General features: G+C 34.7%; 2 protein-coding genes across 2 annotated transcripts; both read right to left on the bottom strand.

Annotated features, from left to right (window-relative positions):
- Positions 1 to 35,641: 35,641 nt before the first annotated feature.
- LOC141696676 (ripening-related protein grip22-like) lies at positions 35,642 to 36,592 on the bottom strand. The gene has a single exon (XM_074500789.1). The coding sequence runs from the start codon at positions 36,456 to 36,458 to the stop codon at positions 35,805 to 35,807; it is 654 nt and encodes a 217-aa protein (XP_074356890.1). The 5' UTR covers positions 36,459 to 36,592; the 3' UTR covers positions 35,642 to 35,804.
- Positions 36,593 to 49,396: 12,804 nt separating this feature from the next.
- Positions 49,397 to 50,206, bottom strand: LOC141697808 (kiwellin-like). Its single transcript, XM_074502353.1, has one exon. It carries the CDS (start codon positions 50,192 to 50,194, stop codon positions 49,544 to 49,546), a length of 651 nt encoding a protein of 216 aa, XP_074358454.1. The 5' UTR covers positions 50,195 to 50,206; the 3' UTR covers positions 49,397 to 49,543.
- Between the last annotated feature and the right edge of the window lie 18,055 nt (positions 50,207 to 68,261).

Here is a 68,261-nt window from a genome sequence, read left to right on the forward strand (position 1 = left end):
ATTAGTTGGAGTTAATGGAGAAGCAGTAGCTTTAGCAGATTCTGGTTCTTGTAAAATCGGAGATTCCTGATCCCCTTCCTTAGCTGCTGCCTCATCATCTGAAACTGGCCTTTTTGCCCTCTGTTTCTTGTATCTCTTTGAAGATATAGATTCCTTGGGAGTTTCATCAACAGTCATTCTTCTAAGCCTTTTGAGAAGCTTAGATCCCCCAATTCCAGAATCCTTCTGAGAAGTCACTTTCTCAGCTTCTACTATAACATGTTCTGATGTAGAAACCTGTTCCTCACTTTCAGACTCATCTCTCAAAGCAATCCTTCTTCTCTTTTGAGATGTTTGAGGAACAGTCTTTGTCCTCTTTGGCTTGGAGGATGTGGACTTCACAGTAGGTCCTGAGGATGAAGGTTGGGCTGTCTGTGAAGTTGAGAGATATGATTTGAGATAAGTCCTGAGTTTAGGTTGAGTAGTATGAGTAGTATGTTCTGATGAGTGTTGCGGTGTTGGGGAGGTGGTTGGTTGGACATCAGGATAAACAGATATATAGGTATCAGGATCAGCATTTACCAAGATCTTTTTCACAGACTGAGGAATCTATAAAGGTCTAACCACCTTCTTCTTAACATCAGCATTTACTAAATCAGTAATGGCTCGTTGTGCAATTTTGAAAGATGGGGTTAAGTCAGTGGTAGGTTGGGGGTTATCGGCACAACAATGGTTATAAATAAGCTGACAAAATCTAGCAAAGTAGACAACATTCCTATCTTCTGTCATCCTATCCCCAATAAAACCTATCACAACATTTGCAAAATCAAAATGAGTTTGGTTAATGACAGCATACCCGATGTGCTGACTCATGATAGGGACTGCATCAAAGTTGGAACACTTATTCCCAAAAGCTTTAGTGATACAGTCAAAGAAGAAGCTCCACTCCTTTCTGAGATGAGCCCGTTTTAACTGTCCAAGCTTTTCCAAACTCTGCTCATACCCCAAACTAGCCATAAACTCTTTAAGAGCTGATTCCTCCGGGATTGAATAAGTACATCCTTCTGATAGATGTAGGGCCTTGCGAATTATACCAGGAGTTACCCCATATGTAGAATCACCCACTTCAAAAACAATACTAGGAGTACCATTTTGACCACCATTATCAAAGTTTCCAGTCCTCCAAAATGTCAGAACTTGTTGGCTTGAAAAGGTTGAAGGTTGGGTCAATGCATACCCGATTTCACTGTGTGCAAGAAGATCTTGCACAAAATGCAACTCAGATGGAGCTTCAGCATTATCAAGAATTGCAGCATAGTTGTTTGAAACAAATTTAGCTCCATCAATGATCAAATCCTTAGGTGCCATGAAAATAATCGAGATTTAAGAGTGCCTGTTAGGTGTTTGATAAAATATCTATTTGAAAAAAAAACCAACGTCAGGAGATGAAAGAGAGTAAAAGCGTATAGAGAGATAAAGTATAAAAGTGAATAAAAGTTTAAAAAATCCTCTCTCCATCTTACTTATACTTTGTAAAAAAAATGTTACCGTTGGACACCTGTCAGACATGCAGTAATAACGAATAGTTAATGGGCACGGGAAAACAGTAATCATTACTTACCCACTTGCAGTTTTTCAAGGAAAAACCGTTCCACTTACCCAGTTATTCCATTAATCAAGGTAAATCAGTTTTAATTCAAAATTGAAACTATTTCCACTTATTCAATTATTTTTCACTGCAACACCAATATTCTGAAAAAAAATTCGAGTGAGAATGACCAAAATAAATCAGGTGAGCAAGTACTGATAAAGTAAAATCAGAACTTAATTTAAAACAAAATTTATATGGTCATCAGAATATGAATATTTATCAGGATTTAACAATGCATTACAAAATATCTCAGAGACAAGATCTTGAAAAAAAACAAATTTCATTAATATATCAAGAGAATACATTCATGAAATTTAAATTACATCAGAACTTTTTACAAGACTGTCCTAAGCTGCTAAACCTAACGTCAACCGCTAATGTCCTAAGCTAAGAAGCCTGACAAAGCTGATGATGAAGAAGAACAGGAAGAAGAAAATAAATTATTTCGTCTTCCTACTCTCGACAAAGAGAATAGCAAGTCGTATTATTTGCTCCTGCTTTCAAAGGCGACGAAGGTGAAGTTCTCTTCGAACTGCCACCAGATCACGTTTAATAGCCTCTGGAAATTGAATCCAGAGATTGTGAGGGATGTTGGCGATAGGGTATGGAGTTGAAATCCCATTTAAAAAGACATGTACAGTCTCATCGCCATAGTTGTAGAACCAGCCAAATGCAGCCATTTGTGGTGGTAAATGTAAAACGAGAGTGAGTTTGTGATAAAAGAGTTGATGTGTAGGCTGATGTGAAGTGGTTGATTTTATAGGCAAAAGAATGCCAGGAGATGCAAAGAAATTTAATGCTGACAGGTAGAATTAATTCTACCTCGTCTCCCCAGACTTGGAAGAAGGAAAACAGTCATTGGAAGTGTAAGTCAGGGTTAATGCGCACAACTAACAAGTAAAAAAAATTACTGTACGGGTATGTGAACCACTATCCCGAATGATATTGACTGTTAATATTCTACCCAAACATAGTCTGATTTAAACTGAAACTGTTTTTAGATTTTATACACAAATAAGTCAAGTAAAGAATCAGGATTTAATATCAGAACTTAGACTTATGTCAGAACTTAACAATTACCAGAACATAATTTCTTAACTCGAAAAATGAATGCCTATCTTAGTAAGTCCTCACACAAATTCTGATTTAGATTCTTCAGAACTTAATCATCAGAACATGCAATCAGAACTTGTCCTCAGAGTTTGTGCAACATGACACAGAAACTGTTTATCTAAAATAACATAGATCACCACAGTAAGTTTCATCATTCATACAGAGTGTTTAGTGTGTGCATAAGCTAAATATCAGACAAAGAGTAAAGTCTGATTCACTTCAGTACATCTTAGAAATAAGGCATAACTAAAACTTTACTAAAAACCTGTCATTATTCTGAAACCTACTATTGAATGAGTTCATGCTTGAGTCCACCTCAACTATTTTGTGCTAATTTTGTGCATCTTTTTAAATTCCATTTTACAGTGGCTTCTCAGTGTAAGTGAGTCACGACTGCTTATCAGAATTTATGCTATTATCAGAGTATTTCTCCAGTAATCATAGAGTGTGAAAAGTCACCAAGAAAATATTTTGCTTTTCTGATGCATATTTACTTAATACCAGCAATGCACTTGGGTCGTTCCTTCCACATTTTTACTCTAGATCTCAAAGGAGTACCTGAATTTTAATCCCTGAATCTTTTCTTTTTCTTTTGATAAGAGAGGTTTATCAGCACTTAGTACATTCAACAGATTTACTAGCGTCAGAACTTAACAGATGAGAAGCATTATTCTAGTTTGTGACTTAGTAATAAGATAGACAAAGTAAACTCAACTAAGCTCAATTATCAGAATTTTCTTGTGTCAATAGATTTCCACAGAAATAATTACTTCTTACATGGGATCCTTTGTTTATTAAAGACTACTAGTTCATCATCTAGCACAATTATCCTCATAGGATCGACTAGTTACTTAAACAGACATATCACTTATCAGAGTTTAGAAACATATATCAGACAACAGTCAGTACTTAAACAAATTTTCAATTAAGCACAGAATACACAAAGAGAGTAATTTCTGTAAATACTGATCATAAAGTCTGATGCATCAGAACAAAACTAAGCAGATTTAGAGAAAAAACATGAAACCATTCCAAGTTCATTTACCAATCTTGTAAAAGTAGCTTCACACAGTGGTTTTGTGAAGATATCTGCTAGTTGTTGATCTGTTGGAACAAAGTGCAATTCCACTGTACCTTCATCCATATGTTCCCTTATGAAGTGGTACCTAATGCTGATGTGCTTTGTCATTGAGTGTTGAACTGGATTACCTGTTATAGCAATAGCACTTTGATTATCACAGTAAATAAGGATTTTGAAATATGTTAACCCATAATCCAGTAACTGATTCTTCATCCAAAGAATCTGTTCACAACAGCTTTCTGCAGCAATGTACTCTGCTTCTGCAGTTGATGTGGAAATTGACTTTTGTTTCTTGCTAAACCAAGAAACCAATCTGCCTCCAAGAAATTGGCAGCTTCCACTTGTGCTTTTCCTGTCAATTTTGTAACCTGCAAAATCTGTATCTGAGTAACCTATTAGTTTAAAATCTGATTCTCTGGGATACCACAATCTCAGATCAGCTGTTCCTTTAAGATACCTGAATTTTTTTTTCACAGCTGTTAAGTGAGGTTCTCTTGGATCTGCTTGAAATCTTGCACAAAGACAGGTAGCATACATGATATCAGGTCTACTAGCAGTTAGATAGAGTAGAGAGCCAATCATACCTCTATAATCAGTAATATCTACTGATTTACCAGTATCCTTGTCCAGTTTTGTTGCAGTGGCCATGAGAGTGGATGCACTTGAACAATCTTGCATTCCAAATTTCTTCAGCAAGTTTCTGGTGTACTTAGTTTGACAAATAAAAGTGCCTTCTTCATTCTGCTTGACTTGAAGGCCCAGAAAATAGCTAAGTTCCCCCATCATACTCATCTGATACCTTGACTGCATCAGTTTGGCAAACTTCTTGCAAAGTCTGTCATTTGTAGAACAAAAATGATATCATCAACATAAATCTGGACCAGAAGTAAGTCCTTTCCATGATTGAGGTAGAATAGTGTTTTGTCTATAGTTCCTCTGTTAAATTCACTTTCCAGAAGAAACTGAGCTAATGTCTCATAGCATGCTCTAGGAGCTTGCTTAAGTCCATAAAGTGCTTTATCAAGCCTGTAGACATAATCTGGATATTTGGAATCTACAAAGCCTGGAGGTTGTTCAACATATACTTCTTCCTCCAATTCTCCATTGAGAAAAACACTTTTCACATCCATTTGAAAGACAGTAAACTTTTTGTGAGCACCATAAGCCAAAAATATCCTTATGGCTTCTAACCTAGCAACTGGTGCAAATGTTTCATCATAATCAATTCCCTCCTGTTGAGAATATCCTTTTGCAAACAGTCTTGCCTTATTCCTTGTAAGTATGCCATCACTATCAATTTTGTTTCTGAATACCCACTTTGTACCAACAACAGATCTATTCTTTGGTCTTGGCACTAGGGTCCAGACTTTGTTTCTTTCAAATTCATTTAACTCTTCTTGCATTGCTTGCACCCAATCAGCATCTTAAAGAGCTTCTTCCACTTTCTTTGGCTCAGTCTGAGAAAGAAAAGAATTATAAAGACATTCGTTTGAAGAACCTGTTCTAGTTCTGACACCTGCATCAGGATTTCCAATTATCAAATCAGGTGTATGTGATTTAGTCCACTTTCTTGCAGATGGAAGGTTTTCTCTAGAACTGGATGCTCCCCCATGATCCATGCTGTCTTCATTTTCATTTTCTGATGCTCCCCCTGAAACTATGCTCTCTGAGTTGGATTCTTCAGAATTTGGATTTTCAGAACTATCAGAACTTGGCTTATCAAAACTTGACGAATCAGAACTTGAAGAGCCAGTTGTATGTTCTGATGCTTCTTGAGATGTGGTAAGATCTTGAGTATGCCCCCCTGCATAGGTGCATCTTCCTTTGGCGTAGTCACCACAGTTTCAATAACGTCAGAGTTTAATCCATCAGAGTTTGCAGTATCAGGACTTATATTGTCAGGATTTTCAGTATCAAAATTTGAGTCTTCATTTTCAAATCTCAGCTGATCATGATCAATAAAATCTTCAAGTCTAGTAATCTTCTTATCATCAAAAGAGACCTTGATAGATTCCATGACCACTCTTGTTCTCAAGTTATAGACTCTGAAGGCTTTTGTGGAAAGTGGATATCCAACAAAGATTCCTTCATCAGCTTTTAGATCAAATTTGGATAGCTGTTCAGGATGAGTCTTAAGAATAAAATACTTGCATCCAAATACATGAAAATACTTCAGATTTGGCTTCTTTTTCTTCACCATCTCATATGGTGTCTTTCCTTGCTTGTTAATGAGTGTTGCATTTTGAGTAAAACAAGCAGTCTGCACAGCTTCAGCCCAGAAATAGGTTGGAAACTTTGCTTCTTCAAGCATTGTACGTGCAACTTCAATGAGAGTTCTATTCTTCCTTTCAACAACTCCATTTTGATGTGGAGTTCCAGGAGCAAAGTATTCCTGCTTAATTCCATGGTTTTTGCAGAACTCTTCCATTATCAAATTCTTGAACTCAGTGTCATTATCACTCCTTATGGTTTTCACAGAGTCTTTGACCAATTTATCCAGTTGTTTGACATGATCAATCAAGATAGATGCAGTTTCACTTTTTGTGTGCAAGAAATACACCCATGTGTATCTGGTGAACTCATCCACTATGACCATAGCATATTTCTTCTTTACAATAGACATGACATTTACTGGACCAAATAGATCAACATGTAGTAGGTGATAAGGCTCAAGAATTGATGATTCAGTGTTGCTCTTGAATGAGGATTTTCTTTATTTAGCCTTCTGACAAGAATCACAAAGGCCATCAGGAGCAAATACTGACTTTGGCAGTCCTCTCACAAGATCTTTCTTGACTAATTCATTTATATTGTTGAAATTTAAATGAGAGAGTTTCTTGTGCCAATTCCAGCTTTCTTCAATTGATGCTCTACTCAACAGACAGATTGCAGAACCATCAGTACTTGTTGAAAGCTTGGCTTCATAAATGTTACCACGCCTGTATCCTTTCAGAATAACTTTGCCTTTAGATTTACTCACAACTTCACAGTGTTCTTCAAAGAAATCAATATGATAACCTCTGTCACAGATTTGACTTATACTCATCAGATTGTGTTTAAGTCCTGAGACCAGAGCTACTTCTTAAATGATGACATTCCCAAGATTGATATTGCCATATCCCAATATTTTTCCAATGTTGCCATCTCCATAAGAAACACTTGAGCCAGCTTTCTCCACAAAGTCTGATAGCAGGGCTTTATTTCCAGTCATATGTCCTGAACATCCACTGTCCAGAACCAGGATGTTTTTCCTGTTGCCCTGCAATCACAAAGACCACTAATGATTAGTTTTAAGGACCCAGACTTGCTTGGATCCTTTGGCCTTATCAAGTTTGTTAACATTTGCAGCGGATTTAGCATCAGAGTTTATGTTAACATTTTTCTTATCAGAACTTACACTATCAGACTTTGAATCAGAATTTACACTAGAAGGAACAATGGAAAATTTCTTTAAAGAAGGTTTTATTTGATAATAATCATAGTACAAACTATGATATTCCTTACATGTATAAATGGAATGCCATAAACTACCACAATGAAAACAAGGATTTTATGGCCTATATCTAACAGACTGACTCTTAATTCTTGACTTTGAAGGTAAGGAGTTTATGTTCTTATTTTTCCTGCAAAAAGAGGCCAGATGGTTAGAACTTCCACAGTTATGACACGTTTTCCTAGGAGCTTTAGGAACAGGCTTATTATCATTGCTTTTATTCACACCTTCCTTTCCATTCCTATTTTTCCTAGGTGATTTTACCATGTTTGCATTCTTAACATCTTTCAGCTTATGCTTAAGATGCTTCTTAGTCATTAAACCTATGTTTACTTCAGCAGTCTTTTCCTGTTTAAGTTTGTCAGAAGTTAATCCCTCTTTAACTTCTGATTTCTCATTATCAGACTTTACAGTTACAAACTTAACAAGTTTTAACTTTGACTTTTGCTTAACAACATGCTTAATTTCTACAGTTCCTTTATCATTCTTATCCTCTCCATAACCTAAGCCCTCTTTCCAATTTTCACTACTTAGCAAATTTTGAGTTGTTCTGCCAGAGTTAGTCCAAGTCCTGATAATCTCTCTTTCCTTTTCTAACTCAGTTTTTAGAGATTCATTCATTTTTAGCACTTCATCCCTAACATAAAAAGCATCATCTCTATCCTTCTGAGTTTGATGGAACATAACTAACTCTTTTTCTAAGAAATCATTTCTTTTCTTAAAAGCAAGATTTTCAGAAGTTAATCTTTCACATGTTAAAGTTTGATCTCTATAACTAACAAACATGGTTTTAAGATATCTTCTCAACTCATTAATATCATCAGTATGAAAAGCATAAGTAGTCTGAGGTACCTTTGATTCAGCAGCTTCAGAATTGCTTTCAGCACTTGCTTTATCAGCATTTGCCATCAAAGCATAATTCTCCTCACTTTCAGAGTCTGAGGTGTCTGTCCAGCTTTTCTTCTTTGTGACAAGAGCCTTGCCTTTGTCACCCTTCACTTTCTTGCAATCAGGAGATATGAGGCCTTTCTCACCACAGTTATAGTATTTGACATTGGTATAATCTCCTCTATCAGACTTTCCTCCTCTGCCCTCAGATCTTCTGAAATTCTTCTTATCAGAACTTGTGTCTTTCCTGGAAAACTTCTTTCCCGTCCTGAACTTCCTGTATGCAATCTTTGTGATTTCTTTCACCATAAGAGCACACAGCTTCATCATCTCCTCATTAACATCTGTCTCAGGCAAGCTTTCAGAATCTGAGTCATCATCACTTTCAGAACTTGATGACTCAGTATCAGACTTTGTGAAAAGAGCTTTACCCTTGTCTTTCCTTGAGGTAGCTGCCTTGGGGGATTCTTCTTCAGCCTTAAGAGCAACTGTCCTTGACTTTCCTCCTTTCCTCTTGCTTCTTTGTTCCATCTCAAGTTCATGAGTCTTGAGCATTCCATAAATTTCATCAAGAGTTGTTTCATCAAGATTGTAGTTGTCTCTTATTATTGTTGCCTTCAAATCCCAGCATTCAGGAAGAGCTAACAGGAATTTAAGGTTTGTATCTTCAAGATCATACTCCTTATTAACCAGTGACAAATCATTCAAGAGTTTGACAAATCTATCATATAAATCAGTCAATGACTCATTAGGCTTTGAGTCAAAGTGTTCATACTCTTGAATGAGTATTGTCTTCCTGTTCTTCTTAATTGTATCAGTTCCCTGACACCTTGTTTCCAGAGCATCTCATATCTCCTTTGCAGTCTTGCAGTTAATTACCCTGTTTGACATTACATTATCAATGGCACTATGCAGTAAGTGTCGTACCTTGGCATCCATAGCAATTGATGCGATATCTTCAGCAGTGTAATCACTCTTCTCCTTTGGTACAGTCTTTGCTGCTTCATCTGCAACTGCAACAGCGAGCTTGGTTGGTTTGTGAGGTCCTTCCTTGATTCTATCAAGATATTCTGGATCTGTAGCTTCCAGTAACATGGTCATCCTCACCTTCCATATGACATATTCAGATGGTCTCAATATGGGAACTCTGATGGTTTCATACCGACTTTGAATTTATGTTTTTGGAGGTTCTTCAGTTTTGGTGGGCTTAGTTGGAGTTTCTGTGTCAGACATGATTGTGTTTGGATCTTAAACTGTTTGTGCGTTAACAGATAGGCTCTGATACCACTTGTTAGGTCACACACACACTGTAGAGGGGGTGAATACAGTGTAAAGTACAATCAAATCGAACTTTAATATCTCAAGTAACAGAAAACAAACTTTATTGAAATAATAAACTCTGTTACAGTATGGAACTGTTCCTCTCAGTGATGAACAAATATCACGAGAGCTGCTAGGGTTACAATGAATAATATTTTCGATAATGATAACACTTATAGTGTAAACCCTATGTCTGTGTTTATATACTACACAGTTACAAGATAATCACTAATTGATATGGAATATAATTCTGCTTCCTAAAATATATCAATCAGATATCTTTTCTTCCAAGTATTCTATTCTTCATAGAATTCCTTCTTCATGCATATCTCTTCTTATGTTTGTATCGATCTTCTTTCCTTTAATCAGTTGTTGTCCTTATCTGAACGTCCTTCAGTACTTAAGTTCTGATATCCATCTTCTGATAATTATCTCCTGATAATATAAGTACTGATATCCTTAAGTCCTGACTTCCAGTAAGTACTGATTTATCATGTTTAAGTAAGATCTGAAAACTAAACATAAATCATATTAGCCATGACATTATCAAATATATCTAACAAGCAATATCTACTCGACGGATAAGTTATACATCTACTCGACGGATGAGCAATATCTACTCAACGGATAAGCAATATCCACCGGGAGTAGAGAAGTCAGGAAAGCTACTCGAGAACTCAAAAAGATATCGACAAGTCATTCTTTCACTAGAGAACTCAGAGTTATTGACAAGTCTATATCCATTCGAGAACTCAGAGATATCTACAAGTCAAGTGAAGTTATAAAGACTAGAGATCTCGATGAGCCGAAGACCTCTACAAGCCAAACTCATTATGGAGTACTAGAGATCTGGATAAGCCTTTGTACTTATCGAGATATCAAGTTTTCAAATGAATCAAACTGGAGATCTCGAATTACAGTCTCAAAGTACAGAATTGCAGATCAGTTTAATATCCAAGATAAACAATCAATAAACAATCCAACAACTGGATTGACAAGTCTACAAAAAGCAGCTTGAAGTGTGTGCAAGATCAATTGCAAAGATTAACTGACAGAGGAAGACTAAAGTAAACACGGGATACTAAAGATATGCTAAGCCAAGAATGGAAGATTTGCTTTTCTATAAATAGAAATGAAGTGATAGTTTAGAAAAGCTAATAGCATATTTATTATCCACTGTGTAAACCAGCAGTTGACTATGTTATAAAGTTAACACTGGTCCTCTAGTTAGATGTAACAATTTAGATCAAAATTCTTGTAACACTCTCGAGAAGAAGCTGAGCTCTTTAACTTCGAAGAGCTTAGAAATTTTGTAGCAAAGCATCTTAATTTTTAAAACAAAAATTAAGTGAGCTTTGAAGATCCGTGTTCTTTATTTTGTGCAAGTTTAATTTCTGCATGAGCACTTTTCTATACAAGATTTAATTCACTTTGTTCAACCATTTTCTTTCAAGAAAAGCCTAAAATCAGAGAAACAGATTCACTCCCCCATCTGTGTGTGATTCATTACCTAACAAGTTTTTAAACATATTTATACATAACAAATATCGAACTTTCATGTATATAAGAAAACAGTCCAGGAAATTTGTAGGATTATTAATCGTACGACACAAACTCCTCGAAGATAATTAATCTCACAATACATATTTTCGTCAAGATCAATAATAATGTAACTTATTTATCACACAGTTTATTCGTATTTTAAATAAACACGTGCCTTACACGGGTTAAAGAGCTAGTTCTACCTAAATAATGGAATAGAAACTGAACATATGTACGTGACATATATCACTCTCTTATTAAATTAATTAAATTAGGTATATGTTTTTTCTACTTTAAAATAATATACATGTCTTTCTCTCTTTAAAAATTACTACTTACATTGCAATCTTCCATACTATTTGTTAAAAATAAAAACTCTTTCACCCCTAATCATATTTACTATTTAATTATTAGGTGCGTACATTACACCCATTTAATTCTGATATTAATAATTTATCGGGATTAATATACGTGCACGGATAACTAGACACAGTCACTTAAAATTAAATAATTAATTAATTCTCATGTGCCCTTAGGCACATGTTAGCCAATTTAACATGGTCGAGGATATACCATCACCTCCTACCATATATTCTAGTGATTTACACAAGAGGAATTTGAAAGGCAAGGCTGAAATTGATTGGCGTGATAAGCATAAGGGGCACATTGTTTTGTGGAATAACCGCTTCCAATCTGCCAACCTTATTGGTAATATAGGTCTCGATATAACTAATGGTTATGTTGACTAGTATGCCAATATCACTTGTTCATATCATACACTTATTGCTGCTGCACAATCACATGTGGTAATTATAATTTAGTATCATGTGTGTTTTAGGTGCTTTTGTACTAACTGCCTTTAACTAATGCATTTTGTTTTTTTTTTAATTTCAGTTTAATATACTTAATCATATATCCTCTATTTCCAGTGGTGTGGTAAGTGGAGATTACAACACTATTGATGTTCTTGCTAAACATGGAAGACGAGTATTAGAGTCTCAGCATAGTCGTGGGCTTCGTTAAAATTTTCTAGCTGATGACTCACTTATCGATAAAGAACATGTAAAGGTGAAATCGAGAAGGGTAGGTCATAAAGGAGGTCGTGGAGGAGTTAATGCTCAAAAAATGTAGAATTCAAACTGATGACGAGAGAAATGAAAATATAAATGATGCCGGAAGTTTTCATTTGAAATAGAAACCAGCAAGTATCGAGCATCATGTGGAGGATCGTGAGGTGTATAATAGAGGTATTTATCCTACACCTATATCGTGGTTTTCCAACTTTGATTTAATACTGGATTGGTCACAATCACGTGAAGAAATTACTTATGTTTATCCTACACCACTTTCTTCGCTAACTACTTCAAACATGTTATCTGAAGACTTTCGAACAGTAGTACGAGATGATCAATAAATAACAAGAATGCTCACAGATCAGAAAGAAGACAATCGAGAAGAGATCCCATCAGAAAGAAATCAATATGTATCTAATGAAGTCTACATCTTACGTAGAGCGCCAAAGCTTGGGGCCATCAAACCAGTGCCCGTGCATCCCTCTTTCAGCTTATTGTGCTCTGAATATTTTCAACCATTAGTACATGAGGAACAAGCAATTGAACTACCCTCGTCTATTGATAATGAACAACACATGCATGCACTTATCACGGCTGATGGTTATGCTGACTAGTATGCCAATATCACTTGTTCATATCATACACGTATTGCTGCTGCACAATCACATGTGATAATTATAATTTAGTATCATGTGTTTTAGGTGCTTTTGTACTAACTGACTTTAACCAATGTATTTTGTTTTATTTTAATTCAGTTTAATATACCTAATCATATATCCTCTATTTTCAGTGGTGTGGTAAGTGGAGATTACAACACTATTGATGTTCTTGCTAAACAGGGAAGACGGGTATTAGAGTCTCAGCATAGTCAGTGGGCTTCGTTAAGATTTTCCTGCTGATGACTCTTTTATCGATAAAGAACATGTAAAGGTGAAACTAAGAAGGGTAGGTCATAAAGGAGGCCATGGAGGAGTTAATGCTAAAAAACATAGAATTTAAACTAATGATGAGATAAATGATAATATAAATGATGCCGGAAGTTTTCATTTGAAAGAGACAACAACAAGTATCGAGCATCATGTGGAGGATCGTGAGGTGTGTAATAGAGGTATTGATCCTACACATACGCCGTGGTTTTCCAACTTTGATTTAATATTGAATTGGTCATAATCACATGAAGAAATTACTTATATTTATCCTACACCATTTTCTTCGCATCCTACTTCAAACATATTTTCTGAAGACTTTCGAACACTAGTACGAGATGATCAACAAATAACAGGAATGCTCACATATCAGAAAGAAGAAAATCGAGAAGAGATCTCATCTCTCTGATGGAGTCTCCACCCTAAGTAGAGTGCCCAAGCTTGGGGCCAACAAACCGGTGCCTGTGCATCCCTCTTTCAGCTTATCGTGCCCTGAAGATTTTCAACCAATAGTACATGAGGAACAAACAATTGAACTGCCCCCGTATGTTGATAATGAATAACACATGCATGCACTGATCACATGCATGCACTGATTGAGCAACAACTGCCGGCGGTTGAGAAGTAACAACTCCCACCTATTGAGGAACTACAATCCCGACCTGTTGAGATCCAGCAGCCCCTCCATGTTCAGCAAAAAAATTTTCCAGTGGACCAACAACCCTAAGAAGAAGAAGAAGAAGAAGAAGAAGAAGAAGAAGAAGAGTGTCCTAAAATACTAGAAGAACATCAATATTTGGAACATGCTATGTTGTTGCGACCTCGGAAAAAGAAAGGTCCAAAATATGGGACATATGGTTATAAACAATATCAAAGACTTCAGTTAGTTATGATGTGAAGTCTAGTTTTTAAATTACAGTATTACTTCCATCATTTTCATATATGCATTCTAATTATCAATTAATTGCGCATGAATAAAAAGAAGTAGTATATTACTTGTGGTTCCCTAGATATTAATTTTATATAGTTAAGGTGAGTTCATTACTAGAGTTTGTGAAAGCGTCTATCATAAGTTTAGTTATTGCAACCATATTTTTGATAATTATTATCTGAGTGCAGATGTTAAAGTGTGCCTCACAACATTCTAGATGTCTTTAGTGATGCAAATAGTGATACATCATAGCAGTTGAACCATGGACCAAAATAACGGAAGATTACCGATTAGATTGTTTTTGCTAATTAGATCATGGTAGTGGAAAATATGATAATGCATGTATAAAACTACATGTTTGGTATCTTAAATTCCTACTTTTTTGTGGTGTATCGCATCACTGTTGCAATGTAACACGGTACATTTTAGTTGCAAGAAAAATTTCTAGATACCGATGTTTCTAGTTTTTTGGATGCATCCTCTCATATTTACGTAACTGGCCTGATGTAATTTATTTTATATCTCTATTTGTTGTTACCCTTTTGCAAATTTTACATACTAGGATACAAAATAATTATTTTGTGGAAGAATCTTTTCCTTTCTGATATTTTTATTATTTACTTCTCAACTAGATGCAAGCAATTATGTTTATATTAATGATTTGGTTTCCTTGATTTCAAATATGTTTATGTTGTATTTGTACTACATTGATGAGTTGTCCTTATTTTTTCCATATCCGCTTGTTTGTAATTATAGTTAAGCACACCCCTGAATTCTATGTTGAATATGTCATTCAAATTTGTTTACTACCCTGAATGTCATTTTACAGACCTTTTCTTCGGACAAGTGAACTGGGAAAAAATGTTTTATAATCGCTGTTAGGGAACAAAATATGGTATAATTAACCTTACATTTCAAGAATTAGAGAATGAGAACACTAGTATATTATAAAAGATTTTGCTAAAATGAGAGATTTTGCTAAATTAAGAGAGAGGGGGTGCCTCAAATTGGGTAGTCCATTACTAGTAAATACAAAAAATAAGGGATTTACTTCTTAAAAAGTAAGGCAACATGTCTAAACAAAGGAAGAATAATTGCGAGGGTACGATTGATTGAGACCAAAGATTAAATCAGCCACAGATTACAAATGTTAGTGCAATAGATTAAAAGCTGTTAGTACCATAAGCTTTGAGGCCTTGAAAAGTATGGTACAATCGACTAGAAGATATAAGAGGGGAGACCCAACTTATAACTACACCCAACTTATTCCCAAAAAGCTGCAGATGGCATAAATCAGGCATGTATTCTGCAATTTCCTGAGTATTGTCATCACACCCGATATGTAGATTTCTATAACCTTTGGAGTTCAATTTGAATGTTTTTAACTGAGGCCCACAATGCCCTGCAACTTCAATAGTTTGCTTAGAGATGCGAATGTGGTAAAAAGCCTATATCGAATTTCCTAATCTTCCTTACACTTGAAACTTGAGATGGAACTTGCTATCCTCGCGATGACAATATCAAAAGAAGTTCCTCCAATAACGGGAGTTTATGTAGCATATTACTCAATCCTTAATTTGTAATTTCAGAGCAACATTGAAGATGCAGAGCATCCAAATGCTTCCCGTAGAGCTTTAGATTACCTGAATAATCAAATGATATTTTATCCTTAAACTGCTATAATCTATATACATTAATCCAACCTGCATAGTTCCAGAAGAACTGCATACCAAACAACAATCAAGTGCCATGACCAGAAGTTAGCTCAAAAGCAGCGGAACACAACCAAAGGACCAATATTAGTATTATGTTTAACTAGAGTATACATAATATTGAATACTACACATTGTGCCCGTTTGGAAAATCTTAAAATAAGTAACTTATGACTTAAAATGAATAAGTAACTTAAAAGTGATAAGTAAATGAACACTTATAAGTTATATAAGTGTTTGGATAATTTTATTTACAAGTTAGAATTTTTTTAACTTAAATGAACTAAAATAATTAATTTTTAAATATAATTATCTAAATTCATAAATTTTAATTAGATTAACATTTAAAATGTATATTTTAAAATAAAGTTAATAAAAAGGCAAATAAATTAAAATAAATTGAGAAAAAGTACGCCATTACTAACATTTCACTTATCAGCATATAAGTTATAAATTCAACTTATAGGTTGGGTCAACAAACACTCGTCGATAAGCTGTTACAGGCTTATAAGTTAGAAGTAACTTATAAGTAAAGACACAAAAAGGCCCTTGTCTTACCAGCTACTAAATTACAGAAGCTGAAAAAAATAAGCTCATTAACAAGAATGAAGATAACAGACCTAAAATTGCATAAACAAATCCTAAAAATATTAAAAACCAAAACCCCTGAAATTATAGATAGCCAACCAAGTTCAAATAATTTAAATTATATAAAATCCATTACACCTCACAATTCTGAAACATTTGTCCATTATGCACTAATATTCAAACATCTACTCATGTAAAATCCAACAACCTTATTTGAATAACAAACTTGAAAATTAAATTCAAAGTTTCAAATTCATATATAACTTAATAAATAGCATATTATCCTTGTACCGCTGTCTTTCTGCTAAAAATAAACAGCAAGTCTGACCACATTCATGCAAAAAAAGGTCGAGTTTATTCCTATTTCGTAGGCGAATTCTTGCACTATAATCTCCTCCCCGATAAATTCCAAAAAAATGAGAATCCTATTGTGTGAAATATTCATTAAAATAACATGTTTAATAACACGATATCCATCTAAGCAGCAATAGTTTAATAGTTTAATTTCATAACCAAAATAAAATCATTTGAAACAATAATTATCGTGTAAGATACTAAATAAAGAAGACATACCAATGATAATCCTATTCAGAATACTTGAAGAAGTTTCACTTGAAGTAGTTCCTTTTCCTCTTTTTGATGCTTAATAGTCCATTTCATTTTTGTATCTTGCTGATTTTTTTGGCTTGATTTCTTTGTGATATTCTCATCATCATGGACCACTTTAGGAAATCTGTCAGATAAAGGCCATGCATCCTAATATGGTAATGGATCAAAAGGAATTGCATATACCTTTCTCGCATTACTAGTTTATACTAATCACTCATTAAAGTAGTGTGTTGAATATTTTGATTGGCACGACAAGCTAGCACATGAGAGCAAGTGATACGATAGATTTTCCATTTGTTACAAGTACATATGTATTCACTAAGGGAATAACATAACGGTTTTCTCCCTTTTGACCATGTTTCATGGTTGTTACCTCAAACACCCAATTTTCGCGATCAAAAACCTTAACATGATGACCACTTCCATGTGCCTTCCATCTATTAAGGATTTTTGTACCATGTTTGGTGAATTCATTACCATCACTAGATTGTTTCTCTATTTTTAATCTACATTGGTCAAAATATTCAATAACCTTATAAAATATGGAACCAAAGCAGTGATGGGAAGCATTCTTGCGACCCTTATAGCAATATCCCAACTCTCTACAAAATTGGTTATCATGATACCAAAAAGTTTGCCATCATAAAAAGCCAAAGCCTAATGCTTCACCGGTTTATCAATAAACTAATCTTGGGCTCTAGGATCGGCAGCTAATAATGCATTCAAGTGCAAAGTTAATTTAGGCACCTGTTAGATGGCTACATAATATAACAACCATCTCCTTAAATTTCGCCTTATATAATCTACCAAAATTAACAACTAGATGTCTAACACAATATTAATGATGTGCATATTGTTCCCGCCATTCGAGGTCAGGTTTGTTCATAGAAGAAGTAATCCCATCATGCATATTCGAAATTACACAAATATCTCTACAATTTTTAACAACCTTCTTCTTCAATCTATCCATAAACCAACTCCAACTTGTTGAATTCTCCCCCTCAATAATTGCAAATGTTATTAGAATTGAAAGGAATATATCCTAAGTCCAATCATGTATTAGGATTTAGGAATAACTTTTATGTAATCTGTTTTGATCTCATTGATATTAATAAAATACTTGTTTTGTTTTTATTACGGGCTCTATCTATTTAAGTGTTTAAATAAGATATACCATAGTTTAGAGTAAAGCTTTTTATGGATTATGATGAGATCATAATAGTGAGACCTAAAAAGATGATAACTCTAAACTTAAATAGTTCCTGGTCGTAAGATTACTAACTGGTAATTAATAATCCGCAGAGATCGGTACATACTATGCTTGCTTCATTATGAAGGATGTCTGTTCTCATAGACATTTGCGTGGTGACAGTATAGCTAGTATGTAGGTGCTTATTTTGGAATAAGTTCACTGAACATGACTCGCACAGCTGAACAACTGATGGAGTTCACTCACGTGTCAGCAGTTGTTCACATAGTGATAGTTGTACAAGTATCCTTAGACTTGAGGTCATCATAGTCATCTTGTGTACACTGAACTATGCTTTGGTTTAGTTCTTAGTCTCCAGGGACAATTATTAGGGCTCTTCTGGGTATAGGAAATTTGTACACGAAGATAGTGTATGATCAATAAAGGATCTACCCCTTCCAGTGAAGGAAGCGAATGTTCAAGGCTGATCCACTTATGCTAGTTCAGGAATCTCTAGCCAGAGTGAATGAAATTAGAAAGGAGTTTCTAATTTGCATAGAACTACGCATAGTAAATGGTAAGCAAGTGATTGAATTAGATAGGCTTGACACGAGATCCATGCCTTGTATTTAATCGGGACATTGTAGGGTAGAAGGAGTTTATTGTACGGTAACTATTCACTGAATAGGTTCTTGGTATTCTAAGCAGTGAATTCATATTATCCGAATAGTCGCGATATGCTGAGAAGTATCCCTCACGATGTAGAATAAATGTGATTAATTAATTAATCATATTTAATAAATTAGAGAATTTATATAAATAATGATAAAATAGTTTTATTATTATTTATTTCTACTATCGGCTTAATATTGAACCTACAGGGTCACACCATAAAAAGAGAATGATTTAATGGTGGAGGAATTAATTAATAATGGCTAATAATTATTTATTTATGAAATAAATAATTAATTGGAAAATTTAATAATTGATTAAATGAGATTTAATTGATTATAAATTAATTAAGAAAAGTTCTTAATATTATTAATTAAGAATTTAATTTTTAGAAATTAAATCAAGAGAGAGAATTATTTCTAAAGTGTTTAGAAAAAGGATTAGTAATTAAAAGGTGTTTTAATTATTAATGAGAATAATAAATGGGATAATAATAATAATAATATTTATGGGAAAATTTCAGCTGAAAATTTTGCCTATAAATACACTATTATAGACCCTAATTTTATTCTAACCCCATTCTAACCCGAAAACCCAAAAAGTTTGGAAAACCCAATTCTCTCCACCTTCTTCCTCCTCCTTAACATCATTTTCTTGGTGGATACCGGTGGAGTGTTTCACACTTGAGGAGCAACTGCTAAGGATCTCTGATCGTTGTCTCCGAATTATTTTAAAAGGTTAGATTCGATCCGTCGAATTTTTATTCACGATTTATATGCTTTTATTTGGATTTTGTATGTGTAAAAGTGTTTTGCCATGCCCCCGCTGTATTTAAAATCCAACATTGGTATCAGAGAATAGGTTGTATGCATATAGATCTGTGGTAAAAATTTCAGAATTTTATATGCTTGTATGAATTAATTTTGATTTTTACAAGTTATATTATGGATTAATTTTGTCTGATGAGAAATCATTTCTCAGAATAATTTTGAATGTTGATCTGGGTTCTACAAGTGTTGTAGATCGTCTGGGTATTTTTTTTTCATAATTTTAGGATGTATAGATTTTTTATTATGAATTTTTGAAGTTGTATCTATTAAATTCGTAATTAAATTAAGTTATATATATATATGAATTGTTTGTATGTATATATCTGTTATATATTTGTACACCTGCTCTGCTGTTGAATGTTGTCTACTGCACGGAAGCAAAGAACGGCAGACATAGGTACAGGTTCTGTCAGGCGGCGCGGATTCCGAGAAAAAGGCGGCGGCTGCTGCGAAAACGAAAAAAAAAAAAATTAGGGGTGTCACGCATTCCGGGAATGCGTTACACACCTGTGGCGCATTCACGGAATGCGTTATACCCTTTAATGGCTTAAAAGGGGTGTAACGCATCACCGGAATGCATTACAGGGCTTGTGACGCGTTCCTGTAATGCGTTACAGCCCGTCTGTTGATTTTAAAATTGATTTTCTGGGAGTTTCGTAACTCCGTTTTAGGCGTGCAATATATCGTTGGATTCGTTTTTTCGAGACGGATCTAATGGAGTGATCAATTTTAGTTTATATAAAAGTTTTGAACTGTTTATATTCTATGAAGTGTTTTAAAACTGTTTTTGATCGTTTGAATTGATTTTAAATGCTTCATGTGATACATAGAGATGTATAATGCTTAGACTAATGTGCTAGATGATGTAACATGCCTACCTTGATGTTTATTCATGTTGATATATGTGATATATGCTTAGTTTATCATGCGATGATAGATTTAGGTGAACTTAAATAAACATAAGGCGTTTGTTAGACAACCTAGTATAGTGAAATTGTTTCATAACCTTAATAATAATATTATGAATACAATCATGAGATTCTTGTGTTTATGAAACACGTAATTGAATATGAATTTTCGATATGATAGAAAGGATGATTCTGTCAACAACAGATTTCTATCTGTAAGAAAGGGTTATTAAGTGACGCCTCTTGACAATGCTCCACCCGATCTGGGAATTATCTGATTATTGATTATTGATTTGAAATATTTAATTTAAAAGGAAGAATCTCTTTATAATATGATTATGATTGTAACGTAATATAATCCCTCTAAAATTAAATAATATCAAGTAGTAATTGGCCAATGACACAACGGGCTTGTGTCGGTCATAGCCTTACAACATGGTAGAAAGTAGTTCTTATTTTTGAATCATTGTCGTTTCGTGCCACAGCCGAGGGATTTGATTTTGAAATAAGAAATACTTGTCTATTACATAGAGATGTGTACATTGACTAAGAATCTAAAGGTCGTTACGTGCCACAGCCGTGGGCCTTTGGGGACTGATTCAATTATACGGAATGTTGGGTTAGACTTGACTTAGAATATTGAGTTTGTCGTGCCACAGCCGTGACTCAATTATTCAAGAGGCTAAAGTTCGATTAGGGAATAACATTAGATATAATTGACAAGAGTTATCTGTCTATTGAACATTACATGCCGTTTCGTGCCACAGCCGGGGTTGTGTAATGGAATGTAGGATCCCTATTCCCACCAGCATTATGAATGCTTAATTTTTCACGTAGGGGGTTGAATAAATTAGGTAAACTAGTGGGAGCCACTTATGAATAAAGACCCGATTCATATAGTGTTTTGAAATGAAATCGAATATTTGCTAAGTGTTGTTATGTGTTTATCATTTACAGATTTACTTTGTACGTTATGTCTTCTGCACTATCACTCAGGAGCATACAAGATGCTCACAAATTGACTAGTCCTAATTATGCTGACTGGCTTCGAAACTTGAGAATTGTTCTCAGGATTGAGAAGCTGGAATACGTGATTGACTCACCTAAGCCTACTGAACCTGCTAGATGATGCACATAATGATGAACATGTTGTGTATCGTAAGTGGATAGATGATGCAAATGTTGCTCAATGCATCATGCTAGCTTCCATGAACATTAAGCTACAGAAGCAACATGAGCATATGGATGCTCACACTATCCTCATACATCTACAAGAGTTGTATGATGTGGCGGGGAGGACAGCTCGATATGAGATATCGAAGGAGCTGTTCAGGTGTAGGATGTCTGATGGATCATCTGTGAATGACCATGTACTTAAGATGATCAATTTGATTGAACGTCTTGGACAACTTGGTTTTGCCATGGATGGGGAGCTGAGCCAAGACTTGGTCTTGCAATCACTTCTGAGTTCGTTCTCGCAGTTTGTGGTGAACTTTCACATGAATAAGTTGGATGTCAGCCTGCCTGAACTCCACAACATGTTGAAGACTGCGGAATCGAATTTCCCCCCTAAGAAGAGTTCTGTTCTTCTAATTAGTGAAGGTTCCAATCCTAAAAAAAGGAAGAGGAATTCTTCCAAGAAGAAGAAAGTAGGTGAGAAAATGCTGGTTCCACCAATAGCTGAAGACCCCAAGAGCAAAGTTGTTTGCTTTCACTATAACAAGATGGGGCACTGGAAGAGGAACTGCAAGGTTTACCTTGCAGAATTGAAGAAGAAGAAGAAGAAGGGTAGTGAGACTACCGCTTCTGATTCAGGTATGTTCATGATAGAAGTGAATATGTCATTAAGCCAAATTTCTACTTGGGTATTAGATACCGCCTATGGTTCTGACATTCTGTAATTCGTTGCAGGGACCAAGGAGAAGTAGGACTCTTGAGGAAGATGAGGTGATTCTACTGATGGAAATGGAGCAAGAGTTGCTGCTGTAGATGTAGAATCATTTCATTTACATAGGCCTACGGGCAAGACTATTGTTTTAAATAATTGTTATTTTGTTCCCTCGATTGTGAGGAATATTATTCCCATGTTAGACTTGGCTGGATTTTCATTTATTATTGAGAATAATGAATGTTCTATTCTTAGAGATAAAATTCTTTATGGACTTGGTACTTTAAATAATGGTCTGTTTATATGTGACATAATTTACTTCAGATTGAACAAACTAATAAAAGAAAAGGGATGATGAAAATCTCACTTCATTGTGGCACTGCAGTCTCCATTTAATGGACATGGAGAGAGGGCTGCAGATTTGCTAGGAATGGTACACACAGATGTATGTGGACCAATGTCTACGCAAGCCATGGGTGGATTTTCATACTTCATTATTTTCATAGATGATAGATCTGGATTCGGATATGTGTTTGATGAAACACAAGTCTGAGGCCTTTGAAAAGTTCAAAGAATATAAGTATGAAGTGGAGAAACAACCAAACATAGTATTATAACTCTTCGATCAGATCGAGGTGGTGAATACTTTGATGGAGTGTTTCTAGATTATCTCAAAGTAAATGGTATAGTCTCCCAGTGGACTCCTCCAGATTGGTATCTGAAAGGAGAAATCGAACTTTGTTAGACATAGTTCGGTCCATTATGAGCTATGCAAATCTTCCAGTATTCCTATGGGGTTATGCATTGGAAACCTCAGCATATTTACTGAATAAGGTGATTTCCAAAATCTGTTCCTCAAACTTCGTATGAGATATGAAAAGAAAGGAAACCGAGTCTTAAACACGTTAAGATTTGGGGATGTCCAGCTTATGTCAAGAAAGTTGACCCAGATAAGCTGGAATATCGATCCGGAAAATGTAGTTTTGTGGGATATCCTAAAGAGACTTTAGGGTATTACTTTTGCACCGATCATCGGGTGTTTGTCTCCAGACATGCTACCTTCTTGGAAAAGGAATTTATCCTTGAAGGAAACAGTGGGAGCAAAATTGAACTTGATGAAGTTCAAGAAGCACAAACTACTACAGATCAAGTGGAAACACCTGTTCTGACTGAACAACCTTTTGTGGAACAGCCCATTCATAGGTCAGGGAGAGTGTCTCGCCAACCTGAGAGGAAATATGGCCTTGTCATTGAGAATGACAATGAGTTGTCGATCATTGATAATGACGACCCTGTGACCTATAATGAGGCTATGAGTAGTATTGACTCAGAGAAATGGCATAGTGCCATGAAATCTGGAATGGAATCTATGTATATGGTACACGTAAGAATGATTAGAGCAGATGGCCAGGTGGAGACCTTTAAGGCCAGGCTTTTGGCAAAAGGATTCAAACAAAGGCAATGGATTGACTTTGATGAAACCTTTACCTGTAGCCCTGTTAAAATCGGTTCGGATTTTGCTTGCGATTGCTGCTTACTACGACTATGAGATCTGGCATATAGCCAGATGGTTTTCTTTCCAAGAGAAATGAAAACCTAGTGTGTAAGCTGCTGCAAACCATATGTGGTTTAAAGTAGGCTTCTCGAAAGATGGAACATTCGTTTTGATGAGACAATCAAAGAGTTTGATTTTATCAAAAACGTAGATGAACCATGCGTCTACAAAAGGGTTAGTGGGAGCGCGGTAACATTTCTTATATTGTATTGAATTAGAGTTGACACACATAACAACATAGCAGACCCACTCACAAAGCTACTTTATGAAAGTCACTTTGATCGTCATAAAGACAAGATGGGTATTAGATACCAGAGTGATTGGCTTTAGTACAAGTGGGAGATTGAAAGGAATATGTCCTAAGTCCAATCATGTATTAGGATTTAGGAATAACTTTTATGTAATCTGTTTTGATCTCATTGATATTAATAAAATACTTGTTTTATTTTTATTACGTGCTCTATCTATTTAAGTGTTTAAATAAGATATACCATAGTTTAGAGTAAAGCTTTTTATGGATTATGATGAGATCATAATAGTGAGACCTAAAAAGATGATAACTCTAAACTTAAATAGTTCCTGGTCGTAAGGATTACTAACTGGTAATTAATAATCCGCAGAGATCGGTACATAGTATGCTTGCTTCATTATGAAGGATGTCTGTTCTCATAGACATTTGTGTGGTGACACTATAGCTAGTATGTAGGTGCTTATTTTGGAATAAGTTCATTGAACATGACTCGCACAGCTGAACAACTGATGGAGTTCACTCACGTGTCAGCAGTTGTTCACATAGTGATAGTTGTACAAGTATCCTTAGACTTGAGGTCATCATAGTCATCTTGTGTACACTGAACTATGCTTTGGTTTAGTTCTTAGTCTCCAGGGACAATTATTAGGGCTCTTCTGGGTATAGAAATTTGTACACGAAGATAGTGTATGATCAATAAAGGATCTACCCCTTCCAGTGAAGGAAGCGAATGTTCAAGGCTGATCCACTTATGCTAGTTCTGGAATCTCTGGCCAGAGTGAATGAAATTAGAAAGGAGTTTCTAATTTGCATAGAACTACGCATAGTAAATGGTAAGCAAGTGATTGAATTAGATAGGCTTGACACGAGATCCATGCCTTGTATTTAATCGGGACATTGTAGGGTAGAAGGAGTTTATTGTACGGTAACTATTCACTGAATAGGTTCTTGGTATTCTAAGCAGTGAATTCATATTATCCGGATAGTCGCGATATGCTGAGAAGTATCCCTCACGATGTAGAATAAATGTGATTAATTAATTAATCATATTTAATAAATTAGAGAATTTATATAAATAATGATAAAATAGTTTTATTATTATTTATTTCTACTACCGGCTTAATATTGAACCTACAGGGTCACACCATAAAAAGAGAATGATTTAATGGTGGAGGAATTAATTAATAATGGCTAATAATTATTTATTTGTGAAATAAATAATTAATTGGCAAATTTAATAATTGATTAAATGAGATTTAATTGATTATAAATTAATTAAGAAAAGTTCTTAATATTATTAATTAAGAATTTAATTTTTAGAAATTAAATCAAGAGAGAGAATTATTTCTAAAGTGTTTAGAAAAAGGATTAGTAATTAAAAGGTGTTTTAATTATTAATGAGAATAATAAATGGGATAATAATAATAATATTTATGGGAAAATTTCAGCTGAAAATTTTGCCTATAAATACACTATTATAGACCCTAATTTTATTCTAACCCCATTCTAACCCGAAAACCCAAAAAGTTTGGAAAACTCAATTCTCTCCACCTTCTTCATCCTTCTTAACATCGTTTTCTTGGTGGATACCGGTGGAGTGCTTCACACTTGAGGAGCAACTGCTAAGGATCTCTGATCGTTGTCTTCGAATTATTTTAAAAGGTTAGATTCGATCCCTCGAATTTTTATTCACGATTTATATGCTTTTATTTGGATTTTGTATGTGTAAAAGTGTTTTGCCATGCCCCCGCTGCGTTTAAAATCCAACAGGAATGAGGTGAGTAAAACCATCAACATTTGTGGTAATATATAGGAATCCTCCAAACTCGTCATACAAATGGGTACCATCTATCAAGATCATTGGTATGCAATGCTGAAATGCATCAATGCAAGGTTTCAATGCACAAAACATTCGCTTGAATCTTACCGCCTATCAATATTTTACAAATATAATGAAATGTATAAGCGAAAATAAGTACAAAATGAAACATTAATTGGTGTTTTAGAAAACATATAATATGTGTAAATGCATCAATAGTACCTCATCAATAAGGATGGCAATCGGGTCGGATCGGATCGGGTATTGCAGAATCCATATCCAAACCCGAAAATTTTATCCATACCCGAACCTGACCCGAACCCAAAAATTACCCGAAAACGAATACCCGAACTCGATTCATCGGATTTCGGATCGGATTCTGGTATACCTGAAACCCGAAATTTTTTGAATTGGATATTCATACCCGAATCCGAAATCTGAAAATTTGTATAATTATTGATATTGCAAGTGCTTGGGATCGAACAAGTGACTTGTAGAGAAATTTTTTTAACGTGTCATCTTCAACCACTACACCACATCATTAATTGTGTTATTATATGTATAGCTAATATTTAAAAAAAATCAACTCAATTGATACCTAGTTTTTTAGATTTATTACTCAAAGATGTTTTTTTAATTTTATAAACCTTATCACCCGTTTAAATGATTGAATAATTATATATAATTAAATTTTATAATTAGTTAATTTTTAACATAAATATAAAAATATATGTTCTAAAAATTATATAATAATATGTATAATGTATATTATTAATATATATATATATATATAATAATGTGTAATATATAAAATTCTAATATATAAATATATATATATATATAATATAAATATATATATAATATAATAATTCAGGTTTTTTTTTCGGATTTCGGGTTCGGATAGAGTTTCGGATTTCGGATCGGGTTTCAGATCGGTATACCTCATATCCAAATCCAAATCCAAAATATTTCGGGTTTAAAAATTGAATCTATATCCAAATCCAAATCCAAAAAATCGGATCCGGTTAATCCAAAATTTCGGGTTTCGGATCGGGTATCCGTCGGATCAGATTATTTTGCCATCCCTACTCATCAATAGGCACTCTTAGGTCATGCTCCTTGAAATGCCAATCCACATATGTGCCACGGTTGAATGATTGTATCGCATTCATAAAAGAAGGTAGGTACTGATATGACCCTTCAAGAGACTTGAAATATTGTTTTATTGATTTCTCCTTTGCGTATCTGATCTTTCCTTTTGACGGCTTATAACCAAAATGGCTAATAATAGTATCCAATAGGACTTTCTCCGAGACATTAAGATCCGCAAAAATTGGACTACTAATAACGTGTGAAATATTAGAAGCATTCAGATTGCAATGATCTTGGGACATGTTTGGATTGAGACATGTGTGTGGACAATTAGCCTCCATAATATCAAAGAAGTGGTGCATTTTCCTCTTCCCAGACCTTAATATCTGAACACAACCTTCTGTTTTTCTCTTGCAGGCCACTTCCCAACTTTCAGAATCAGACCTTAGCACTTTGATCTCCTGGTGGTTTTTAATATGCACATCCTTTATTACACGCATCATCTCTTCTTTTGATTAAAAACCATTGCTTTTCCTAGCTTCGTAGGAAAATGAATATCTCTACATTTTTGCAAAATAGGCTCGTTAAAGGAAGCCACCATTGATGATCCGTCAAATGACCTATAGTACAGAATATCCTCATCTCTATATTCACTGCTTCTCATCGAATTCCCATAACTATCCACCTGATTCATAAACAAAGACCTACTTGAGCTCCCACTTGAAAAATCTGTACTCGCACAAACACTACCTCTATTCTGCAATTTTTTTAGAAAAATGAGAGCCTTCAACACTTTTTGAACTCTGAACAGCATTTGAACTTTGTTCCGAACCAATCACTACCTTCTCCACGTAAAACTCAACATAATTTTTACGAAATGAACTATCCACAGCTTCAAATATAAATTCAACATCATCGTCAGTCGTATATTGGGGCAACTTCAAATCAATTTGTGGTATAGTTCAAAAATCGTCAAAGTATGTTTAATTTATAGACATTCGAATATGTCCAGAGTTTCGCATACAATAGATCCAACAACACTTGATATTTCAAATTGAACTCAAATTTTACTAATCTAGTCATCTTTTTATCATATTGAGCACTTTCTCATCACAATATATCCATCCATAAATAAAATTCAATTCTAATGCCATCACACAATATCTATAATTTGTGTAAATGGTTTTTTTTACAATATTTAAGAGATTAGGTAATGTACCTTGTATGAAACAGGAGCAAGAACCATGTCTGAAGAGTGAACCCAATTCAGGAAAAAAATAAGTGATGGAGTAATGATGTGCATTTTGTATGTATGTAGGCGAATACCCCAACGACTTATGCGTATTGGATGTTACCCAAACACCAATAACGTATCATTTAATATAAATTACAAAAATGGTTCATAATACCCCAACCTGAGATGCGTACTTGAAAAATTGTATAATAATACCCAAGTAAACACTGATACCCGTATACCAGTTGCTTATCCATCAATAGTGTTTTACCCCGTCTTCACTTGCGTATCAATGTTACCCAAACAATAATTGCGTATCTCTAACAAACTTTATTATAAAAATTGTATCATAATACCCAAATCTGTAATGTGTACTAAGTAAAAAAACAAATAATAGAGTAATGTTGTGCATTTTGTATGTATGTAGGCAAATACCCCAACAACTTATGTGTATTAGCTGTTACCCAAACACCAATAACGTATTGTCTAATATGAATTACAAAAAAGCTTCATAATACCCCAACCTAAGATGCGTACTTGAAAAATTGTATAATAATATCCAAGGTTTTGATGAGTAAACACGGATACCCGTATAACCATTGCGTATCAATGTTATCTAAACAGTAACTGCATATCTCTAACAATCTTTATAATAAAATTTGTATCATAATACCCAAATTTGTAATGCGTACTAAATGAATAATAACCATTTTTCCCAATCGTTGGATGCGTATTATATGATGTTACTTTTATCCTACCACCAGCTGCGTATAAGCATAAATGCAATTCATCAAACAAATTACCCCAACCTGAGATGCGTGTCGAGTAGTTATATTCATTATTTTAAATTATATACAAAATTACCCAAACTGTGTATGTGTATTTAGTTCAACCCAGAATTCCTCTTATAATTTTTAAAAGATAGCAGTAATAATTTTGCATATTCAGTTTTTAAAGAATTAATATTACGTGATATCCAATCTTCAGTTGCGTCTCATTTTAAAAAAAATACTGTTGTCCATATTACCCAACCTGCAAATGCGTATTAGTTGATACCATGCGGCCAAATGCATAGTTCTTCGGGTATTTTCAGCAATCTTTCGCGAGAATTGGTATTCTCGTTACTACAGTTAAGAAAATGGTAATTTTTGCATTTCACCCTTTAAATTATCCACTCACACTTGAAATTTTAGCATCCACTTTCTACATGTACGATAACAATATCTAGATGAGTGTTTTTATATTTATGAGCACACTTACATATATAACACTTATACATATTGTTGGACCAAGACAAGACGGCCCAAATAAGTCATAGTTAGGATAATTATGGAACATAATATAAAGCCCAAGAAGGCCCAATTTGTAAGATAAAGCCCATTTTGGACTTGGTATAAATGAAAGACAACAACCTCATTGAAGGGGGTTGACAAATTAAAGTAAAGAGATCATCTCCTAAAATTATAGTCTTAATAATATAATAATATCGTAGGCTTATCATTTGGCGCTAGAAGGAGCTTTACTTTACAGATCCAACCGGAATATGATTGTGGGAGAGCTTGATCCGAGAACTGTCGGATCAACTCAGGTGAAGGAGTTGATGACAGAAATTGCCGCCAACCCCTCGACCTATGATGGCCGTGAGCTTCCCAAGCAACCGGCATTAAAGCCAAAATGTTTGTTTCCTCCACCTGAAGGCCCTCCTGAGGATCAGCCGGAGAGCTTGAAAGATGCACATCAAAGAGAAAAGATGAGAAAATCCGTCTCAGATCAACGCTTTAGAATACAAACCTCCAGAGGTAAGAAGGTTCTCTCAAGTGACATGCGACTACATCTAGAAAAGAAAGAAAGACTAAAGGCTCAAAACCAAGAAAATCCAGAAGAACCAGAAGAACAATTTGATTCAGATGAAGAGCTAGAACTGCTAGAACGTGAGACTCGGAGGCTACAGGCCAAACTCGAGCCGAAAGCGTGAAATTCATCGTCTCTGTCGAGAGCTCCAACAAACAACACTAAGTTCACATAGTCCATATCCCATGAAGAATTTGCCAAAATGCAAGAAGAAATCGCCCAAATGCGTAACATCATGAGGAATCAATCAAGATTTGATTACTGTCTCTGAAAGCCCTTTATCTCTCGTCCTCGACAAAGCGCGCATCGAAAGGACATTAAAAACTCCTTCCCTCGATCACTTCGACGGATCTTCAGACCCGTTGGCATTTCTTAACACATTCGACGGACGAATGGCTTTCTTCGGCCACTCTGAAATCGCCCATTGTGAGTTTTTCTCTACATACCTTCAAGGCACAGCACTCCGATGGTATAACAATTTGCCTCCTCGATCCATCGATTCATGGGCAACCTTAAAAAGCAAATTCCAAGCCTGATTCTCCAGTAACCACAAAGGCATCAAGGTCACAGCATCTTTGATGACAATGCATCAGCACTCAGGTGAGAGCCTTCGTAGCTTTTTAACCCGATTCAGGGAAGAGATCGCCGATATTCCAGATTTAATTGAACAAATGGCCGTCAATTTCTTAATGCAGGCATCGATAAGTCACGGCATGGATTACTCCTAGAAGAAATTTTCGAAAAAAGGCCAAAGACTCTCCAAGCAGCATTCCAAATTATCGAACATCGTATGATGCTACAAGAAGCAGTGAGCTGCATTCAGTCACCTCGACGCTCTTCAAGGCATGAACGTCGTCGTAGCTATAGCCCGCGATCTCCCGCGTGAGAGAGACGCCATGAGCGTCGTCGAACATCACCGCCGCGTGTGGATGATCGCTTTCCTGAGGGATAGAAGGGAAATGGACTGGCTACCCCACACTCGACCGGAAAAAGAGTTCATTAAATTAAACACAGAAAAGACAACAATTCTGGCAGTTCTAAAAACAAAACCAGACTATAGACCACCGAGGCCCATGAAGGCTTGTAGACCCCCTAGTTCCAGATATTGCGAGTATCATGAGGATACCAGTCATACTACATAACAGTGCTTTCAACTTAGCAACCTCATAGAGGGAAAGATTCGTCGGGGACAGTTAGTACATTACGTACAACAAGAAGACAATCCTAGACGTCACCATCGAGATGAAGAGGATCGGGTCATTGACGTCATTTTTGGAGGGGTAGCTTCCGGAGGATTCTCTCACAACTCCAAGAAAACATACGCTCGAGAAGTCTTCAACGTCAATCCCTCGACAGTTAAACGCCCTCGCGCGAACCCGATGCCGGTCATTTCCTTCTCCGATGATGATTATCATCCGGGGCTCATCGAGGGTCATCAAGATGCTCTTGTCATCACAACCCGAGTAGGAAATAATACTATAAAAAAGATGTTTGTCGACAACGGAAGTTCTGTCGATGTCCTCTACCATCACGCCTTTTCACGGATGGATATCGGAGATCGACGACTTGAAAACTCCCGAACACCGTTGTACGGATTTACCGGAAATGAGGTCCATAGTAGTAGGAACCATTGATATGCCAGTTCTTCCAGCTTTAATGCCATCCTAGGCCGCACTACAATCACAGCCCCTAAAAGCAATAACTTCAATCTCCCATTTGAAGATGAAATTTCCCGCCGACTTCGGCGTCGGAGAAATGATTGAAGATCAGGCGACCGCGAGACAATGCTACCCGACAACAGTTTCCCCAAAGAAAAAGGGGGAGGAAGATCTAGGATTCAACCAGGTACTCGAGATCGACCCCCGCGACTCAATTGAATCTACAAGTCAGAATTCATGTTTCCCTGCCGAAGAGACTGAGGAGATCGAAGTGGTCAACGGCAACCCAACAAAGACAACCAAGGTGGGAAAAGGACTCCCTGAACATTTGAAGCAAGAGATCATTAACCTTGTTAGAGAATTCGCCGATGTCTTCGTCTGGGACCCGAAAGACATGTCGGGAATTCCCGAGGTCGTCGCACGCCACTCCCTCCACATCAACAAAAACATTGCTCCAGTACGCCAGAAACATCGAATATTGTCCGACGAAAAGAGGGCAGCTATCGATCAAGAAATTGATCGACTTCTCGAAGCTAAATTCATCGAGCCCGTCGAGTTCCCCACATGGATCTCCAATGTCGTTTTAGTCAAAAAACACAACGGAAAGTGGCGAATGTGTGTCGACTATTCTGACGTTAACAGAGCATGCCCCAAAAGTTTCTACCCACTCCCAAACATCGATCAGCTGATCGACTCTACAGCAGGAAACGAACTCCTTTCCTTTATGGATGCGTTTTCAGGGTACAATCAGATAAAAATGAATTCTCGAGACTAGGAGCAAACGACATTCATTACTCACAGAGGAGTATTCGGATATCGGGTCATGCCTTTCGGGCTGATTAACGTTGGCGCAACTTTTCAACAGATGATGGACACAATTTTTGGCTGACAAATAGGGAAACATATGTTAATCTATGTTGACGACATGATAACCAAGTCCAAACTCGCCTTTAACCACTCACTTGATCTTCGTGAGACCTTTAAAAATGCCCGGAAGCATAACTTGCGTCTCAACCCTAATGAATGCTCATTCGGGCTTACATCCGGCAAGTTTCTGGGATTTCTGGTCACACAGCGAGGGATCGAGGCCGACCCCGTACAGACAAAAGCCATACTTGAAATGGATGATCCAAAATCCATCAAAGACTTGCAAAAGCTAACAGGATGCATAGCATCCCTTCGAAGATTTATCCCTCGATCGTCCAAAAGGTGTCTCCCATTCTTCGCCACCATAAAAAAGGCTTCAAGGTCAACACCATTCGAATGGAACGATGAGTGCAAATCCAGCTTCATGTAACTCAAAGTATTTTTAACAAATCCTCTCATCCTCACTAGGCCAATCCCAGGCGAAGCTCTGCGCATTTATCTGTCGGCGTCCGACGAAACAGTTGCAGCCGTCCTTGTCCGACTCGACGAAGGAAAGAGGTTCCTGTGTACTAAATTAGTCACTCACTGCGTGATGCTGAAACTCGGTACCCTCAGGTCGAAAAGCTCGTGTACGCCTTGGTCATTGCAAGCAGAAAGCTCCGACACTATTTTCAAGCAAGGGAAATACACGTGTTGACAAATGCGCAGCTCAAAAGAATCTTGCACAAACCCGATATGACAGGAAGGCCTTTAACCACTCACTTGATCAACATGATAACCAAGTCCAAACTCGCCTTTAACCACTCACTTGATCTTCGTGAGACCTTTAAAAATGCCCGGAAGCATAACATGCGTCTCAACCCTAATAAATGCTCATTCGGGCTTACATCCGGCAAGTTTCTGGGATTTCTGGTCACACAGCGAGGCATCGAGGCCGACCGCGTACAGACAAAAGCCATCCTTAAAATGGATGATCCAAAATCCATCAAAGACTTGCAAAAGCTAACATGATGCATAGCAGCCCTTTGAAGATTTATCCCTCAATCGTCCAAAAGGTGTCTCCCATTCTTCGCCACCATAAAAAAGGCTTCAAGGTCAACACCATTCGAATGGAACGATGAGTGCAAATCCAGCTTCATGGAACTCAAAGAATTTTTAACAAATCCTCCCATCCTCACCAGGCCAATCTCAGGTGAAGCTCTGCGCATTTATCTGTCGGCGTCTGACGAAACAGTTGCAGCCGTCCTTGACCGACTCGATGAAGGAAGAGAGGTTCCCGTGTACTACATTAGTCACTCACTGCGTGATGCTGAAACTCGGTACCCTCAGGTCGAAAAGCTCGTGTACGCCTTGGTCATTGCAAGCAGAAAGCTCCGACACTATTTCCAAGAAAGGGAAATACACGTGTTGACAAATGCGCAGCTCAAAAGAATCTTTCACAAACCCGATATGACAGGAAGGCTCGCCGCATGGACCATCGAACTAAGTCAATTCTACATCGAGTATAAACTACGAACAACCATAAAGGCTCAGGTCCTCTCAGATTTTGTAGCAGAATGCCAATTCAAGGCCAAAGGGTCGGATCCCGAGGAAGCCCAGCTCAGACCGTGGCTATTGTTTGTTGATGGATCATCGACCTCGAATTCTGGTGGTGTAGGGATAATTCTTATCAGCCCAGATGGGTTTAAAATCCAGCAATCCCTTAAGTTCGAATTCCAAGCGACAAATAACGTGGCCGAGTATGAGGCATTAATTGCGTGATTAAAATAGGCAACAGACCTTGAGGTAGATATTATCGACATATTTGGAGATTCCCGACTTAGAGCAGTGTGGGTCTTTTGATTTTATGAACGAAGATGAATTCTTGAGGGGTATTCCTATAGGTTCCCTTCCCTCGCCCCCTTTGAGCCCTCAAACGTTATAAAGGAGATGTCGAGTTGTTGAGGATAGTCTTTGTGCGTGTATGGAAGAGTTTGGGGATAAGTCGAGTTTGAATTATTTAAGTTATTATATTACCAAGGATCCTCCATTAAGTAAGTTGAAATCATACGTGGATTATTCGAATGGTTACCGTTATCGAGTGCTGACGGCTGATGAGAGGGTGTGGATGATGCCGGAATATGGGATGCACGGGATACCGATAATACTTTTTCACTTCGGGCTCCGGCTACCTATGCAACCATTTTTCTTGGCGATGTTCGAGGCTATTGGTTGCGGGGTTAGTCAGTTGACGCCCAATTCCCTTGTGCAGCTTAGTGGGTTCGTCGCTCTCTGTTGTGATAGAAACTTGATTCCTTCGTTTAAGCTTTTCTTCTCAATTTATGATGTTAGGTATCACGATGGACAGGTTTATTTCGACTGCCCTTACAAAAGGATTAAGATCGTCAGTGTTAGGTCCTCTAACTCGGGGTATCACTCCAAGTGGTTGTATTTTGGGGGACCAGATTTCGAATTTGTGAAACCGTGTGGGAAAGTAAGTCAGCTTACTATCGACTACTTGAATAATCTCGAGAAGTGTGATGTGAAGTATTTGAACGGGTTTCATGGATTGACATCGGTGTATACTCATCTTCAGTTAAAGGTACCTGATTTTTTAGAAATGCATGATTATAAGGGGGATTTCTAATGATTAGTTTTTCCTGTTATCTCTTATTTATTGTTGTACTACTTTCTTATTTTTTTTTTAACTGTTTTTCTTGCGTTAATATTACTCGTGCTGAACCCATCTTTGGTTTTGTTTTATATTGGTTCTCTTGGACTTGCAAGGGTACTGTCTATTATATATGCATGGAATGGCACTCTATGAATATATTGGAAATTTTATCAAGTGCCCGAAGATGAATGGTTAGTTTACAACGAACAAACTGATGCAGTTAATTGCATAGAGCAAATATAGCGTAGGTGCAATACATGGTTAACACATAAATGTAAAGAAACTTTATTCCGGGAAAGCTAAAAAAAACATTTTAAGTTGTGTGACAATCAGCACAAACTTGCAATTCTCACATAGAAATTAAGTACACAGCAACAATAGACCTGTTTAAAGTTCAGAAATGCAGTCCTCATTGATCAATTAAATAAGTACTCAAACCATGGACCAACTAATATCGACCTTACCCAATTCCTGGTCGAGACCTAAAGCATTCCACACAGCAGCCGAGCCATCAACAATATTATTATCACAAGGTTTTTGATACGCGTGCTCTTTGTCGCAACCGTTCATAGAGTCACACTCATCCACCACCTTCGCAACCACGCTATTCCCGTTACTAGCTGTAATCGTTATTTCCTGAGAACACCTTGAACCTCCACTGAACCATCCAGTTGACAGTGCGACAACAAGTTCTGAATTGTCGTGGAATTGCTCGTCACAGCTAGATTCTGCTCCCCCGTCACCGCCTTCGCTAAAGTCATTAAGCGTAAGAATAGCGGGCGTGGAGGCGGCGATTTCGGGGGAGCAACTATAGGTAGTGTAAGATTCACTTCCGCAAGTGAGAGTGCCAGAGGGCGTGCATGTACCTTGTTCGTCTAGCGACGGTGAAGATCCTGGTGATCCACATGTAGGAGTACTTTCGACGACGTCGGGATCGTCGTTGCATTGTTCGTTAATGCAGATTAGTCGACCAGAGCAGTCGTTTTCGTTATTGCATGGACCATTGCAGCCGGAGAGTGCATTTCCAAGAAGTGGAGAAGTTGCAGTAAAGAGAATAGCAAGGTAAATAAAAACGAGATTTGCCATGTTTAAATGTTATACCGTTTCTATCTAGGGTCACTTCTATTTATAATGCTTTTTATTATTATAATTAACTACTGTAGTTCCTAAATTTCTATTAGGATGCAACTGGGAAGATGTTTGAATCATTCGCTCGCATGTTTCAAGACTCTGAAATGGAGAGCCGACAATATGCAAGTACACATGTAATTTTCAAGTTTAAATTAATAACACCGAAACGCAATTTAGAAGCTTTACTGATAATATCAATGGTGGAAAATTAACACGACGACTCAATGAGGTCAACTCAGTTATTAGGCCAGCTTCAGCAACGTACATAAGGGACCATCTTCAGTCTTCGTTTACTGAATTGAAGTCTCTTTAAGTTTGTGGCATAAAAGTAGTTCAAAACTTTATCAACTCGGTAAAAATTATTTGTTTCATTTCAAAATAATGAATAATTATCGTTTTGGAGTTGTACAAAATAAGTGACGCTCTCACATGTTTTACAATTCTCTTTTTTTTCTGTAATAAAAATTTTAAATAAAAATAACATATTTAAGTTTCACTGTCTTTTACTCGATCGTATTAGCACAAAATCAACGCGACAATGGAGGTGGGTAGATACCTGACTTTTTCTCTTTTTCTAATTTGTCTAAAAGAATTTGTTACTCACTGGTAGGGGTGTACACTGATCGGGTTGGGCGGATTGAGAGAATTTAGCAACCCAATCCAATTAATTCGGGTTTTCAAAATTTCAACACAATCCCAAACCGTTTAAATTTGTAACCCAAACCAATTTGTATACTTCGGTTTGGTTCGGTTTGGATCGGTTTGATCGGTTTATTAAATATACAAACTTAATATAAAAAATTATAATAAAACATAAGGTTTCAAAGTTTAAAATACTTGAAAATAGTTCAAAACAATATTACAATCCTCCATATTAAATAGTCTTAAGCATCTAATTTTCGACATCAAAAGTACTAATAATATTGCTTACGCTTTAAATATTGGAATAAATCATAAATGCAAAAAATATAACACTAATCAAACATCTATTATTGTTACGAAATAAACTATGAACACGGAGGTTATAAGTTACATTTAGAGTTAGAGATATATGGATCTATGTAAATGGCCTAAACATAATTTTGGATTAACTTATTAGCATATACATATATATTATAATCGGGTTGGGTTGGATTGGTTTATAATTATCGAAAACCATATCCAACCCAATTAAATCGGGTTGACATTTTTTCAACCCAACTATATATCGGGTTGAAAAAAATCGGTTTGGTTCGGTCGAAATAGGGTCGGTTCGGTTTGGATTGGTCGGGTTAGCCAAACCGTGTACACCCTTACTCACTGAAACCGTGTACACCCCTGCTCACTGGCCTTCTTGAATGGCTTTAAAACTATTACTACCCCCGCATTTTCTTTGCAGGCACATGCGTATATGCTACTGCGAATGGGGTTCTGTAACTCCATCCCAAATTTCATGCAATTTACAGGAATTTTCTATTTCACACTTAAAATATGTTGTCATTATATATACTCCAAAATAAGCATAAACTTGGCCAACTAAAAATTAACATGACCTCATATTTACGGTCAATTTTTATTTATAACCGATCAAATTTAAAATTAAACATTCATTTATAATATAACTAGTTAAGACTTAATTTTGACTAAAGAAATTTATCTTCAAATTTTAGGCGGCTAAGATGCGAGGTTATTATTTTTGTGATATTCAAATTTTAATTTAAACAATTTAAGTGCATGAATATTATTATTTTTTTAGTTTTGAAGAATTTACGCAAAAAACCATCTAATTATACGATTGCATCTTAATTATCATAACATTTTTTTCTTTTTCTTATCGTAGAAAATCTGAAGCCGCTACCCTTCATATGTGTACCGGGATAAATCCCACGGGCTCACGCAATAACCCGCAAAACAAAACACGTAAACCAAGTTAAACCGCATTTAAGCGACAGACTCTAACTCAGGAGATATAATCATAAATTCTCCTCCCGTGAGATTCGAACATTTGACCAATATGATAGTTATCCCTCTATTTTTATAGTAGCTTCTTAAATTTGACCATCGGCTGATCAGTTTTATGTAAATAAAATACTAAAAATAGATGCTTAATCATTTTATAAACTTGTGAAATGGGAGTATCATGACTACATTGTTGAGTAACCAGCTCATCTAAAACCTTAAGGTGTTAGAGGAAGGTTTCAATAGGATCATATATTTAACACTCCCCCTCACTCGAAAGCCCATTCATGGGTCGAAGAGTGGAACACCGGCGCCCCATCTTTGGGCATTAATTGCCTTTAGTGTCCACATTAAATTGTGAGAATGCTGGGGGTGGCTGGGAATCGAACCTTAGTTCTCCCGCCAGCCTAAGCTCTGATACCATGTTGAGTAACCAGCTCATCTAAAACCTTAAGGTGTTAGAGGAAGGCCCCAATAGGATCATATATTTAACACTCCCACTCACTCGAAAGCCCATTCATGGGTCGAAGAGTGGAACAGCGCATTCATGGGTCGAAGAGTGGAACACCGGCGCCCCATCTTTAGGCATTAATTGTCTCTAACACCTTTAACACCTTAAGGTGTTAAAGTAAGGCCCCAATAGGATCATATATTTAACATACATATTAAAAATTATTTGAGGCATTTATCATATTCAAAGTTAGAAAACAGTCAAAAAATGTCGATGTTAAGGTCATTTAAGAAGTATGATTTTTTTTACTAAATTACACGAAAAATTAAAAAATGTGTAGGTGTAGTGTGACAATATATATATATATATGTTAAAAAATATATAAGAGACAATAACAGTGACCCAGTAAAAAAAACCTAACATAAATCAAATTACTCCACTACAAGAAATATGGTCATTTGTGAGGGAAAATTTGTGACAGAAAAAAATGTGCGCCCAACTTACTACGAAACAAAGTAAAACATTCATAATTATTTATGACGAAACTCAAAACCATCGCAAATTTAGTATTTTATTAATAAAATTCTGCACGAACACGATTAAACAAAAATAAAAATCATTTAAAGTTGCGATGATTTGATTATTTCGTCGTAAGTTAAATATTTTTATTAAAATTTTAACTTAAAATTAAATAAAAAAATATTTTATCTAAATTTACGACGAAATATTCGTGACAGGAAAAGATCGGATCGTCCAATTTACGACGGAAATTAAAATGCGTCGTAAGTTATCAAAGAGGGAAATTCAAAATTTTCCCCAAAATGTTGGCGGAAAAATGAAAATCATTTAAAGTTGCGACAATTTGATTATTTCGTCGTAAGTTAAATATTTTTATTAAAATTTTAACTTAAAATTAAATAAAGAATATTTTATCTAAATTTACGACGAAATATTTGTGACGAAAAAGATCGGATCCACCAATATACGACGGAAATTAAAATTCGTCGTAAGTTAACAAAGAGGGAAATTCAACTTTTTTCCCAAAATTTTGACGGTAAATTTGACTTTTCTCAAATTTTTGGCGGCCAATAATTTATGACGGATTCCATCGTAAATTATCACATGATTTTTGATAATTTCAATTTTTAAAAAATATTATTTCATGATCCAACTATATTAATGTCAGCATTTATTTGTTTGGGTGAAATTTTGGAAATTTTCGAAAAAATTAAATATTTTGATAAAATTATTTAATATGAAAAATTAATTATATCACCAATACATGTATATATATATATATGTATATTAGTTGTACTGGTCAAACTGATGTTTGACTGTTAAAATGGCAACCCAAATAAAATTATTTTCATATGAAATTTTGGTTATATCATTAATAAATATATCTATTGACATCCATACGTTTGGATCGTTAAAAAATATTTTTAAAATAATCGAAACACTAATTGAGGATTAAACACTGGTTAGTTGTACTAGTAAACTGATGATTGACTTTTAAAATGGCAAACAAAATAATACGATTTTGATATACAATTTTGGTTATATCACTAATATATATATCTATTGACATCCATGCTGTTGGATCGTTGAAAAATATTTTTAAAATAATCGAAACACCAATTCAGGATTAAACACAAGTTCGCTGTACTAGTCAAACTGATACTTGACTGTTAAAATGACAAACCAAATAAAATTATTTTGATATGAAATTTTGGTTACATCACTAATATATATATTTATTGACATCCATATGTTTGGATCGTTGAAAAATATTTTAAAAATAATCCAAAAACCAATTCAGGATTAAACACTTGTTCGTTGTACTAGTCAAACTGATGTTTGACTATTAAAATAGCAAACCAAATAAAATTATTTTAATATGAAATTTGGTTACATCACTAATATATATATATATATATATTAACATCCATATGGTTGGATCGTTGAAATTTGTTTTTAAAATAATCGAAACACTAATTTAGGATTCAACACTAGTTAGCTGTAATCGTCGAACTATTGCTTGACTGTTAAAATGTCAAATAAAATAAAAATATTTTGATATTAAATTTTGGTTATATCACTAATATATATATATATCTATTCACATCTATATGGTTGGATGGTTGATTTTTTTTAAAAAATAATCGAAACACTAATTCAGAATTCAACACTAGTTAACTTTACTAGTCAAACTGATACTTGACTGTTAAAATGTCAAACAAAATAAAATTAGTTTGATATGAAATTTTGGTTATATCACTAATATATATCTATTGACATCCATACGGTTGGATCTTTAAAAAAATATTTTTAAAATGATCCAAACACTAGTTCAGGGTTAAACACTAGTTAGCTATACGAATCAAACTGATGCTTGTCTGTTAAAATGTCAATCCAAATAAAAATATTTTGATATAAAATTTTGGTTATATCATTAATATATATATCTATTGACATCCATACGGTTGGATCGTTGAAAAATATTTTTAAAATAATCGAAAAACCAATTCATGATTCAACACTAGTTAGCTGTACTAGTCAAACTGATACTTGACTGTTAAAATGCCAAACCAAATAAAATTAGTTTGATATGAAATTTTGGTTATATCAGTAATATATATCTATTGATATCCATACGGTTGGATCGTTCATTTTTTTAAAAAATAATCGAAACACTAATTCAGGATTCAACACTAGTTAGCTGTACTAGTCAAACTGATGTTTGACTATTAAAATGTCAAACCAAATAAAATTATTTTGATATGAAATTTTGGTTATATCACTAATATATATCTATTCACATCCATACGGTCGGATCGTTGAAAAATATTTTTAAAATAATCGAAACACTAAGAAATTCATAATTAAGAAATTTTTGAGCTTTATAATCTTGCTCTATAATTAAGAAATTTTTTATCTCAATAATTTTATAAATATATCAATTCATATTAATTATCGGGAAATTTTTAAAATTACGTTAATTTTTATTTTTATTTATGAGATTACGACCCTTCCTTTTCAGTTTCACACATTATTTTTCACTTTAATTTTATTTCAAAAATACGACAATGATAATTTTTGAGTTATTATATGCAACTTTATTGGCTATTTGTAAATTTTTGTAAATATTAGTTCATTTTGTTGAATTTTGGTTGATTTTGTTACTTATAAATTCGTTTTTGGTTGATTTTGTTGAAATAATGTTGCATATATGGTTACTAAGATTGCCGATCGGGAAAATCAATTTTTAATTTTCTTGAAATAGAATTGCATTTGAGATTATATAATTGCAAATTTATAAACAATGATTTTTGAAATTATTGAATTAGAATTGTATTTGAAATCGGAATTAGTACATGCAACTTTATATGCTAACGCAAAGATTGGTACATACTATGCTTGCTCCCTTCAGGAGGATGTCTGTTCTCATAGGCATTTGTGTGGTGAGACTATAGCTAGTATGTAGGTGCTTATTAGGGAATAAGTTCACTGACCATGACTCGATAAGTTGAACAACTAATGGAGATTACTCACGTGTCAATAGTTATTCACTGAGTGATAGTTGTACAAGTGTCCTTAGACTTGAGATCGTTAAAGGTATCTTATATATAATGAACTGTGCTTTGGTTTAGTCCTTAGTCTCAAGGACATCCATTAGGTCTATTTTGGGCATAGGGATTTGTGTATAGAGATAGTTAACGTCAATAGAGGATCTACCTCTTCCAGTATTGGAAGAGAATATCCTATGTTATTCTTTGTATGCTGAGTTCTGGAATCTCTGGCCAGAGTGTATGAAATTAGAAAGGAGTTTCTAATTTGCATTAATATGAATTTTGCATTATGAATAAGAAATCATATGATTAAATTTGATAGGCCTGACACAAGATCCATGCCTTGTATTTAATTGGGATATTATAAGGGTAGAAGGAATTCATTGTACGGTAACTAGTCACTGACAGGTTCTTGATATTCTAAACAATGAATTCATATTATCCGGATAGACGCGATATGTTGAGAAGCATCACTCACGATGTAGAATAAATATAATTAATCAGTTAATTATATTTAGTGAATTTTAGTATTCATATAATTTTAGTATTCATATAAATATGAACTTTGCATTATGAATAAGAAATCATATGATTAAATTTGATAGGCCTAACACAAGATACATGCCTTGTATTTAATCGGGATATTATAAGGGTAGAAGGAATTCATTGTACTGGTAATTAGTCACTGACATGTTCTTGGTATTCTAAACAGTGAATTCATATTATTCGGATAGCCGCGATATGTTGAGAAGCATCACTCACGATGTAGAATAAATATAATTAATCAGTTAATTATATTTAGTGAATTTTAGTATTCATATAAATAATTAATAAAAATTTATTATTATTTATTTCTACTACCGGAATAATATTGAACCTACAGGGTCACAACATAAAAGAATATTTTCTTTGATGAAATAATGAGAGAGAGAATTATTTTCTAAATAGTTTAGAAAAGGAAATAATGATTAAAATAGTTTTAATTATTATTAAAGCATTTTATAAAGATAAAATAGTGGTGGTTATAATATATATATAAAGATATATTTTATAACCCTAGGAGAGCCCTATAAATAGAATGAGATGGCTCATTCTATTTACACAATTTTGGTTTTGTGAAAACCCTAGCATCCATCTTCTTCCTCTCTCTCTCTCCCAAAAACTCCATTTTATAAAAGCTCGGTTTTATAAAAAGGTTCATCGAAGAGGATCGTTCTTGGTGGATACCGGTAGAGTGCTTCACACACTGAGGAGCAACTGCTAGCGCTCCATTTTTATAAAGATTCGATTCACAAGGTATGGTTATGATTCCTCAGTTTTTCTTTTTTTTTATACGCTTTTCTATATGTGCGGTATATGGTTTTTACAGAATAAATGTTATATCTCGCTTCCGCTCATCCGTAAATTCCTTCATGTACATCCACCTAGTTTGCTTTCAACTTATGAATGTGAATTAGTATTGATTTATGGTATTACTAATGTAAATTATGGTATAACTTGTAGCACTAATTTTATATTTTGATTTTTTTGAGTTTGTGATTGGAAGCCGAAAATTAAATTAGACTTTGGCAGGTTTAGACTTTGTGTTGAGTTTGTGATTGCAGTAGACTTTGACAGGTTTAAAATTTAAATTCAAAGCAAAAAATGGATGAAAACTGAAAAATCAGTATTTGGCTGTTCTGGAAATACAAACTTATGACGGTTGTTCATCACATATTCCGTCATAAGTTGGCCCCAATTTCTAACATACGACAGTTTTTTCTGTCGAAAGTTACTAATTTACGACGTTCAGTTGCGTCGTAAATTTATGTTTTATTCTATCAAATGTGGGCTCCATTTCCCTAACTTGCGACGTTTTTTCTTAATTTTGTGACGAAATAAATACTTATGACGAAATAGTTACTTATGACGAAATATGTACTTATGACAAAATTGAAACTTACGACATAATTGATACTTATAACGAAATGGTTACTTGTGACGAAATCTGAACTTAAGACTTGAGCAAAAACGTCGAATATTTTTCGTCGCAATTGGGCCAATTACGACAAATTGTAGTGTTAAAATTCCATCGTAAATGGGCATATTTATTGTAGTGCTCCGTGATGTATGTGATTGGGAAATTAAATTTTCGATTAGACTAAACCCGTAAGGGTTGGCTCAGTTGGTTAAAAAGGGATAACTATCATCTTGGTCACAGGTTCGAATCCCACGGGAGGAGAATTTATGATTATGCCTCCTGAGTTAGAGTCTGTCACTTAAATGTGATTTACCTTGGTTCACGTGCTTTGCACGTTAACCCGTAGGGTTTACCCAGTGCGCACCCGAAGGGTAGTTAGAGTCTGTCGCTTAAATGCGGTTTACCTTGATTCACGTGGTTTGCACGTGAGTCCGTAGGGGTTTACCCAGGGCGCACCCGAAGGGTAGTTAGAGTATGTCGCTAAAATGCGGTTTACCTTGGTTCACGTGGTTTGCACGTGAGTCTGTAGGGTTTACCCAGTGCGCATCCGAAGGATAGCGGCTGCGGGTTATCTACGATAAAAAAAAATTGGATTAGGCTAACTCCAACCATGTATCCAAATTTGATGATCCAAACCTTATTTCAATCATGCGATCCAAATATAAATTCAAATTAATTATAATTATATTCATATATTTTAGTTTTAAATATGAAAAGAAATTATAAATATTAAATTATTACATAAAATATTGATTATCGTATAGTTTTTTTTTATCGTAGATAACACGCAACCGCTATTCTTTTGGTGCGCACTGAGTAAACCTTACGGGCTCACGCAATAGCCTGCAAACCACGTTTATTGTATAGTTTTTATATTCATGTGTACTAGAATTTTATGTATTTTGGATTTTTTTTATAATTTATTGTTGTTTTGTTATATTAAAAAGTTCGGATATTAATCTCGTACCAATGGGTCACTTTTTAATTCATAGTTGAAATGATTTGGGGCAAAACTATCCCAAATTTGAATTTTTAGTCTCTAGTTGCACCTTTGGATAACTCAATTAGTTAAGAATTTATCCTCTGTTCTGGGTTCGATCTTGGCTCACCCTAAGGTTTTATGAGAATATATACTCATTTGTAAGGTTATAAGTCGTATTTAGCAAAAAAAATTATTTGTTATTCAGGATGGAATTTGAACTATTCAACCAAGGATATTAAATTTTTTCTTTAATATTTTAAGTAAAAAATAAAATAATAGTAATCACTGCATATTAATTATTAAAATGAATTTAAATTTATCATCAATACTATATTTTAATAGACGAAAGGCTGCGGGTTACCTACGAAAAAAATATTAAAAGTTTGGTAGTTGGTCGGTCAATACTTGCTGAAATTACTTAATTAACCTTATTTAATTATTTAATTCTAATTACTGGGTCGATCGATTCCAATTCTAATTGATATTGAAATCAATTTTATCTATTACTTTACCAATTTCAATTTTATTTTATATTGAACTATATATCATTATAATTTATATTAATTTCAACTTCTTCTACCAATTTAAATTTTAATTCATATCGAGTTTTATATTATTCTAATTTATTACTTCGGGCTAAATTAAATTTAAGCAGACTAAATATAATTTTTAAGATTTAGTTGATATATAATGTGACTCGGGTTAAGATAAAATAATAATACTATCAATCCCCCTAAAAAATTATACTAATGAACTTGGATAAACAAAATAATATATTTTACTTATACAGGATAAAAAAGTACATTATACAATTGATTCAGATTAACACAAAATTAAAATAAAAATACAATTCGAACAACAAAAATAAAATAATATATATATTAATTATTCATTATAAAACAATTATCTTATTGATCTAGACTTTAATGAAAATTAAAAATAAACTAAAAAAATTAGTTTAATTTGGACGGTGTATTGGGGTAAAATGAAATAATGTAAACCACCGATCCAAGATAAATCAAATTAATATTACACTAAGTATAATTCATATCCTATTGATATGAACTAAAAAATCAAATTTTAATTAAAACATAAATATTTTTTTAAATACACGGAATTATCAATAAAACTATATCAGTTCAATCAGTAATATTATCTTTTTCAAATATCTTTTATAGAATTATAGTTAATCGATTAAGTAATCACCATGCTAAAATATTTTTTTTTAAGGTTCCAACATAACGGAGAAATTATATTTTTACCTTCAATAAAATAATAATTTCGTTATAATAATATTTTCCCAGTGACCAATGCTATCACTTTAAATAAATTTAAATGTTCTAAAAAATTACAAACATATACGTATACTAATATGATTATCATGTAATCATATTATTTAAAGTTTTAAATGAAGAAAAATAAGAATTGAATTTAATATATTTTAAAAAATATATATATAATATCAAAATATATGTGCGATTCCCGGATTTTAAGCTAGTATTTATAAAATTGACTTCTTTCAAAGTTTATTGAAGTAGCTCGTCCTCTTGGAACTTAAAATTTATATATACATATAAATATATAGTTTATATCATTTAAATTTAAATTTTAATTAGTTATTCGTAAGAATCTGAATTTTCTGTAAGTAGAAGCTTGTGAGGAGTTTAAAAACAATAATTCTCAAGAGACATGATTTTGAACGATGTATATTTTATTAATGAGCAGCAGTCAAATAACAATTTTAGTTTCCACAAATTTTAAACGACTTGAAATGTAAATATTTGGGTGTTGAGTTGGCTACTTCATTGCATTTCTGGAAGCTATCGACCAAGTGGGCAAACATTAATATTTTACCTACATCGAGTGGGATAATAGACATCATGGAAAACTGGAAATCATGTTATTGCCACAAGATTTCATTACTTCAAAAATTAACCCGCTCTAAACACAAATAAATTTTACTTAGCTAGTGATACTTTTGTTAGCCTATCTGTTGATGCTCAATCGATATATATGTGTAAGTATTTAGTTTGTACTGAGATAAAACAAAGCAGGTGCACTGAAGGTATTAACGTTTATTTATGTGATGCATTACAATATATAGAAACTAGAACTAACAGTGCATACCTAAAAATAAGGAAACGATAAACCACTCTCCTATCATGAGCTCTGACTCCTTCAAATGCATTCCTACATAGACTCCACGTCTATATGAAGCTTTCAACTAAATATGAAAGAAAACAGACTTATTAAAAACTACTTATTCAAATATTTAAACTTAGATTAAAAAACTCTAACATTATTCCCCCTTAATCTAAGTTTGCGTCGACAACTCTTTTACTCCCAGCAAGCGACACATTCTTTCAAACTTCACAGTGACAAGAGCCTTGGTTAGTATATCAGCCTTCTTATTCTCCGAACTTACATGTTTAACAATAATTTCTCCTCTTTCAATACATTCACGAATGAAGTGGTAGCGAATATCTATGTGTTTACTGCGTCCATGAAACACTGGGTTTTTCACTAGAATAATAGCTGACTTGTTGTCGATGTAGATAACTACAGGATCAACGTATTCATCCGTCACCTGGCTTAGCAGCTTCCGTAACCAAACAGCCTGACAAGCGGCAGCAGTAGCCGCCATAAACTCTGCCTCACAGGATGATAATGCCACGAATCTCTGCTTCTGCTTCTGTGAAACCCAAGTGACCAAGCTTTCATTTAAATAGAACACCATTCATGCTGTGCTCCTCCTGTCATCGATGAAACCTCCCAGATCACTATCGGAATATCCAGTCAGTACATTGTTGTCATTTTCCTTAGAATAAACCAACCCATAATCGATTGTCCCCTTGACATAACGCAAAATTCTTTTGGCTGCATTCAAATGCATTATTGTGGGTCTCTCCATGAATCTACTAACTACACCAACCGAGTATGCGATGTCGGGTCTTGTATGAACAAGATAGCGTAAACCTCCAATTAAACTTTTGAACATCGTAGCATCCACTGGTTTGCCATTTTCATCCTTGGTGATGCTTTCTTTTGGGTCCATTGGATATCTCACAGGGTTACAATCTCCCAGACCTACCCTTTCTAAAATCTTCCTCGCGTATGCAGCTTGTTTCAGTTTTATATAGCCAATGCCTTGCTCGACTTCAACTCCCAGATAGTAGGATAGTTTCCCCAAGTTGCTCATTTCAAATTTTCCACTCATTTGAGAATTAAACTTTTCGATCAGCTTAACACTAGTGTCTGTCACTAATAAATCATCAACGTAAACCCCTACGATCAATATCTCACCATCTTCCCTCTTCGTATAGACTGCATGCTCATATGGCTATCTTGTGAATCCAAGATCAACCAAGTATTTGTTCAACTTAGCATACCATGCACGTGGGGCTTGTCTTAGCCCATATAACGCTTTCAGCAGTTTATAAACCATCTGTTCTTGGCCCTTTTTAATGTACCCCTCTGACTGAACAACATATACCTCTTCCTGTATTTCGCCATTCAAAAATGCAGTTTTGACGTCGAGGTGGTGCACTTGCCATTGGTTTTTCGCAGCTAGTGCCCATAACAATCTAACTGTTTCTAGACGCGTCACGGGGGCGAAGATCTCATCGAAGTCAATTCCATGTCTCTGGACATAGCCTTTTGCGACGATTCTTGCCTTGTACTTCACAATTTCCCCATTGGTATCCTTCTTAACTTTGTAAACCCACTTCAGTCCAATTGCTTTCTGGCCTGGTGGTAGTTTCGTTAAAGTCCACGTCTTATTTTTTTCAACTGCCTCCAATATATAGAAACTAGAACTAACAGTGCATACCTAAAAATAAGGAAACGATAAACCACTCTCCTATCCTATCATGACTCTGACTCCTTCAAATGCATTCCTACATACTTCACGTCTATATGACTACCAATTCAGCTTCCAACTAAATATGAAAGAAAACTGATTTATTAAAAACTAATTATTCAAATATCTAAACTTAGATTAAAAAACTATAACAACTTTATTAATAATGGAATGTGACAATTAGCATAGACTTGCAGTTGGAATACTGGAGTCAGCTTAATTAATTAGCACCCACAACAATATTAGGAGGCTAACAGGAGCTACATATTGATGATTAGTACTTAAACCATGGACCAGTTAATATTGACTCTACCCAAGTCCTGGTTGAGCTTTAAAGCCTCCCACACAGCAGCCGAGCCATCAACAATATTATTGTCACAGGGTCTCTGATACGCGTGCTCTTTGTCGCAACCATTCATAGAATCACACTCATCCACCACCTTCGCAACCACGCTCCTCCCATTACTAGCCGTAATCCTTATTTTCATCAAACACCTCGAGCCTTCACTGAACCATCCAGTTGATAGCGCGACGATAAGTTCGGAATTTTCATGGAACTTCTCGTCGCAACTAGATTCCGCTCCCCCGTCACCGCCTTCGCTAAAGTCATTCAGCGTGAGGACAGCTGGCGTGGAGGCGGTGACTTGAGGGGAGCAACTATAAGTAGTGTAAGATTTTTTTTTGCAATTGAGAGTGCCCGAGGGTTGGCATGGGCCTGATGATGGCGGGTTCGGCGATGGTGAGGATCCTGCTTTGCATATATGAGTTCCGACGTCGGGATCGTCGTTGCATGTTCCGTTAATGCAGATGAGTTGGCCGGAGCAGTCGTTTAGGTCATTGCATGGACCATTGCAGTTGGAGAGTGCATTTCCTAGAAGTGGAGAAGTTGTAGTAAAGAGGATAGCAAGGTAAATAAAACTGAGACTTGCCATGTTCAAATGTAATACAATTTCTCCCTAAAGAGTCTTCTATATATAAGCTATGAGTAATAATCGACTATAAAGAAGTTGGCCTACATATGTTAAGTAACGGTCTCCCATCCCAAGTCCTAGTATCTAATTCCTAGTAAAACTTTATTATTATTATTATTGCTATGCAACTTGTAAGATGTTTGAAATACTGGCTCCTAGTTGATTGTTTAGAAGAAAAAGTCATATCTCATACCCAACCCATATCACTTTTAATTAAACTTTCTCAACTCTATGTTTCGGTCTGGGTTGACTCATGGTGCGTCGACATGCGAAAAAGAATAATTATCATTTTTTTTAATAATTAGAATTATAATCTTACAAATAAGTATGCATGTGCAGAAATTAGTCTTTTGCGTAATCTGCAAATAAATCAAGTTATAATAATGATACAAATAAAGAAAAATATGAACAAAAAAACCCGAGTATAGTGCGTGATTGTCTCCTTAAAACATATTATCCCTCTGTATATGTGAGCAAATCATCTTTCAGAATCAAACGAGTTATAATGAATCAGAGTGTCATTGTCAACGAGTTTGAACCGAGCTAGAAGACTATTACCAGAGAATAAGAGAGAGAGCGGCTAGGCCCTACGAGTTAGTGATGAATATATATGGATAACACGAATTGTGGGTTAGTCCATTAATTAATTAAACCACGTTAATTAATTAATTATGCTAATATTAATCTGCCCGTAACCGATTTGAATTAAAATTTTGTCAAATCAATTATAAGTATCTGCATCAAAAACGAATCTATTATATATATAATAGAGCAAATAGGGGGTTGAGTAAGATAATTTATTCCAAATTACTAATTTACCCCTCAATAATAAATACAAATAATTGTCAAATTTAATACCATATATTAATTACACTTAAGTCATTATTACTTTTTATTAATAAATATAAATAATTGTCATATTTAATAACATATATTAATTATACCTAACTCATTAGTATTAATAATTTTATGATCATTTATTATTGAATATTAACAACCTATAATTAGATATCTAAAATTTAATAATATTTGCCTATATATATACTAAATTCCTATTTTTTTTTTTGAAGACTTTATATAAAATAAATTTTTTTTTCAGCAAATAAATTTAATATGTTAGCTAATCTGAAAATGACAATGTTAGTGTATCAAGTATTAAATTCAATAAATATAATAGATATTCACATGGTATATGAATAAAATAGTGGGTTATGAGGGGGGTTTATAATAAAGTTGAGATTCTTATTATATGACCAAATCGAATATAAACTAAGACTGGTTTGAAGATTTTGAATATATATAATAAAATATTAAAATATCAAGTTCATTACAGTTACATTAAGATTTTACAATAGTAAGGTGAATCATTTTTCTTACATTAAACAATTTAAAGTTTTTTCAAAGGTATAAGTAAAAGAGTTATAAGATTACTGCAGTGGTATGGAAATCAAAACAATCTATTGAGCAAAATCGGAGCATACAACATTTTTGTCATTTTTGATCAAAATCGGCAATTTTCCGGTCCAAATTTGACGAATCAAACACACGATTTGAGGCTATGAAGAGAAGAAAAGGAAGAAGAAATATACTCAGCATCGAGTTGGTGAAAAATGACGATTTTAAATGAAGAAATTAGACGGCTGCTGAATAGAAACTGAAAAGATAAGGGAAGAAGAAAAGAGATGCGTAAAGATTATTAAGACTCTTATTATTTTAATAAATAATGCACACAAAATAATGTTATAACTTAGTATGGATGTACAAATGCAATTTTACACATCTCAAATATAATTATTTTACTTATATATTTTAAAAAGAATATAAAAATATGTTCGATATTATTTCGATTTAGCATTTCGATAAATTCTCGATTTTTGATAAACCGTAAATCAGTAGTTCAACCAATTTAGTCCATTTTCAATTTTCATTACCATTGATTACTGACCTCTCTATTAATATATTTATCATAAAAAATGATGTATATTGAAAAATGTATTTATATTGTCAATTGTACAATATTATATTTAATGTGTCGGCTTTCATATCCAATTATTACATTTTCTAATATGGAAAGTAAGATTACCTCATATTCATTATATTTTGTATCAGTAATTGTACCATGTAAACAACTATAATAACTCTTTAATTAACTCTGTAATATTTCATTATTACGAGTTGTAATTATTTTCATGAGATATGTGTGCTTTCATTTGTATTATATTTTGATCGTATATTTCGATTTCATTTCCGCATATTCAATTCATTTTGAGAAAAAATACGTTAAGTAAGAAATCAATCTCAATTTCATAAAGAGAGATATTTAGTTAATCGATCCATCCTGAAACAACATGAATATATTGTAACGTCTGGGAAATCTACGTTTGTATTATATCATATTTATAATAAAGTATGTGTGTTGATGCATCATTTATGTGTAAGTATCTGTCAAACCCTAGTTGTTACGTGTTACGTGCATTCTGAGTCATTCCGGTATTTTTAAGATACTTTTCAGATATTTTATTTTGCATTTATCACTTTCATTTCAAACATTTTACGACCCGAACCATGATTTTAAAGCAAGTATTTCAAATAAAATAATGGGCCTTATTTTTCATCAAACGGCTTTTCTCATCGCATTATTCTGAACATCTAAGCATTTTATAAACTTTCTCGTTTTGTGAAAAATGACTTTTCCGGGCCCCATTGGGTGTTAAAAACCCCACAAAAATCATATTTTTATTTTTATAAAATTAAGGACTTTCATTTATATTATTTCTTTGCATTTTTGCATTATTCACAATTTTTGGGAAATTTTGGCATATATATTGTATATATAAAATACTAATAAATTAAAATTTAATACTAAAAAATTATAAAATTAGGGGGCCTTTTAATTTTAAAAAGTGTAGAATTAGGGCCTTAATTTTATTTAGGAGTATTAATTTTACTACTATAAATAGCCTAATTTTTATTTAATTTTATTAATTACAAACTAAAAATCAGAAATTAATTGATTTTCTCTGCAAATCGGGTCGGGAAGAACTTGAATTGGGTCGAGAATCAAACTGTGATTTCCAGCTGATTTTTTCATCAAATCGTGTGATTCCAGTAACCAAATCGAAGGTTTTGATCTGTTCTTTCTATTTTTGATATCAATTTCATGTTTTAATGCATCATTTTTGATTTTCAATTTCAAGGGTATATGTTCGAATTAGGACTTTTTGATTTCAGGGTTATTTTGATGTTTTGATGATTGATATAGCTTTGTTAGATGATTTACAGTCGATTCATGATGTTTAATTGAACAAACGATGTCTGTACAGTGATTCACGATTTCTAGGGTTTATACTGAATTTTCAAATTACAACTCGATGATTTCTGTGAATCTTTGGTTCCTGAAAGGTTAGGGCTTTGATTGTATGTGTTCTTGGCTTCAGTTTGCACTATATAACGTTTGATTTTATGTACAAATGAATGATTTGGGTATTTGGCCGGAGTTTATGTCGATTTTGATCGGAGTTGAGGTTTCAGTGATGTTTTTGGTATGTTTTGGCCGGAGTTGAGTTGCTGCAGTTGTGTGAAATTGAAAACAAGTAAAAACCACATCAAACAATGTTGTTTTGCCCTGATTTTGGACTCGCCGGAATACTTGCCGGTGGCCGGATTCTGGAAAAATCCGGTCATGTTCTTCATGACCCGGATTGTGACCCGGTTGACCCGTTTGTCAACCGGGTTTTGATCTGTTTTGTCAGATGTCTGATTTCTGACAAATGTTTCTGGATTTTTAATTTAATTTTTATTAATTTCAAAAATCAGTTTTATTTATTTTATAAATAAATTAATTAATTATTTAATTAATTGATTTATATTATAAATAATTCTGAATTATTTTCTAAAAATCAGATTGAATTATTTTCTCAATTATTTATTATTTATTTATTAGTTATTAATTAGTTATTAATTATTTAAAAATGATTAATTATTTTGATAATTAATCAAATAATTTTCAATAAATCATAATAAATTCATTTTAATTCCAAAAATTATAGAAAAAACATTTTTAATTCTGATTTTTCTTAAATAATTATTTAAAAATTATTTTAGGATTTTAAAAATTAGTAATAATTAATTATATTGAATAATAAATTGAATTATCAGTGTTTAATTGATAATAATTAGACCGTTAGTCCGATTCGAGCGAAACGAAAGTCCTTTGACTTAGAAAAATGAATTCTTTCCATTAAAAATAATATTAAAGTCTAATTTATTCTAGAAATTAGTTGAATTTGTTACTTGTTTAATTGTCAGTCGAAATACGTGCCGAGACGAGTCCGAAAAATTCGGGAAAAAATGGGAAACGAGTCAGATAACGATCAGTTGAGCGATCAGCGAGTCGATGTTGATTCTAAAAATTACTGTAACTATGAAAATGACTATGTGCTTTTGTGTTTATGTGTATTATGTGGTTAATCGAGTCTTACTTGTTAATAAATAATACATGAGTCAGTCATAAGCGCATTGGTAGACATTAGGAACGGTGTGAAGTCGATTCAAGATGCAATTGAAGTACGAAATGACTAAATCAGTCTATTTCTCTAACAGAAGCTAAGTCAGCAAGGCAGGTTGAGTCGGTAATAGACGAAGGTGACATATTTGCAGTGAGTCGCGCAGAAGGCAAGTTTTTCCACTATTCTACTTTCAGAATAGTGACATTTCTTCAGATGCTTATCACGTTTGCACTCTTTTGATTCTTGTGCATAATCACTGATATACACTTACTACTCCTTTATTCATATTTCATTTCGATTCTTGATTTCTCAGTTTCCATGAAATCTTGATTCATAACTCATTGGTTACACATTGATATTGATATGTTCTGGTGATTAGAATATATCAAAGCATAGCGATTGTTCCGATTGCTAAGCGATGGACTGGATATTGATATTTTGGGGATTGAGTGTGTCTTAGTCCTGAGGACCGGGATATGACTGGTGCCTCGACATGGGCCGTAGTGCCTGTATACCCGACTGGATCTATATATGGAGATATAGATCTGCATTATATTTTGACTGATCAGCAGAATATAAATTCGAACTTGTGTCCAGTTTAGTTCATTTGTACTCGCCAGTAATGGCATTCTTTCTAGTCTCGTGGTGTTATATCTTTGCAGATATACCCGGGTTACGGATTCATTTAAAATGCTTTAACACTGTTTATATTTTGTGGACTTGTTGAGCAATTTTTGGCTCACCCTTTTTGTTGTTATTTACCTTATTGTTTTCAGTTAAGAAGGAATATGAAACCCATCAGGACTCGAGTTGTAAAGAAGCGGGTCAAGCCTCGGGATCCTCTCATACCCAAGGTGTTGATCCCAATCCAGGAAGAAAGCTTTGAGTTGCCCTGAGCAGGTGGAGTGTAGATAGTTAGTGTGTGTGTGTGTGTGTGTGTTTGAATAAAAGATGAACTTAGTTTTAAAATTGAATAAACAATGGTTTGTAATAAAAAGAGTTTGTGAGATTCTGAACTTTTGGTTTGTAATAAAGTAGTTAGAGGTTCTTGTTTTCATACTTCAACCTAAAAAGATCCTGGTTAGTGTTAAAGGGGTTTAGTATCATTTATTTATTAATTATTAATCAGATTGTACAGGTTTGGTGATTACCTAGTAACCCCTAGACTTATATCCCGGGTCTGGAGGGCGTTACAGGTTTGGCATCAGAGCTGTAGGTTTGGTCCCTGAAAACAAGAATATTAGGGTTAAGATAAGATAGGGAGATCACATAGGATATAAATAGTCAAATAGGGAGAGTAGTGTTAGGATTTAGGTCAGATTAAAATAGGGAAGTATAAATCTTAGGATTGTTTAGTGACCTTTCTTTTCTTTGGTATATTATCAGATGGTATCTTCTGGTTATTCTGCGTCTTCTGAGAGGACAGTCACCGGGCCAGCAACACCAGTTATACCTCCAGTATCTGAGTACATGTTTCCTCCTCTACCACCTCCACCACCATTGCCACAAGAGCCAGTACCACCAGTACAGGGGATAGTCCATGACCCTATGGAGATGTTCGATCCATTTGAGTTCTTTGAGCTGATGGTTCCTTTACCAGTTGAGCATCAGTTTATACCGGGGATTGAGCCAGAGTTACCACCACCCCCAGTGTTACCTCCTATACCAGTGCATGCTCCAGAGCCGGACATAGTTCAGATGATTCCAGTCGAGGGGATGGGAGAGCATAATGTGGATTTATAGTTGGGATTACCACAGCAGGGTGCAGGTATACCGAGGGTTCCGTTACAGGAGTCAGTGGGTCAGGTTGCACAGCCGTATATGGTACCATACCATGAGTACAGGGTTATGAGGGATGATGTGGAGTATTGGAGAGCACAATGCCGAGAGATTATGTATTTGTTTGACCAGAGGGACAGAGGACCGTTAGCGGTCCTACAGCCGGATTACTTTATGAGACAGAGATTACAGTCAGTTTTGATGAGTGCCACTTGGGAGCTCGATGATTTGACCCATGAAGGACCGCCTTCTTTCGCAGAGTTCTACAGGATATTCCGTTTGGCACAGACTTTGGTCCAGGCACTCAGGGAGGAGCTGAGGCGTATTCCGCCTGAGTTTTGAGACAGTGACTTCAGAGTACGGATGTATATAGAGGCAGAATAGTATAACATAGTGAGTAGTGTGTATGTGTGTATTAGTAGCTTAACCTGTAGTAGTAGTTTGACTGATAGTAGCTAGTATGACTTGTAGCCGCGGTGATAACCAGCAGAGCGAGACTTTTTGTATCAAACATTTACACCTGAGGCTGGTGTTATATATATAATATGAACTTTTTCAAATTTCTTTTATTTAAATTTCAGTCTTTACAGTTTTATAGCATTTACCTTCACTTTATTGTTTTACAGCTTTTTATATTTTAATTCCTGTTGAAAAAAGAAAGAAAGAAAAGAACAACCATTTTATTTAACTATTTACATTTCCTGTTTGTTATATTAAGAAACTGTTTTCTTTATTCGAACCATGTTGTTAATACAGGATAAATTGTTTTCTTACCTACTTTCAATTATTTATTAAACTGTTAAAGAAATATCACTTGTTTTATTATCAGAAGATGTCACCAAAAAGAAATACTAGGACTGAGACTTCTAACAGTAATTCTGAAGCATAGACTAATGAGACCATGAACCAAATGTTCCATCTGATGCAACAACAGATGGTAATGATGCAGCAACAAATGCAACATCAGCAGCAGCCAATTCGTCCTGAGCCTCAGATACCACCAACATTACCTGTTATTACTTTCAAGCAGTTTCAGTCGGTTAAACCTCCAGAATTTGAGGGGTCTACTGATCCTATTAAGGCTACCACCTGGTTGAAAGAAATAGAGAAAGCATTTGCGCTAGTCAAGGATAGGTGAAGAGCAGAAAACTGACTTTGCTAGTTACTTGTTGAAAGGAGAGACAAATTATTGGTGGAAATCTAAAAAGGCTTTAGAGGGTGAAGATGTTATTGCATGGGATAGGTTTAAAGAATTGTTCTTAGAAAAGCATTTTCCTCGCTACGTGAAAAACCAAATGCAGATTAAGTTTTTGGAACTGAAGCAGGGAAATATATCCGTGGCAGAGTATGAGGCCAAATTTACTGAGTTGGCTAGGTTTGTTCCAGAACAGGTTGATACTGAAGAAAAGCTAGTTCAAAGATTTCAAGAAGGATTACGACCGTGGATCTGTGGACAAGCTGCAGTTTTTGAATTAACAAAGTATACCGCCGTAGTCCAGAAAACTTTGATTATTGAAGGGGAAAGTGAAAGATCTCAGCAAGATAAAGTACAGGAAAGTTTCCAAGACCGCTCTAGCAGAAAACTGGGATTTCAAGCCCGGAAAAATTTGAATTTCAAAAGGATATGACAAGGTACCCAGAAAACAGGTTATCGTTTCCAAGCCTCCAGCCAGCAGGGAATGGTTAGAGTCCCAGTGTCGTACTGCAAGACATGTAATCGAAAGCATACCGGTGTATGTATTAAACGGGATGTGATATATTACCGATGTAAGCAGAAAGGGCATTATTCTAACGAATGTCCAGTGGGAAAAACAGCAGAAATGACTTGCTTCCAGTGTGGAAAGAAAGGGCATATCGCCAGAAATTGCAAAGGACTAGCCATGGCAGCCAGTATTCCAAGAGTGTTGGCATTACCTCCGCCACCGCCTAATCAACCCAGAGCAAGAACTTTCAACATTACAATGAAAGAAGCAGTGCATAGTCCGAGTGTAATTGCAGGTACGCTTTTGGTGAATTCCGTAAGTTCTAAAGTATTAATTGATTCTGGAGCTACTCGCTCATTTATTTCTGAAGAATTTCTTGATAAATTACACTGCGAAGTCAAATGGTTGGGCGAGACGTTAATTATAAAATTAGCGAATGAAGATCAAGTTCCAGTAGATCGAGTATATCCTGCATGCGATGTAGAAATAGCCGGACATCATTTTTCTGTAGATTTTTATTCCTTTTAAGCTAGGAGAGTTTGATGTCATTTTGGGAATGGATTGGTTAGCTTGTCATAATGCTTAGATAGATTGCGCGAATAAAAGAGTCAAATTGCGAACTGCGGAAAACGCAACGGTAATGTTCAAGGGCGAAAAATAACGGAAGAAATTTCTGAAAGTGATGCAGACCAAACGATTGCTTCGACAAGGATGTGAGATGTACATAGCTTACATGTTAGATACTGAAAAAGAAAGTCCTAAACTAGAAGACATTCCATTTGTATGTGAGTTCTCGGACGTCTTTCCAGACGAGCTTCCAGGGTTACCGCCAGATCGAGAAATTGAATTCACAATTGATCTAGCACCAGGTACAAAACCAGTTTCGAAAGCTCCATATCGATTAGCTCCAGTCGAGATGAAGAAATTGTCAACGCAATTGCAAGATCTGCTAGACCGAGGCATCATACGACCCAGTGTATCCCCATAAGGTGTACCGGTATTGTTCGTGAAGTAGAAAGATGGCAGTATACGATTATGCATTGACTATCGGGAATTGGATAAGCTAACTATCAAGAACAAGTATCATTTACCGAGAATCGACGATTTGTTCCATCAACTAAAATGAGCCGCATGGTTTACGAAGGTAGATTTATGATCAGGCTATCACCAATTGAAGATTAAAGCTGAAGATATTCCCAAAACTGTGTTTCGTACGAGATACGAACATTACGAGTTTCTTGTAATGGCATTCGGTTTGACTAATGCGCCAGTAGCATTCATGGATCTGATTAATAGGGTATTGAAGAAATACTTGGACAAATTTGTGATCGTATTTATTGATGACATCTTGATTTACTCAAGGACAGAAGAAGAGCATGCTGAGCACTTGAGGACAGCTTTGAAAATTCTGAGGAAAGAACAACTGTATGCGAAATTCTCGAAATGTGAATTTTGGTTGAGAGAAGTACAATTTCTAGGGCACATCATCAGTGTGGAGAAGGCATCAAAGTCGATCCAGCGAAGATTGAAGCTGTGTTGAATTGGGAAAGATCAAAGACACCGACAGAAGTTCGAAGTTTCTTGGGATTGACAAGATATTATAGAAGATTTGTCAAAGATTTTGCGAAAATAGCAACGCCGTTGACCAAGTTAACTCGAAAAAGTGAAAAGTTTGTATGGAATGACAAATATGAAGAAAATTTTCAAGAGCTGAAGAATCGGTTAGTAACTGCACCGGTACTCGTATTGCCAGATGAGCATGGGAATTTCGTCATTTACAGCGATGCTTCGTATCGCTGATTAGGATGTGTATTGATGCAGCACGGTAACGTCATTGCATATGCTTCGAGACATCTCAAACCTCATGAACAGAAATATCCTACGCATGACCTGGAATTAGCAGCGATCATATTTGCGTTGAAACTATGGAGACACTATCTCTATGGTGAAAAATGTGAAATCTATACAGATCATAAAAGTCTGAAGTACATCTTCACGCAAAAAGAACTGAACATGCGTCAACGTCGATGGCTGGAATTAATTAAAGATTACGATGTTACGATCAGTTATCATCCAGGGAAAGCAAATGTTGTGGCAGATGCACTGAGCAGGAAAGAAAGATTGAATTTGTTAACTTCATGCGAAGAATTAGCCAAGGAAATTGATAGGTTGGAAATCGAAATTCGTGTTCCCAATGAATCTACAGAAGCTATATATGCTATGATTTTTCAACCAGAGTGGCTAGAGAAGATCCGCCGCTGTCAAGAAGAAGTGATGAGTCAGGATGACGACTTAACGGGAGAAGAAATCACAACTCAGAAGGATAATGAAGGAATTCTACGCTTTGCATCGAGAATCTGGATCCCTAACGTGGCAGAACTAAAAGAAGAAATATTGCGAGATGCGCACAACTCGAAGTATTCCATTCATCCAGGGAGCACAAAAATGTATCGCGATCTGAAGGAAAACTTTTGGTGGCCAAACATGAAGAAGGAAATAGCAGAATGGGTGAGTAAATGCTACACATGCCAGCGAGTTAAAGCGGAACATCAATGTCCGAGCGGATTATTACAACCGTTAGACATTCCAGAATGGAAATGGGAACATTTAGCGATGGATTTTATGGTAGGACTACCACGGACTAAAGCAAATCATGATGCGATATGGGTGATTGTTGATAGACTCACGAAGTCGGCACATTTTCTACCGATTAACGAAAGATTTTCACTCGACAAGCTAGTGCACTTATATCTCAAAGAAATTGTGATGCGATATGGAGTTCCAATGTCTATAGTGTCTGATCGAGATCCCCGTTTCAACTCAAGATTTTAGAGACAATTTCAAGAATGTCTTGGAACAAAATTAAACATGAGTACCGCGTATCATCCACAAACCGATGGGCAAAGTGAAAGAACTATCCAAATGATTGAAGATATGCAACGAGTTTGTGCGATTGATTTCGAAGGCAGTTGGGATGAGCATTTACCTTTAGTGTAATTTTCTTACAACAACAGTTACCACGCAAGCATTGGAATGCCACCGTACGAAGCATTATACGGAAGAAAATACAGAACAGCAGTATATTGGGATGAAGTTGGAGAACGCAAGATTTTGGGTCCAGAATTAATCCAACAGACTAAAGAAAAGATTGAACTTATTCGGAAACGACTCGATGCAACACAAAACAGACAACGCAAATATGCAGACCAAGCAAGGAAGGATATGGACTACCAGGACGGAGAACACGTATTACTCAAAATATCGCCATGGAAAGGATTGACCAGATTTGGTAACAAGGGTAAATTGAAACCACGATACGTCGAACCGTTTGAAATTTTGAAGAAAGTGGGAAAAGTTGCGTACGAATTAGCTTTACCGTCTCATATGCAACATATTCACAATGTGTTTCACGTGTCGATGCTTAAGCGATATAATCCTGATTCTAGGCATGTAATCGAGTATGAACCGGTAGATATCCAACCTGATTTGTCATTTGTAAAACAGCCGATAAGAATTTTAGATCGGCGAGAAAAAGTGTTGAGAAATAAGTCAGTGTCTTTAGTGCGGGTTTTGTGGAGAAATCCTATGGTTGAATAATCAACCTGGGAACTTGAGAGTGAAATGTTAGAGAAATATCCTCAATTATTCTCATAGTAAGATTCTGAGGACAGAATCCTATTAAAGGGGGAAGGATGTAACATCTGGGAAATCTACGTCTGTATTATATCATATTTATAATAAAGTATGTGCGTTGATGCGTCATTTATGTGTAATTATCTGTCAAACCCTAGTTGTTACGTGTTACGTGCATTCTGAGTCATTCCGGTATTTTTAAGATAATTTTCAGATATTTTATTTTGCATTTATCGCTTTCATTTCAAACGTTTTACGACCCGAACCATGATTTTAAAGCAAGTATTTCAAATAAAATAATGGGCCTTATTTTTCATCAAAAGGCTTTTCTCATCGCATTATTCTGAACATCTAGGCATTTTATAAACTTCCTCGTTTTTTAAAAAATGACTTTTCCGGGCCCCATTGGGTGTTAAAAACCCCACAAAAATCACATTTTTATTTTTATAAAATTATAGGACTTTCATTTATATTATTTCTTTGCATTTTTGCATTATTCACAATTTTTGGGAAATTTTGGCATATATATTGTATATATAAAATACTTATAAATTAAAATTTAATACTCAAAAATTATAAAATTAGGGGCCTATTAATTTTAAAAAGTGTAGAATTAGGGCCTTAATTTTATTTAGGAGTATTAATTTTACTACTATAAATAGCCTAATTTTTATTTAATTATTATTAATTATAAACTAAAAATCAGAAATTAATTGATTTTTTCTGCAAATCGGGTCGGGAAGAACTTGAATCGGGTCGAGAATCAAACTGTGATTTCCAGCTGATTTCTTCATCAAATCGTGTGATTCCAGTAACCAAATCGAAGGTTTTGATCTGTTCTTTCTATTTTTGATATCAATTTTATATTTTAATGCATCGTTTTTTATTTTCAATTTCTAGGGTTTATGTTCGAATTAGGACTTTTTGATTTCAGGGTTATTTTGCTGTTTTGATGATTGATATAGCTTTGTTAGATGATTTACAGTCGATTCATGGTGTTTAATTGAACAAACAATGTATATACAGTGATTCACGATTTCTAGGGTTTATACTGAATTTTCAAATTACAACTCGATGATTTCTGTGAATCTTTGGTTCCTGAAAGGTTAGGGCTTTGATTGTATGTGTTCTTGGCTTCAGTTTGCACTATATAACGTTTGATTTTATGTACAAATGAATGATTTGGATTTTTGGCCGGAGTTTATGTCGATTTTGATCGGAGTTGAGGTTTCAGTGATGTTTTTGGTATGTTTTGGCCGGAGTTGAGTTGCTGCAGTTGTGTGAAATTGAAACCCAGTAAAAACCACATCAAACGATGTTGTTTTGCCCTGATTTTGGACTCGCCGGAATCCTGGCCGGTGGCCGGATTCTGGAAAAATCCGGTCATGTTCTTCATGAGCCGGATTGTGACCCGGTTGACCCGTTTGTCAACGCGGTTTTGATCTGTTTTGTCAGATGTCTGATTTCTGACAAATTTTTCTGGATTTTTAATTTAATTTTATTTTTATTAATTTCAAAAATCATTTTTATTTATTTTATAAATTAATTATTTAATTAATTGATATATATTATAAATAATTCTGAATTATTTTCTAAAAATCAGATTGAATTATTTTCTCAATTATTTATTATTTATTTATTAGTTATTAATTATTTATTAATTATTTAAAAATGATTAATTATTTTGATAATTAATCAAATAATTTTCAATAAATAATAATAAATTCATTTTAATTCTAAAAATTATAGAAAAATCATTTTTAATTCTGATTTTTCTTAAAGAATTATTTGAAAATTATTTTAGGATTTTAAAAATTAGTAATAATTAATTATATTGAATTATCAGTGTTTAATTGATTATAATTAGACCGTTAGTCCGATTCGAGCGAAACGAAAGTCGTTTGACACAGAAAAATGAATTATTTTCATTAAAAATAATATTAAAGTCTAATTTCTTATAGAAATTAGTTGACCTTGTTACTTGTTTGATTGTCAAGTCGAAATGCGTGTCGAGACGAGTCCGAAAAATTCCGGAAAAATGGGAAACGAGTCAGATAACGATCAATTGAGCGATCAGCGAGTCGATGTTGATTCTAAAAATTACTGTAACTATGAAAATGACTATGTGCTTATGTGCTTATATGTATTATATGGTTAATCGAGTCTTACTTGTTAATAAGTAATACATGAGTCAGTCATAAGTACATGGGTAGACATTAGGAACGGTGTGAAGTCGATTCAAGATGCAATTGAAGTACGAAATGACTAAATCAGTCTATTTCTCTAACAGAAGCTAAGTCAGCAAGGCAGGTTGAGTCGGTAATAGACGAAGGTGACATATTTGCAGTGAGTCACGCAGAAGACAAGTTTTTCCCCTATTCTACTTTCAGAATAGTGACATTTCTTCATATGCTTATCACGTTTGCACTCTTTTGATTCTTGTGCATAATCACTGATATACACTGACTATTCCTTTATTCATATTTCATTTCGATTCTTGATTTCTCAGTTTCCTTGAATTCTTGATTCATAAATCATTGGTTACACATTGATATTGATATGTTCTGGTGATTAGAATATATCAAAGTATACCGATTGTTCCGGTTGCTAAGCGATGGACTGGATATTGATATTTTGGGGATTGAGTGTGTCTTAATCCTGAGGACCGGGATATAACTGGTGCCTCGACATGGGCCGTAGTGCCTGGGTACCCGACTGGATCTATATATGGAGATATAGATCTGCATTATATTCTGACTGATCAGCAGAATATAGATGCGAACTTGTGTCCAGTTTAGTTCATTTGTACTCGCCAGTAATGGCCTTCTTTCTATTCTCGTGGGGTTATATCTTTGCAGATATACCCGGGTTACAGATTCATTTAAAATGCTTTAACACTGTTTATATTTTGTGGACTTGTTGAGCAATTTTTGGCTCACCCTTTTTGTTGTTATTCATCTTATTGTTTTCAGTTAAGAAAGAATATGAAACCCATCAGGACTCGAGTGGTAAAAAAGCGGGTCAAGCCTCGGGATCCTCTCATACCCAAGGTGTTGATCCCAATCCAGGAAGAAAGCTTTGAGTTGCCCGAGCAGGTGGAGTGTAGATAGTTAGTGTGTGTGTTTGAATAAAAGATGAACTTAGTTTTAAAATTGAATAGACAATGGTTTGTAATATAAAGAGTGTGTGAGATTCTGAACTTTTGGTTTGTTATAAAGTAGTTAGAGGTTCTTGTTTTCATACTTCAACCTAAAAAGATTCTGGTTAGTGTTAAAGGGGTTTAGTGTCATTTCTTTATTAATTATTAATCAGATTGTACAAGTTTGGTGATTAGCTAGTAACCCCTAGACTTATACCCCGGGTCTGTAGGGCGTTACATATATCGTCGATAATTATAATCAAAATAACATCAATTCACACACTATAAAACATGCCCGTGCATTGCACGGGCTATAGAGCTAGTTAATTATATAAAGCCCAAGCCTAGTGAAAATAATAATTATCAAAACTAGTCTTGGACGACCCAATTTTCAGCTACATTCGTGTCTGCACGTCACACACGCCACACGCCCTTTGCAATCTTCAAATTAATTGTAAAGGATGTAGCAATATCTTAATAACAGATTTAGACACTACTAGAGTTATGTGCTATATAAAATAATGAAAACCCCTTATCATAGGGATGGCAAAATAATCCGATATGACAGATACCCGATCTAAAACCCGAAATTTTGGATTTACCGAACCGGATTTTCTGGATTTGGATTTGAATATGAATTTAATTTTTAAACACAAAAATTTTTGGATTTGGATTTGGATACTACGTATACTGATCCGAAACCCGATCCGAAATCCGAAACTCTATCCGAATCCGATCCGAAATCGAAATCCGAAAAAAACCCGAATTATTATATATATATATTATTTATATATATAATTTTAGAATTTTATATATTACACCTTATAATATTATATATATATATTATTTTATATAGTATACATTATACATATTATTATATAATTTTTGGAACATATATTTTTTATATTTATGTTAAAAATTAACTAATTATAAAGTTTAATGAAATGTAATTATTCAATCATTTAAACGGATGATAAGGTTTCTAAGGTTAACAAAATATATTTTAATGATAAATCTAAAAAATTGGGTATCAATTGAGTTAATTTTTTAAATATTAGCTATACGTATAATTGTTAGGAATATATGTGCATTAGTTTGATGATATGTTTAACAAAACACTCAAGTAGAAATCTAGTGTTTGTAGCCTCAACGGATAAGACCACTTTGGCTATCCGTTGATGGTGTAGCTTTACTTAGAAATAAGTCTAGTGTTGTAGCACATTTCAGTCTCTGAATTTGAGATATAATTCTTAAATGTTGAGGGAAATTATAAGTCATGTTGACTACTAAAGGATATGCAGATAGGAAGGCCAATTGTAAATATTTCATGCCTTATAATTTTGTATAAATGAAATGGTGTCAGCGGATAACTTAAAGACCTTCAACGGATGAGAAACAAAGCTTCAACGGATGTCTCTAAAGCTTCAACGGATAACATCCTTCAACGGATGAGTGCATCAACGGATAGAGCTTCAACTGCTAACACATCAATGGATAAAGCCATCAACGGATGAAGGCTTCAACGGATGTTCTGTTAAATAGCAGTTGACAAGTGGTAGTTGTACCTACAAACAGAGGCACATGGGTTGACAGAGACAACTGAGATGTGGTAGCCTATTTCAGGAACATCAGAAAAAGCAGCCGTTCTACTCTAGTATAAAGAGGCAATAGTCAACAATGCACTGGAGTAAAATGGAGAAGAAACAAGTGGAGAACTTATTTTATTATTATACTTTTTATCTTTGTCTTCACTTGTAAACTTGGTGTTATATAAACCAAGTAGCAGCTAGTAATTAGATAATAATTTTTCCAGAGCTGTTTAGAAAAATCTTGAGAAAAATTATCTAGTTTGTACTAGGATGCAGCTGTGATCAACTTCTTGAATCACAGATTTTCTGAAATACCATCTCTGGTGGAACAACAAATCCACCAGAAAAGTTTTTAAGGTCTGTTGTGTTCTGTACTTTTGTGCTTGAATATATATCTGTCTGTATTAGCTTAAAGCAATTCACACACTTGTTTATCTTAAACACACAGCCTTTGAAACTGCTCAAAACTTGAAAAAGTTTTGAGATTTACATTCAACCCCCCCTTCTGTAAATCTCATTGTTAGTTCACTAGGAATAACAATTGGTATCAGAGCAGGCTCTTGACATACAAAGAGTTTAAAGTTCTTGGAAACTAACAAAGATGAGTAAGAAGGATATTGGAGTAAAAATCCCAGTTCTTGACAAAGACAGTTATCACCACTGGAAGGTGAAAATGCACCTTCATCTACTCTCCCAAGATGAAGGTTATGTAAACTGCATTGAAAATGGTCCTCACATTCCCCACAAAGTAGCCACAGTTGCTACAACCACAATTGTTGTTGGTCAATCCATTCCAAAACCTAGAGCAGAATGGACAATGGAAGACACAGAAGAAGTCCACAAGGATAAGAAGGCTATGAACATTTTGTTTAATGGTCTTGACAAGGATATGTTTGATAATGTGATAAATTGCACAACTGCCAAAGAGGTTTGGGACACAGTTCAGCTACTGTGTGAAGGTACAGAACAAGTAAAAGAAAACAAAATGCAGCTTCTCATTCAACAGTATGAGTATTTTCATTTTGAAGAAAATGAATCTTTAAATGACACATTCAATAGATTCCAAAAGCTGTTGAATGGACTGAAGCTGTATGGTAGAGTGTACCAGGTGAAGGATTCAAATCTTAAATTTTTAAGATCCTTGCCAAAGGAATGGAAACCCATGACTGTCTCCTTGAGAAACTCTCAAGATTATAAGGACTTCACTCTTGAAAGATTATATGGAATCTTGAAGAATTATGAACTAGAGCTGGAACAGGATGAGGTATTGGAGAAGGGAAGAAAGAAAGGAGGTTCAGTTGCCTTGGTAGCTGAAAATGAGAAAGAATGCAGACAAGAAACTGTGAGATCAACATTAAACTCCAAAGATGGCACAAGCAAATCAGAATCAAGCAAGGGTAAGGAGCAAGTTGCTGAGAATGAAGACAACTCCAGCCAAGATGACTCTGATGGTATTGATGAGCATCTTGCATTTCTGTCCAGAAGATTTGCAAAGATGAAATTTAAGAAAAACACTAGAGCCACTAAACCTTATAAGAACATGGTGGACAAATCCAAGTTCAAGTGTTTCAATTGTGGTATAAGTGGACACTTTGCAAGTGAGTGCAGAAAGCCAACTTCTGAAAAGAAGAAATTTGACCAAGTAGATTACAAAAAAAAATATTTTGATCTGCTCAG

This window comes from Apium graveolens, chromosome 11 (genome assembly GCF_009905375.1).
Source record: "Apium graveolens cultivar Ventura chromosome 11, ASM990537v1, whole genome shotgun sequence".
NCBI lineage: Eukaryota > Viridiplantae > Streptophyta > Magnoliopsida > Apiales > Apiaceae > Apium > Apium graveolens.

Coding starts and splice junctions, on each gene's coding strand:
- LOC141697808 (XM_074502353.1), bottom strand. CDS start 50,194: ATGGCAAGTCTCAGTTTTATTTACCTTGCTATCCTCTTTACTACAACT.
- LOC141696676 (XM_074500789.1), bottom strand. CDS start 36,458: ATGGCAAATCTCGTTTTTATTTACCTTGCTATTCTCTTTACTGCAACT.